Source organism: Eubalaena glacialis, chromosome 17 (genome assembly GCF_028564815.1).
Source record: "Eubalaena glacialis isolate mEubGla1 chromosome 17, mEubGla1.1.hap2.+ XY, whole genome shotgun sequence".
NCBI lineage: Eukaryota > Metazoa > Chordata > Mammalia > Artiodactyla > Balaenidae > Eubalaena > Eubalaena glacialis.
This window is the reverse complement of record NC_083732.1, coordinates 70,940,785-71,012,873: the sequence shown is the minus strand read 5'-3', so window position 1 is coordinate 71,012,873 and position 72,089 is coordinate 70,940,785. Positions and strand designations below refer to the sequence as shown.

Genomic DNA, 72,089 nt, shown 5'->3' with positions numbered 1-72,089 from the left:
TGATACGTCTTCCTAAAAAGTTACCTATCCATGGATATATGGTTACCATTGAGTTCAGCATATGAAAGTTAAAAGTTTAAAAGTTTAAAGTTTAAAAGTTATTCTTGCTGTATTTTATAAAGTGAAGCTCTATTTCACATTCATGCTTGTATTCTGGAGCCTATGAGATACAAAAATAATTTATTAATGGTACTAGAATATTCAAATAATTGAAAATATAAGTTGTTACTCATAAATAAAAATAAAAATAAAATAGAGGCCTATTTTAGTGAATAATTATTTTTTTAACATCTTTATTGGAGGATAATTGCTTTACAATGTTGTGTTAGTTTCTGGTGTATAACAAAGTGAATCAGCTATATGTATACATATATCCCCATATCCTCTCCCTCTTGTGTCCCTCTCCCACCCTCCCTTAAAGTGAATAATTCTTAATCCTAAAATTCAAAACTGTGACAGGGACTTTCATTACAAAAATATAGCTTAAATCTGAATTCTTAAATATCTTACTAGCCAAGCGTTCTTGGGCAATTAATTTCGTCTCTCCTAGCCTCTACTTCCCCATTTGTAAAATAGTGACAATAACACACGCTTTATTGTGGAGATTAAATGAGATAACCTATGTGAAAGCACCTAGGTGACACATGTAAAATTAGTAATACTAATTAGTAATACTAATTAAATAAATGTGAGATTCTTTTTTAAAATAAAAGGGAAACTATGGTCCATGCTTTAAATAAAACAAATAAAAAGAACACACACACACACACAAAACCAAAAAACAAAAACCTTATTTTGGCTTTCGCCCAATCACAATACTAAATCACCCCCATGCTATTACTTAAGTTAATATAATTATGTACAAGGAAAGGAAGAGGCACTTACTAAGCATATAATGCATAAAAACATGACCTCCGCTAATTCATTGGATCCTGAAAGCAATTTAGGTTTGGTTTTACACCATCTGCAACCTCTCAGACTTCAGAAGCTTTGAATCAGCACTGTATCACCTTGCCATAGATTGGGCACAAGTATAAAAATAAAGAGAAAAATCAAACCATAACTCTGGACTCTATCCAGGGTCTTGTCTTGAAGTTAAAGTCTTACAAAATGTCTCTCTTCGGCAAAATAAAGGAGTAATCATATCCTTGCCCATGTGGGACCTCTACAGTCTCTTCAAGGTTGTCCTGCTCTACTGTATCTCCCTGACCCCAAATCGTGACCCCTCTGGTCTTTGTGATGTTCCTCCCCTCTGGCTTCAAAAGTATATCCTCACTCCCTTCAGTTTAATCAAACATTTTCATCTCTTCTCTTTTATTCCAATCACCCATCAGCAGCCATAGCTGTTTCACAAGTGTCTAATATCCAGCATACAAAACAGGACAACTGAACACTATCACAAAGGGAAATATTGAAAATTGAACTTTAGTAAAATTAAGAACTTCTGTTCATCAAAAGATATCACTAAGACAGTGAAAAAGCTACAAAAATATATTTGCATTACATAAATCTGACAAAGAACTTAAATTCAGATTTTTTTTTTGAAATCTACTCTATGTTAATAGGAAAGGACAACCCAAGTTTTTTAAATAGGTAAAAAACTTTGATAGTTCACAAACGAGGAAATCTAAATTCCAATAAGCACATGAAAAGATGCTCAATATCACAAGGCATTAGAGAACTGCTGATTCAAATCACAGTCAAAAAGTTCTACATACCCATTAAAATGGCTAAAATTTAACAGTAACAATGGAATGGATCAGTGTTAGAGAGTATAGGGAACGGGAACTCTCCTATCTCGCTGGTGGGAGTGAAAATTGTCACTACTTTAGAAACTATTCGATGCTATCTACTAAACCTGAATAGACACACATATTCTATGACCCAGCAATTCCTCTCCGGGGTATATTCCTAATAGAAAGGAATGTGTCCACATAAGAGAAAAGGGTATATTTAAGAATATTCAAAGCAGTCATTGTAGTAACCAAAAATAAGAAAACAATGCAAAAGCTCATAAACATTGGAAAATAAAATCATGGTGGTAGATTCATATGATAGAATATCAAACAACAATAAAAAGGAATAAACTACTGCTATACACAATGGCATGGATGAACTTCACAAGCATAACAGTGATCAAAAATACACGTTCCATGATTTCTTTTTTATAAAGTTCAAAGAGGGGAAAAACTAATCTAGGGCAATAGAAGCCAACAGAGTGGTTACCTTTGGTGGAGGAAGGGGATGACCAGGAGATGCATGGGGATATTCTGTGGTACGGGCAACATTCTCTGTTTTTATCTGGAGTATCACTTGAGTATTACACAAATACATTCACTTTAGGTAGAAGCTAATCAAGTTGTAACTTAAGATTTGTTCAGTTTATGAAACGTAGTTTATACCTCCATAAAAAATACACACAAAAAAATCCACATCCTTCTTCATACCTCTAATTAAGACTCATGAATTCCATATAACCAACTCTGTGACTTTAGAATAAACTTATAAGTATGATTGGAATTCACCCATCCACACAGAACATTTTCATACTCCATACCCACAAGACCACCTTTTTCCAAAAAAACACTTATAAATATAAGCTGAACTGTCTGCAATTCAGCTTTCTCTGGTCAATGGTTTGTGGAAATCATCATGTACAGAAATGGAAAGCAAGAGGTCAAGAGTTTCTAAAACAGTCATCATAATAGTGGCAAATATGAACAGATTATTTACTATACATTAAGCAATGTGCTAAGGCCTCTAGGTGTATTATTTCATTTAATCCTCACAATAAACATTTGAAATAAATACCATTAGTACTCCCATTACAGAGGCCAAGGAAAGTGAGATACAGAGATGTTAAGTATCTTATCTAGGTCCACACAGCTGACAAGCAGCTAGAATCAGGATTTAAACCCAAATATGTCAACTTACTCTGTCAACTCTGTGGACACTGGCCTACCCTGCCCTCCTCCTTGGGAAGCAATGAGACAGAGGAGGTGGGAGATAAATTTTCTCCTCCCTCTCTGCCCAGGGAAGAACTTCACAGTTAGGAAACACAAAGAAAATAGTGTAGATATTTCAGCTTCAGAGCTCCATTCTGGCCAGGAGCACATAGTCTGGGACTGGGGGTGTCCTCCTTGTGAGAGGCATTTCTGCACAATGGAATGGAAAGAGAATACCCAGCCTTTGGAGTATGAGAGATCTCAGTGCTCTCCCTCTTGTATGCTCTTGAACAAGTCTGTTTCTTTACCCACAAAATGAAGATAATCTATCTCTTTCATAAAATTATTACGTGAAAGAAAACATTGGTTATCTTAAACCACTGCAAGTTGGGGGGTTTTGTTTGTCTGTTTACCACAATGGAGCAGAGCCTACGTTGTCTAGGACACTTTCCTTTCTGATGTCTCTACTAATCCTCACCACAGTCCTGGAATGTATTGCAGAGAGGTGATGAACTTAAAGACCATGCAGTTTTTAAGCTAAGGTCCTTTCCTATGCTTATCCACTGTACAAACTGCCCTAAATTCCTTTTCCCCTTCCTTGTTATGTGACCTAACCTGGGAAATTTGGAAGAACACTCAAGTATCTTTATTTCTCTCCTTTTAAATTTAGAACCAAAACTAAAATGTTAATTTCTGCTTCCTTCAATCCAGATATTATTTTGATCCTTTTCAGCAAATGAGAATCAAATAATTTTAACTACCACCTCAGCATCACCTTCTTTAGGACAGATCCAAACCTCTGATCATTTTTGCCCCAAACTCTGTTGCTCTTTCCACTCCTTTTTTTTCACAGTGTGCTGCCATCATCCACACAGGTTCCCAAAAGTCATATCCTCGGTTATCTTTCATCCTCTTCTCCCCTTCAACCCATAATACATTGTTTCAAGATTGACTGAGTTTAGCCCCCTGCCTCAAACCTTACCTACCACTGGTAGTTTGGGAGAGCTGGAACTTTTTACCTTTTAATTGTATGTACCATCTTCCCAACTGGTCCCGCTGTTTCTACCTCTCCTTTCTCCTTGTTTAGGGATCTCTCATCTACATTTCCTGTAGAATAAACTCCAAACTCCTTAAATGACAGGTCAGGCCTGACACTCTCTTGACCTTCTTTTCCAAGTGCATCTAGCTCACTTCTCTTATCACAGTCTATACTTCTGCCAACCTGACATTATCACCATTCCTTTCATGATCCTTTGTACAAGCTGCTCTTCCGTCCTCTTCCCAATTCTACCCCATCTGTCAATCTCTTACACATTCTTCAAAATACTGCTAAATGTAACTTCCTCTACAAAAGCTCTTTTTTCCCACCCCCAGCAGCCCAGGTGGTTGATTTCTACTCTGAGTTGCCACAGCACTTGATACATTGAATTGTGATATCTATTTTTCAATTCCTGCCATTCCTCAGGAGTAAAAGTTGTGTTATCTTTATCTTTGCAACCCCAGTGCTTGGCATTCTACCTGGCATATATAGCTGTTATGATTAGAAATGGTATCTGAAGGAAAGTATATATAGCATGAATGAATGAATTATACAAATGTAAAAGTTGCAAAGGAGAATAAGAATCTGATTTGGAGAAAGAGCACTGCATTAATAATCCAGACATCTGAGCGTTAATCCATCTATGCCGTTCACTAGCCATGTGGCCATAAAGGTGCAATTTTACTCCTCAGGACTCTTAAACCCAAGGATCTCTGACATCACTTCCTATTCTAACATACTATAGGGCTTGAAAGAGATCAACAAGCTAACCAATGACCTAAGTCTCTGTGTGTTGCAAGAGTTAATTCACATGCTAATGAAGTTCTAGGGTACAAGAATCCCTTTCCTAACTGAGGCCAGGAGGAAAGAGCCACAGCATTTCTAAGCAACAGCTTTAAAGACATAAGAAAAAGAAATATTGGCTCAGAAGCAATATAAAAGGATACTCTCTGGATGTGGGACAAACCACATGAAGTAAGAGGAAATACTTTTTTTATGAGGAGATTCGAGCCAACCCCTCAAAACAAAACAAAACAAAATTCGGACAAAGTAAAAGTCCATTCCAATGCAAAGCAGTTTCATTTAGGGGAAGGCAAATGGTGCCAGTTTCTTGCCGAGTTGGACCCAGAAGCTCCACTCTCAAAATAGACAGGAATTTTAACTTTGCATTTGTGGTTTTGCTATTGTCAATGACGATATTTGTAATTAGCCTTTGTTGTCCTTTCTGGCCTGTGTTAGAACATTTTGTGGTTTCAAGAACAGGGACATACTGGTTCATATTTTGGAAAGGGGAAGGGATGGCACTGAAAGGACGCATAGAAGGAAGACTGACGAGGACCTTAACTGTGCTGTCAGCATTAGGGGGAGCAAGGAAGAGGGGAAGTCAAGTTTCATGGGAACCCAGGAAGAACCACCATGATGGCCTCACCAAGATCAGGATATACATAGATTTCACTTAGCAACATCTCTAGTAGTCAAGTAAATTGTTTGTATTTTCAGCAGCCCAAGTTTGCTAAACCATGCTCTATTAACCACTGTTAGCATGGCTCAATTATATCTTTTGCCCCTTTTTCTGTGTGACTTTCAACTTCTGCAAACTCATTACATTATGTCCTCATGCATCTAGGTCAGATATTTTCCAGGGAGGATCTGAACACTCCAGTGGTAACATCTTCTCTGATTAGCAAAGCATTTACACAATGCCACTAAGTAGGCTGCTGGCCAGCCTGCAGATTGCTCACACTTGAGTCTCTACCCTGATTCTATCAGCTTTGGCCAGAGTAAAATGGTCAAATGAATCAACATCAGTGTTTACAAAAGAAATCCCTGGGAATGATATTTTGGGTGATGCAGGTACTCTCAAATTTGGTCTGTCCAGGACATAATAACAAGGCCCACTTAGACAGTAGGGATAGCTTTCCTTGTTTTAAATTGGAAGAAGCTGCCAGCAACTCCAGATACCTCTGAACATATCTTCAGTGTTCAGCAGTCACTTGAATGACCCAGTTACTCAGGCCAACAGAAGGCCACTTTTCAATGAGTTTTCTGCATCAATCAGCTGTATTGATTAAACTTCTGTTACCGGTTGGCTGAGCTGTGCTGTAATAACAATGGACCCCAAAATCTTAGTGACTTATAAAGGGCGATTTCTCTCTCATGTGCGTCCATTATGGGCTGGCTCTGGTCCTGCTCCCCGTCATTTTCTCTCCAGAAACCAAGTTGACAAAGCAGCCTCTATCTGGACTCCACATTCCAGTCTATCCAACACAGTCCTAGCTTATGTCTACGTCCCACAGTAATTATTAACAGCGTATCTTTTCACTCTCAAGCGTTCATCTTCTCACTTTCTAAAATGCCTGGTTTGGACAATAAATTATATGTCACTTTTCCTATCTGGGTTATTGATGATTTCCTGGCAAAGAAAAAAAGAGATGTTACAAAAACACAAGCTGGCTCTTAAAAGTTTCTGTTCAGAAATGATGCAAGTCACTTCTGCCCACCTTTCATTGGCTAAAGCAAGGTCTCATATCCACTCCCGAATTCAGTAGGGTGAGAAAGTATAATTGCCCCCAAGGAGGGGCGGCAAGTATTTTGAATAAAATACAATCTTCCACAGTGAACAATGGCAAACATAAAAGAAAAAATAAAATGATATAAATGGTTTGCCTAAGGCATGTGTGTGGAAGAGATAAAAGGGTACAGTTAGAGTTACTACGATTGGGGGCTTCCATAATTTTATCAATTCCCTAGTCTTGCTCAATGCCCTCATTTTATGAGAGGAAAAGAACTGAAGCCCGGGGAGGAGAAGTAACTTGCTCAAGGTCCTGGAAGTCTGTGGACCACTACATAACCTGCTAATGTGTCAGTTAAGGAGTATGGTGAAAAGAAAGGAAGTTCTGGTGATAATATAAATCGTATATGTCTAAATATAAAGCAATCCCAAGCCACTGAATTTGCATAGCGTTAAGACAGATGTAAAATCAACATCGCACAAAACACAGCAAATGAGAGAGTGCCCAATAACATGAGAAACTTTGTAAGGACTGGAACATAATCCTTCCTCTTTTATGAGGGATGATTTTGGAGACAGTTCTCCCCTTCTATTCAGACATTTATGGCATACGAGTCTCACTTCCTTCTTGTCACTAGGTGACAAGTCACTGACTACCTCCTTCTACTCCAGGGCCCAGCTGCCCAGAGATCAGTGGTTCCCAACCTCGGCTGTAACCCTCAACCCTGGTCCCCAACCCTCTTCCAAGATTCTGATTCAGTTATTGGGAGAAGAGGTGTTGAGGATTAGTACTATATAAAAGCTCCCAGGTTATTCTAATTTACATCCAAGATTGAGAATCACTAACATAGGATTTTTTATAATATTCCGTGGACCAGGATAATAGATATAATTTTTGGTCTAGCAAACCACTCTGAAAATAAGGAGATTTACATACTATTTGTTATGGACTGAATGTTTGTGCCCCCCCAAAACTCATATATTGAAGCCCTAACTCCCAACAGAATGGTATTTGCAGATGGGGCCTTTGGGTGGTAATTAGGGTTGCATGAGGTCATGAGGTGGAGCCTGCGAGATGGAATTAGTACCTAATTAGATGAGGTCATAAGGGTGAGGCATCCACGATGGGATTACTACCCTTATAAGAGACACCAGAAAGCTTGCTTTCTCTCCCTCTCCACACTCCCACAAAAAAAGAGGTCATATGAGCACAGAGAAGGACGATGACCATCTACAAGCCAAGAGAAGAGGCCTCAGAATGAAACTACCTTGTTTGTACCTTGATCTTGGACTTCCCGGCCTCCAGAACTGTGAGAAATAAATATTTGTTATTTAAGCTACACAATCTATGGTACTTTGTTATGGCAGCCCAAGCTGACTAATATACACCAGTTCTCTTCAAAACTTCTCAAGTCCTATTTCTCACTGCTAGTACTTCCCAAATACACACACACACATATGCACTAACACAAGCACTTAGTATGTTTTATTTGTTTGCCTATAATGCATTTTTTAACATATAAGTAACATATAATTTATCACCCAAACCAGACATTTTTGAAAGTGAGAAGGTATACTATTTCATTGGTGTTTTTAGCTTGAAGATTCATTGTCTCTCTAATGAGCATAAGGCTACAGGTTAGGAAACCTTTGGTCTAGAGTTGGTTCTGCTACTTAACTGGCTTGGACACTGGCTGAGTCACTTCACCTCTCTGGATGTCACTTTCCCATCATAAAGGAGAGAAAAACACAGACGCTTTTGTAAGGTCCTCTCTTCCAGGGCAGGAGTCACACAGCCACCCATAAGGCAGAAGTTCTGATCCACTTTATAAAATTTATTGAGCTTTCCAAAAATGCCAACACCCAGGACTCTCCTCTTCTCCCCAAACTGATCATTGGTCCAGGGCAGATGAAACCATTCATTGTATTGGTGGTTTTTAAAAAAAACTTCTAACGAGCAGCCAGGATTAAAACTATGAGCTATTTTACAAATTTTTGCCACTGAGAATACAGACTCAGGTGAAGTCATTTGCTCAAGAGCACGTATCTTTCAAGTGGCAAAACCAGAACACAAACTCTGGTTGTCTAGCTGCAAAATTCCGCTCACTGCATGTGGTACAAGAACTCCTGACACATTATCAAGTGCCTGATGCTATTTCCAGAGCTTTGGCTGCTCATATTTGAAAAGTTGCTTAGCTGACTGATCAGCCACACTCACCTATCAGCTGCTGCAGGTGTCAAGCACCAAAACCTTGGTTTCATTGTGAAGCTGGGATAGGGCTATTTTTCCATCTGTGCCCAGTTGGATATACTGGTCTTCCATATCTGCGGTTCAAAGGAGAATAAGATGCACAGAGATTAATTGTGAATTATAAATAGGAATGTTTATAGATATAGAAACGCTCTGGCTTGCATTTCCACATAGAAACTTTCTGGTACACTATATGGACATTTTGATTAATGTTACATTCTTGGCTTGTTCTTCAGTTACTGCAACACACAGATTTCCGTCTACATGTACTATTAACTGTCATCTGAGCTTCCCACTCAATAGACCTGATAATTACACATTCTGGAAGCTGAGTGTCACAACCAATTAACTTGACAGGCTTCACTGATTCGGGTAGAAATGGAGGCTGTACAAATCTGTTTTGTAGTATCTCGGTAGATATAAAGAAGTGATTAAGTGCCAGGACTACAATAAAATAATACTGGCTTAAACCCAGGCACATGAGGAGTGAGTAGAACGATTTTGAGCTTTGGAGCCAAAGAGACCAAAGTTCAAATCCCAGTTCTGCCACTTCCTAGTTAAAAAGCCTCCAAAAAGTTACAGTCAGCCCTCCGTATCCGCGGTTGCAGAACCAGCAGATAAAGAGCGCCTTCCGTACTGTGTCACTGCATATAAGGGACTTGAGCATCCTCGGATTTTGGTACCTGTGGAGGGTCCTGAAACCAATCCCCCGCCGGCCAAGGGATGAGTGTACTTAGCCCTACTTTATCTTAAACTATATACCTACCCAAAAATGCATTTTTAAAGGTGTGTGCTTCTTCCCCGCCCCCGGCGACAGGGTGGGGCAGGTGGGCGGCCAGGCCTGCTGTCAGCTCTCCAGTGTCCCCGTCGCCGCCACCGCTATGGCGGCCGCCGCCGCCGCAACCTCCGCGGGAGAAAGGGTCGCCTCATGGGACAAAATACAGCAGCGCTCAGCCCTTCGCGCGCCGTAGCCGGGGAGGTAGAAGGGGAGGAGGAAGAGCCCTGCTTCTTAAAGGAAATAAATATATTTCTGTTCAACCTACCAGCTTAAGAAATGGAACTGACCAGTACTCTTTTTTTTTTTTTGGTGGGGGGGGGGTCAGTAGTCGTGGCTCGCAGGCTCTAGAGCACAGGCTCAGTAGTTGTGGCGCACGGGCTTAGTTGCTCCGCGGCACGTGGGATCTTCCCGGACCAGGGCATGTCTTGCCTTGGCCCATGGATTCAAACCCGTGTCCCCTGCATTGGCAGGCGGATTCTTAACCACTGCGCCACCACGGAAGCCTGTATGATCTAAAGGTTTAAATCATTGATTTAGGAGATAGATTGAGTGATGAAGGAATGATAACACTTCAGTCTCTGATTCTGAATTCAGACTTTATGTATTAACTATTCTGTATCATGCGACTGCACTTGAACTACTTGTGTGTAAAAGGACAGTTTATCATCCTCTATCAGAAGAGTCTGAAATGTGAGATTTGAAAAGGTTTGACTCTACCTAAGACTAGAAGAAAGTCCTCTTCTTTTTTTTTAAATTTTTTAATTTAATTTTATTTATTTTTTTATACAGCAGGTTCTTATTAGTCATCAATTTTATACACATCAGTGTATACATCTGACCAGTACTCTTGAAGCTCCTAGAACTTGACCCATTCTCATATTCTCTTCCTCCCCGGTGGTAACTCAAAGCCTCTCAATCATTCCCTTCCTTTACTCTAGTTTCCCCACCCCTATATGTATCCCTAAATACACTTATAGTCGGCTTACCTGCTCTGAACTGTAGTATCATGTTATGTGTGCCTTATTGAACTTGTTCCACACTGTGTCTAGAATTAGTTCACATTGATGTATGTGGCTAGAGATCACTTCTTTTCACTGCTATCTAGCATTCCACCGATTGAATATAAAACAACATATGTAACCATTCTACTGGTGATGGCCATTTGAGATCCTTGTTCTTACGAACAATATTAAAAGAAGCACTTCTGTACAGCTTCTCCCAGTGTATCACTGTCAGTTGTTCTAGAGCAGGAGTTAGCAAACTACAGCCCAAGGGCCAAATCCAGGCTGCCATCAGTTTTTGTAAATAAAGCCTTATTAGAAAATAGTCACGTTCATTCATTTACATATTGTCTATGGTTGCTTCCCACCACTGTATCACAGGATCCCATTTGCTCTCCTGAACGGTGCCTCCTTCCCCCAGACCGCAACACAAAATCTCTGTATCCCTCCAAACAATCTAGTTTTTTTCCCTTTTTTGAACAAAATCACCATCTTTATAGTCTCTTAAAGAACCAGCCTGAATTATTAGCAATTGCTTTTAAAAAATAATTCCCTTTTCTTGAAAGCAAGAACATCAAATTTCAAACACTCTGAAAGGTAAAGGGAAATCCTTGTGTTCATCTTGGGGATAGTAATTTAGACATGACTGAGAGGAATGTTTATGCTGTTTAGAAATAAAACGGTTGTTCTTTTTACAGATTTCTACCTCCTGCTTCCTATACTTCATACTCATTCTCACTCAGAGGCAATCCTTTCTAGGAATAATTCCATTCTATCTCCCTGAAGCAACTTGGTCTAGAAACAATCAAAAGATGATTCCTTAGGAAACCAAATGTGTGGGCTAGTTTGGCCAAATGTGTGGCTAGCTACTACAAGAAGAATGCCAAGAATCTCTCACATCATGTGAGCTTTTGGAAGGAAATTCATTGCCTCCCATCTTTACAAGTGATTCCAATCCCATGCCTCAGAGCTTCACTGGGCAGTCCCAGAGGTAGCTTCATCTTGAAGCCTGTTATTTGCTTTTGGTAGAAATATGTTGCTCCCTAATAAGTAGTAAATGTGGTTTTTGGAAAATCCTTGGAACTTAATGCCATAGAGACTAGACCTTGGGAAATCTTATTTCCCTTGATAGCCAGCCTTCTTGGATAGGTTCAAAGCCTATTTTCTGCTTTGACATGTTTTAATTAAGCAAGTTACTCGACTACTCATTTCCATGGTTTTTCCAACAAGCATTTTAAAATAGGCAGCAACTAGGAGAAAAGCATAGTGCTGGTACAGATAAAGATGATTCTGAAATAGCCCTTCTCCGTAAGGACAGCACCACTTACAATATTTGCAAAACTCGGTGCAAAATGAAAATGCAGGACCACTTGTTGGAAAATTCTTAAGATTTTCAAGATGGTGATAACATAGCATTCAACTAAGTGTGAGGTCCTTCTAAACACGGGGCACTGTGCAACTCACGTCCATGAAAGCCAGCCCTCATCATCTAGTGGATGACATAGACACAAGTTAGCTACCTGATAAAGCAACAAAGAACTTATGTTAAACATCTGCACAAGTAACAACTTATCATATAGACATGTAATTCTAAAGGATAATCAGGGTAAGCAACTGACAATAGGAAGTAGTTAAACTGGACTTTAACTGAGTGAAAACATTTTTATAGGGAGAGAGGGTGACCAAATGCATTCTTGGCTGGGAAACAACACAAGAAAAAATTTGTGATGTGAGAATGTTGGCTTTGGTAGAGGAGAGGCAGGAAAGCTACAGTGGTTAGAATGCAGAGTGCTGTAGGTGATGTGGTGGTGATGAACCCAGAAAGGTCATTTAAGGTCAATTACTGGGGTGTCCTGGGAGCCTGAATTCCTTAAATTTGGACTTTATCTTGATTTGGATATACTAAACCTTCCAAGGTTTTTAAGTAGGAGAATTACATAATCATTTCTAGGATTCCAGAGAGAAAAATAACTCCAGTTGTAATGTGGCAAATGGATCAGAGAAGAAAGGGACCAGAGACAGGGAAAACTATCAGGAAATAGTTAATAACGTCCAAGGGTGAGAAGTTGAGGCTCCAGGCTACAGATAGAAAGGAGACAGGTGGAAGACACTGCAGCAGCCTTCCTTCTTTGAAAATGAAAAAGAATTGCCAAGAGTGCACGTATTTCTTTTTTTTTAATTTTTTAAAACCACTTTATTGAGAGGTACGATTGACATGTAAAGATCTGTACATATTTAACTTACACAACATGATGAGTTTGGGGATAAATATATACCCGTGAAAGCATTAAGGCCATAAACATGTCCATCACTTCCTAAAGTTCCCTCCAGCCCCTCTTTAGTAGTGCATGTGTGTTGTGTGTGTGTGTGTGTGTGCACACCCGTGCGCTAAGAAAACTTAATATTTACCTTCTTAGGAAATTGGGTGGATGGGTTATAAATATTCATGCAGCTCTCCTGGAGAACTCAATGCCAAGATTAGAAAGATTGTTCTTGTGCCTTGCCAAGCAATGAACAAGCACAGACCCCCACTAACAAGATCCACAGGGGAGCTGTCAGCAAGGTACAATCATGGCTGTCATGGTGGAGAACAGAAGGACCTACCCTGAGCTGCCCATGTTTGTTTCAGTCAAACTGCTGGGCTGCTGAGGTGTAGACGTGTCTGAAACACCTTATCCTTGCCAAGAGCTGGGCAAACTGGGTGAACTCACCCAGAAAATCTTTTTACATAATTTCCATAAAAGACTAAGGAAAGCATCAATTTTTAAATTGATAGATGGGTAGGAAGCAGAAAAAAAAATTTTTAATGCCCTTGCAGGATCTGTTTAAATACCCAAAGCATCATTTGTCTAGGAGGAATTTTTTTTTAAATCGTAAAATTTTTGATACAAAAATAGATGACAATTATTAAAACACTGGTTTCTGGCCATAATTCAAATCAATATAACTGCAGCATTGGAACAAAGTTGTATAGAAAGATTTTGGTTCAAATCATGATTCTGCAACTTACTATTAGTCTGATCTGAGACAAGTAATTTAGCTTCTCTGAGACTTTGTTTCCTTGAAAATGAACATAATTTTATTTGCTTTGCAAACTTCCCCAAATCATTATATGGGGCAGGAGATGAACAAGTACACAGCAAGCCTTGAGGGGCTCCAAAGTGCTCTAGAAATCGAAGATCTTATTAGCAGTGCTACAGACCTTAGTGGTCTGCAATTTTTAATCCTACAGAATTAATTTGCTTCCTTATAGCAAATATACTCCCAGAAAAATGTGGATTAGAAACCACTTGAATTGTCATCCTTGTGTGTATGTGTTTTGTTGTTGTCAGTTTTTGCATAAACGTATAACAAATATTAGCAGACATCATAACAAGGAATAAATAGGGAAACCTGCCAGAGCCTTCAGTAGGTAACCAAGAAAATATATTCCATGTATGCTGTCTTCTGAGCATATGGGAAATGTTAAAATAAGTGAACCCAACAAATACTTGTAAATCACATTTGTTTTTCTTGCTTCTCTGCCCCTAACAACAAAAAAAACACTCATAAATCATCCATCTTATGTATAAGCACAGTGGTTACCTCCTACTAGGCTGCTTCTGATGGTGCAAACTGGCCATGTTAAGTCCACCTGTTCTGGCATAAGGAATTCAGCTGGCTCTGGCTCAGATATACCTTAGGTTCACTAGGTGTATATGTGTCCCTCTCCCACTAGAAAGAAAAGACCTTCAGGGCAGGGACTGACTTCTTCTTTGTTTTATCTTCAGCATCTAGTTCAGCGCCTGACACACAGTAGGTGCTCATTCAATGATGAAGGAATGAATGAGAATTTAAGAGTTCTCGTAACAGGATGCACAGCCAGTTTTCTTCTCCATATGATTATCCAATTTTCATGGGTAGATTTTTTCCTCTGATGTGGGTATTTTTCCAAAGACCACACACACTAAGGCATCCTTTTGCATTTTTTAATAACCCAATTTCACCTAATGTACAGTTTTTGCAATGAGTATGAAATGAGTTTACACATGTAGGGAGTTTAGCGTTTACATGATACGTACTCAATGAGCTAAATATTACATTATTTATCTACAAGAGGCAGAAGAGTGACTCTGAAGCCAGATTACCTAGAATCATATCCCAATTCTTCCATCATTGCTATGTGACCCACATGTAACTTAACTGCTCAATGCCTTATTACTTTAGCTCTGTAATAGGAAAACAATACAGCTCACTTTACAGCATTGTTGTGAGGCTCACATGAGATGCTATGTTTGAAGATAATGCAAGAAAATGGAACACATGCATGGTGGTGGGAACACAGTAAATACTCAATAAATACTAGGAGATAAAGAAAGCCGAAGAAACATTTGTTAATCACCTGCTTTATACCAGAAACTCAGCTAGCTGCTGTGGAAGAGAGACAAGACCCAATCCCAGCCCTCATAGAATTTAGATTCTAGGCAGAAAGGATCTCAATCTGGGTAACAATGATAACAGGGATAGTTACACTTTCCCTCCATTGTTCTTTCAGAGCTCTGGACCAGCACACAATTGAGAGAAAAATAATTTTTACAGCAGCCATGTAAATGGACTGTTAAATGGCTTCTAACACTTCAGCTCTTGGATGTAATTTGGATATAAATAATAATAGTAATAATAATAACCTGACCATGCTGAAAATTCTATATTTGATCTCATTTAATCCTTACAACAAAATTGCAAAATAAGTATAGTTACCTTCTATTTACAGATTGAAGTTCAGAAAAGATAAATAATTGCCCGAGGTCACATATCAAGTGTATCCCATAACTGCACTAAACCATGCCTGGATACTTTCCCTGGCCTTTTGCTGGAACTTGGCAGCTAAGCCAATAAGCTCAGCAGGAGTATATGCTCTCATCATGAACACTTCCTGAATTAGGGACTGCCCTGCTGGCTGGCATGGTTGTTGGAGTGCTTTTGCTTTCCTTTGTGTTAGAAATCAGATGGCATGGGGCCAGCACAGCATCTTCCTCTTTGTTCTCCTCACTTTCCCAGGAATTCCACCTCCTGGCATCCCAATCAGGCTGTGTCACAAGGGCTCAGACCTTAATCCAAGCAGCTTTCGCCCTCCTAGCTTTGCAAAATGGCACACTGAGGTCTCTGACTTATCAGCCTGTTCTCCCACCTTGTCTGCCAGCCCAAAGCTAGCAGAGCACTGGACACTGCAGGTCCTTCTCCAACCTCAGCTTTTCTTCCAACCTTCTCACAAGATCTTCAGCCTCTAGTTGGGCATCAGTGGCCACAGAACTGCCCACAGTGGAGGTCAGCCCACCGCCCAGCCAGGCATTTCCCTTCTTGGCCTTCCTGCAAAGAACTTCTTGAAGTTCCTCAAACAAGCACATCAAACCAGCCAACATTTTGGGGACATCCCAATATCTGCTCAGTGGTCCACAAACATCCAACATACTGGCCACCCCTCCCCACATAGAGGTTGTTGGCCAACTCGGGATTTCCCCTGTGGGTGCATCTATCCCAAGACCCATTTCTTGCCTCCTGGCTGAAGGAATTCAATTGCTGGTTCACAACCTCGGGAGCTTCCTGGGTAAAATCTGAAAGTGACCCCATATACGGAGGGCAAAGGGAGATCAAAGAAAGAGACAGAGCCCTCCAGATTGGTAGGTGGCAGGTGTAATAATCAAGGGAACCTACATACAAGGCTCGTCTTGGGTGGCTACAAGATGTGTAGATCTCAGCACCTGCCTTCCAAAATCTTAAAAGTTTATATAGAGGCCTTAACCAGTTTCAGTCACATATACCAGGCAGATAGTCCCGATACCTAAACTCTCTCAAGGCTCAGTCCTTGAAATGGCTCCAGTTATGGGAACTATGGGTGGAATGTGTATTCCAAGGACAGAGAAGGTGGTGAGGAGCCTCTGATTGCCCAGGTCCAGCTCTCTGGTCAACCAGCAGTCACATCCTCTTGATAACCTCCTCCAACTTTAAGTGTAACCAAGTTACATATCAAGTGTAACTGCTCTAACAAATAAACTCGAAATTGTGTAATGTCACAAACACAAGAGAAGTTTCATTCTTGCTTACATAATAATACTGAGTAGGCGAACAGGAAGGCAGAGACACAGGTTGCCAGAAGCTCTGTCAACATGTATATTCTAATAAAATAGGGAGGAGAAAGAGGATTTAGAAGGGTACATGGGAGATTTAGTGGTCCAGACCTGAAAGTGGTGCACATCCCTTCTGCTAATTTTCCATAGTCTAGAATTTAGACACGTGGTCACTCTTAACTCCAGGGAGAAATGGGGAATGTAGACCCTGGCTGGGCAGCCACCTCCTGCGCATAATTCTGTCTTATGGAATGGAAGCACAAATGTTTGTGTCTTCAGTCTTCTCTAGACAAAAAGTAAGTACCAAAGGCATGATTCCAATCCAGGTCTGTCTGTCTCCAGAGTCCATGCTTCTAAACACTGGTAATCACAAAGCCAGCCAAGAGCTCATTATTGCCCCTATGCTGTCCATGTTTCAAATCACTTCATCCTCAAAACAACTCTATGAAGTGAGTCCTATTATTTGATAGACAAAACGTGACCCAGAAGGATCAAACAGCTTGTTCTGTGTGACCTTGGGCAAGTCACTGAACTTCTCCACTGCTCAACATTCTTATCTTTAAATGGGCTTTATAATAATCCCACTTTAGAGTGTGTGTTTGATCAGAACCTGCTCACCCCTTTCCCTGATCCTGACAACTTCCCAGGACCCTTCCAACTCTGCGTGCAACCCTAAAGCCAAGTTCTGAGATCAGCCTCAAAGGATGTCTTCTACCAGTTATCCCAGGAGCAGAATTGAGCTGTCCCCCAGGATGCCAGCCTTTGCTGGCAAGACAACCTATGGGCTGTTATTTTGGCCTGTATGATGCTGTCTCTAGATTATCTCACTTTCTAGATAATCCTTGCTATGGGTTATCCAGGAATTCCACAATAAAACACCCTACTGAGAGAAAAAGGTTTTGGCTTTTGACCCAAAGATTTAATGTCCTTGCAGCTTTTGGAACACAACATTTCTCCCTAAAAGTTTACCATCAAATGGTGACATCTGTCAAGAATAAAAAGCTATAATTCTATTCATATACTACTTTGAAGTTGAAAACTAAAATTATATTTACTGGACATAGATTTAAAAACCTCTATTTTCAAAGTAACCACAGACCAATTTTTTACAGTGGAGCCTCATATCAGAGTAAATTTCACAGTGGTTGCTACTTCTGAAAGGATTTCATGGCATTGTGCTTACAAGCCCAGGCATTGGAGCCAAGTTGCATATGCTTAAATTCCAGTTCTGTCACTCCTGCTAGCTGTGCAACAAGGGCAAAGGGATTTACTTTCTCTAAGCCAGTATTTCCCAATCTGTAGAATGGGGACAAATCCAGTGACTGTTTTAGAGTGTTGCTGTGGAGATTAAAGGACTGAGGGTAACTGATGTGATCACTCAGCATAATGCTTGGTAAGCACTCACTGGATTGTGTAAGGTAAGAAGGCATTTTATTTTCCTATTTATTTTCTTAGATTTAGGGCCTGCATAATGGATCAGACAGAAATTTCCTCTTTCTAATATCTTGAGCCCATCAATCACTACAGTATGATGATCAATCTGTGGGTAGAATCTGCCTCTCATCCTATAGCACGAGGGTGGCCCATGGTTCCAGAAAGTATATCCCCCCAAATAGGTTTATCCTGTTCACCCAGCATGTGATTAGTGCGATGCTAATTTGTACCTCCAGAACTAAAAGAGGGAAAAAGGCTTTATAGTACAGTTGTTAAAAGCTTAGTTTTGGAGCCAGATAGACAAATATTAAGAATCCCACATTCTGTGTGGCCTTGGGCAAGTCGCTGAACTTCTCCACTGCTCAGCATTCTTATCTTTAAATGAGCTTTATAACAATACCACTTTTATAGGCTTACTATGAGGATTAAATCTGATGTGACAGACACTGTGCTAAACATTTTATAAACGTAATAAGTCTTCGGTGAGTACAGAAATCCTTTAAGCCTTATAACGGATTCTCATTTTTTCTTCAAATAAAGACATGGTCAATGTAAACGTAAAATGATGCAATCACTGTGGAAAACAGTTTGGCAGTTCCTCAAAAAGTTAACTATAGGATTGCTATGTGATCCAGCAACTCTACTGCTAGGTAAATACTCCCCCCAAAATGAAAACATATGTCCACACAAAAACATGTACACAAATGTTTGTAGGAGCTTGAGTCATAATATCCAAAATGTGAAAACAACCCAAATGTCCATCAACTGATGAATGAATAAACACTATCAAATACTATTCAGCAATAAAAAGAAATGAAGTACTAATACATTCTATAACATGGATGGACCTCAAAAACTATATGCTAAGTGAAAGAAACCAGATACAAAAGACCACATATTGTATGATTCCATTTTCTTTTAACTGAAGAATAGTTGATTTACAATGTCATGTTACTTTCAGGTGTACGGCACAGTGATTCAGTTATATATATAAAGGTTTTATATATATTCTTTTTCATATTATTTTCCCTTATAGCTTATTACAAAATATAGAGTATAGTTCCCTGTGCTATACAGTAGGTCCTTGTTGGTTATCTATTTTATATGTGGCAGTATGTATATGTGTGATTCCATTTGTATGGAATATCCAGAATAGGCAAGTCTACAGAGATTGGAAGTATCTATAGATTAGTGGTTGCCAAGACTAGTGGCGGGGAGATGAGGAGTAAACTGGTGCGAGGTTTCTTTTGGAGGTAATGAAAATATTCTAAAATTCTATTGTGATGATGGCTGCGTAACTCTGTAAGCACGCTAAAAATCATTGAATTATACACTTAAAACAGGTGAATTGTATGGTATGTAAATTACATCTCAATAAAGCTGTCTGCAAAGAATATATAGGCACACTACGGAGATATTTCAAGTTTGGTTCCAGACCACCACAATAAAGCGAATATTACAATAAAGCAAGTCACATGAATTTTTTGGTTTCCCAGTGCACATAAAAGTTACGTTTCCACTATAGTAGTCTGTTAAGTGTGCAATAGCATTGTGTCTAAAAAAAAAATGTACGTACCTTAATTAAAAACAACTTATTGCTAAAGAATGTTAACCATCATCTGACAACTCAGGGCTGCCACAAACACTTAATTTGTAAAAAACGCAATATCTGTGAAACACAATAAAACGAGGTATGTGTGTATTGAATGGTAACTACATCTACTGTAGGTTCCTGGCTGGGATGTCCAATATATTGGTTTCTGTGTTATAAACATTCAAAATGTAGCTATTGAATGAAGAGCAAAATAGAGAAGCCTAACTTTTCCTCTGAAATGTCCTGCCATTGCCAAAGAGTCTTCCTTCCCCTCCTAGCCAGAAATCAAGTTGAATCAAGTGCCAAAGCCAACCTAAAGAAGTTGAAAGTGGGGACATTTTTCTTGCAGTAGGTATTGGTGTAGGAACTAGACCCCTTGCTGGCTGGCTCTTTGGTCTAAATAAGCAATAATCTCTCACCTACAAATACACACACTCTCTTCCATACACAACCAGTCTGAAGATCAGAACGTTGTTTTAACAAAGTGACCAGACTAAAAGATTTTAATGACTTATTCAGTCACACCATTGTTTGAATGAACTTTTCCTCTGTGTTTATGGGTTGTTTGAGAAAAGAAACATAACATAACGTATTCATTCATTTAGTTAATACTTTTAGATCACCTACTCAGTGCCAAGAACCAGTCCAAGTGTTGCATATACTCAAATTATTGATCTACTTGGTCAACATCAAACAGAAGCATTTTATCTCCTCAAGATGACTCTCATGTGCTCCTGGAGATCAAATAGGAATGCAAATTTAATTAAATTAAGGTCTGGTCAGCTATCCAGAAAAAGTAAAAAGCATACTCTAGTTGCTTAAGATTTTTTTTTTTAATTAATTAATTAATTAATTAATTAGTTTATTTATTTATTTATGGCTGTGTTGGGTCTTCGTTTCTGTGCGAGGGCTTTCTCCAGTTGCGGCAAGCGGGGGCCACTCTTCATCGCGGTGCGCGGGCCTCTCACCATCGCGGCCTCTCTTGCTGCGGAGCACAGGCTCCAGACGCGCAGGCTCAGCAATTGTGGCTCACGGGCCCAGTTGCTCCGCGGCATGTGGGATCCTCCCAGACCAGGGCTCGAACCCGCGTCCCCTGCACCGGCAGGCAGATTCCCAACCACTGCGCCACCAGGGAAGCCCGCTTACGATTTTTAAGCAAAGAATGATGACACTTGACCGTCCACTGAGAAACCATTTCTTATTACTCTGGTCCTAAGTCTTCTGTACACACTAAAGTATGTATCCAAAGAGAATGTTGAAAGGAATTTATTCTCCAATGAATAACCTGATTCTCCAAACACGAATTTCACTACAGTTTCCAACACAAGAAAGAGGGAGAAATGGCACAGAAGGCGAGAGCATGACACACTGAGGCCCCAAACTTGAGTCCTCCAGTCTCCCCTGTGCTCGAAGCTTTACCTTGGCTGTTCCCCTCAGCTTTCAACTGGCTTCAATTACCTCTAGATTTAGCTTCAACAAACAACCAAGTATTGAAAACTCAATTTTCCATTCTTCAAAGTGCATTACCAGAAAAAGTGAAATGCAAGGCAACAAAGAGCATTTAATCATTAGGATCTTGCCCCTTGCTGTGGTGAAACCACACAGCTTGGCCCACTTCCAAGGCTAGAATTAATGAATGAGCAGGATTCTCAGGGAAAGCCTTTAACTACAGTCTGCTTAGCCCACAGAGCCTGCCCCTTTATTGCTCTTGGCATGTCTGCCTCTGTTTCTAATGGATCACCTTCCCGGGGGAATACGCACAAGGGGAAAGGTGCAGCCTTATGAATTCCTGTTTCCATTTCTTTTCTTCTCTTTAGAAACAGACTTAAGGAGATTTAACTATGCTGAAGCAGAAAAGTCTTGAGTCTTAAGACTAAGACAGCAATCAACTGTGTTCCCTCTCTGCCATTTCTCAGACGTAGGGAATTTGACACTTGCTTGCAGCCATGGTCCTAGGCTACAGTATCCCAATACCCAACCTTCCTTCAGCTTGGACCTCATGGGCCTCACAGCATCAGCATCACAGATGCCTCTACCTATACTCTACCTTCTTGAAGAGGCAGTGTGTTGTTGCGTCAGGGTCAAGGGCAATGCTGGCTACATCCTAGGGCTGGAACTTCGTTAGATAAGCTAGGTTAAGAGCTTTTTGGCTTCCATTCTAGGTCTCCTCTCCTGATTGCTTCTCTCTGTTGGGCCAGCCTAAAGCTAGAGCAGGAAAACAGGCCTGAGGGTGCTTTGTGACATTTATTGTATGTAGGCTACCCAATAATCATATCCTTCTTCTTATACGAATGTCACCCCAATAGCCTTTTAAGGAGTTCCCTCTACCCTCTCTAGACACAGACTGGCAACTGGCAACGAATCACCCTGCCCATCTCTAACCAATGGGTGAGCACATGACATAAGCTGGGGCCACATACCTTCCCTCCCCCAAATTTTACTCTTCAGCAGGATGATTAAAAAAACTGAACACAGATTTTTTTCTTGAGGAAGAGGACTGTTTAGGGGAAGACACATTATCAGTTCCTGTTCTAAAGAGTCCACTTATCCACCTTCTACTGGCCCCAGCACACACAGACGCATGCTGTTGTCCTGTTCATCAGCCTCCCTTCTGTTCCATGAGTAACTCCGCATCCTTCCAATAAATTCCGTCTTTGCATCAGTTAACCAGAGTCAGTTTCTGATACTTGAAACCAAGCAGCTGCATAATAGGTTCATTTTTTTCTCAGTTTAATAAAGCCAGCTCAAGGATATAACTGGTCTCTAAAGATGGTCTATGCTTCCAATCTTCAGGGAAATCTTTGTAAATGTACATTATACTTGTGTGGCACTTCCCAGCCTTTAAAGTACTCTCTCTCTCTCCACACACACACACACACACACAGCATGTGCATATATATAAGTACACACTCATATATACACGTGCGTGTGCGTGTGTGTGTGTGTGTGGAGAGGGATAGAGAAAGAGAGAATCATTCTCAACTGAGACTAAAATAAAACAAACAGCTCTCCAACTCTGTGACATAAATAGCTATTGAACACAGAAAAAAGTGAAATGAGGTGCTTAGAAAAAGAATGGCATTGTAAAAGTCCTCAGATTTTCTGGCTCCAGCCCAGAATGCTTTTAAGTAAACAACACACAAAAGCATAAAACCAAATGCTTTAACACTTACTAATGAAGTATTATAGACCCCTTATCTCACTGAATCCTCTTCATAGCCATCTGGGATACTATTAGGCTTATTTAACACTGTGAAGTAAATGAGAATTTCAAGTAAATTGTCTTGTGTCTCAGCTAACAAATTAGAAAAGCAAGATGATGCAAGACCAGATCGTTTGGAATGCCAAGTCTATGTTCTTTACCTCACATCATATCCATCCTCTACAATGGGGGAAGAAACATACCCTTAATGGACTTAAATCAGAAAACACTTTTAATAAATGTTGCTTGATAATAAACGGTTTAACTATGGGAGGGAGGGGTAAATTTCTGCCACTGAACATATATCAACATAAATTCAAGGTAGATTAAAGAGTTCAATGTTTAAAAATGAAGCAATAAACCAAGTAGAATAAAATATAGGCAAGATTTTTCTGATCTCAGGGTGGGGAAAGCCTTTCTAAGCTAAACAAAGGAAGCATCTTAAAGGACATTATTGATATATTTGACTGCATACCAATTAAAAACATCTGTAGCACAAAAAGTACTATGAATTGAATCCAAAGACAAACAGGAAAAATATTTCCAAAATACATTATGCAAGATAAATAGTCTTAGTATATACATATTTCTTCTAAAATAAAAATTAATTAATCAACACTTCAATATAAAAATATACTCAACAGTCGTACAGTCAAATCACGGAAGTAATAGATAGGGGAAGAATACATCTAATTTAAAAATACAGGTTCTCTAATAATAAAAGAAATACAAATTAAATAAACTATGAGTTTCTATTTTCACACACCATATTGACAAAAGTTTTTTAGTTGTATCAATACTATTACAACACTGAATGCACTGAGTAATTCTGTAGCAAACACTTTAATAATATGTAACAAACACCTTAAACAATGTCATTATAACTTGTCTCCGTGGGGAAGTGTTTTAAAAATACATTACATTTATATGATAAAACACAAGGCAGTTATTAGGTGATAGGATGATTTTCATCGTCTTTGTTTATACATGTCTATATTTTCCAAAATTTTACAGTGAGTATCTACAGGACAATGTGTGTGTATGTACATACATATAAACACATATATTGCTATACATACACACATGTATATATATATATATACATACACATAAATGATTTTTTTAATTTTGCACATTTAAGTTTGTATGTATTCGTGTGTGTGTTTATTGAGAATTTTAAACTCAATGGGGCATAAATAAGAAATCATTTCATTCTTATCTTATTTTGTCAAATCTCCCTTTTCCCTCGCATGTTGATACCCTAGGCAGAGTCCATAATTTCTGGATTGTTTCAGTGATTTGGAAACTCAGTCTTTTCATTTTAAAACAGAATTTGTTCTCTGCTTTGCGGCTCTCTCCTGCTCCAACTCCAGGCACTGCCCCAGCTTAGAGGCCCTCAGATGGAGAGGGGGCCATGGTCTGCACTTGCTCTTTCTAGGTTGAGGTGGGGAAGGACGTGGTGCTCCTGAGATACCCCCTGCTCTCCTTCTTATGGACCCAGCTTTTCCTCTCTGAGGGGCAAGGAGCCCAGGAGGCTCCCCTGGTGGACCCCGCAGAGCCCTCTTCACATGGCTCCCTGGTTTGCAAGATCAGCCTGTACACCCACTTCTTCTGCACCCTTTCTCCTCTCTGCCACTCTGATGTTCCCAGAGCCTTTTGTTTCTGAGGCTTCTATCCGAGCAACTAAGCCATTCAGGATAGAGGTCTCTGGGGCTTACCCATCATGGGGAGCGGAGAAAGACTTAGAATACAGAGAAGGCAACTAAATGCCTCTGGACACATCAATTTCTCTTCATTCCTGTCCCCATGAGCTCTCACCCTCCAGCTCCCTGCCTCCCACTCTCCTCCAACTCATTCTCCACCCTGCAGCCCAAGGACTCCTAAAACCCACACCCAATTGCTTAAAAACCTTTCAGTGATTTCCCGCACCCTGAGGGTAAGCTCCAAAGCTACTCACGGGGCTGTGAAATGGCATCTGGTCTCTCCTTAGTGTCTACCTTCATTTGCTCCTCCACTTCCTCTCCCATCTTAGCTGCACTGAATGTTCACCCATCTCCAACGAGCCGCACTCTCCCCATTAGGTCTCCACACACGTGTTCCCTTTTTCCAACGTACTCTCGCCATGCCCAGTCCTATCACATCTGCCTCCCCCTTCACCTAATCAGTGTCTGCCCATTCTTCAGATTGCAGTCTAATCTATTACAATCCCTCAGGGAGATCCCCCTCCTGAGACAAGGCAAGGTCCCCATGGACCCTTTCATCACTTTCATACACTCATTATACTATTTTGCGATCACTGATTTAATTCCTGTGCCCTCTCATAGGCCATGGTTCTGCTGAGAGTTAGAATTGCATCTGCCACATTTACAGGGATTTATATCCTCAAGACCTAGCACCTAGTCACTTAACCCAGAATAATAAATACATAATGAGGATTTAACTATAAACGAATTCCTAAACTTGGATTGAAGGCTGCTTAAGGGTATCTGGCATGGTTCTCTGCAGGACACAAGCTGAATAACCAAGAAGAATTGAATAAAAGGTGTATTTTTTCCAAACTGTGGGCACAGCCTAAGGAAAGCAGCAAGGGTGGAACAGCATCCTAAGACATGTACCTAAGGAAGCATTTACCACCCCAAGGCACAAAGGGGAACAGGAGGGAGCCTCGGTCAGGATCTACTCAGAGATAGGGCTGCACAGAGGATACCTGAGCAGAAGCAAAGCTGATATGAACCTGCAATTCAGCAGGGAGTCAGGGAATGAATACCCGAACTTCTCCCTCCTCTCCACCCCCATCTCCTGTTGGTGTCTTCCATTGCCTGAACAAATCCAAAGCCACAGGACAAGGAAGTACAGTGATGTGGTCCATCTAAACCAGGTTTCCAGGGTGCAGAGCAGGGTGGAGAAGAAGGGAGGGTAGATTTGGAGTGGTACCAGCACCAGCAGAGGTTTTCCTACCTCTACATTTCTTTGCATCCCCCTCAGTGCCCGGCACAGAAACAGTGGGCCATAAACACCCATGAAAATGGATCCACTAAATTGAATTGAATGAAACAGAATGGAATTGAATTGCTTTGAACTGAAAGGAGCGAACCAGACTGCTAAGTAGTTTCCAAGTCAAGAGTTGTCTTATCTTTAAGGTGTAATCATGGATCTTGCACCCCTGAATTCCAGTACGGTCTCTCTAAGCCTCCTGGTTTAGCAGAGTTTGGAATGCACAACATCCCGTGTTCCGAGCAATTCCAGTGAATCCTGCAGTTCACTGTTACATGACATTGTATGTAACTTCATATGTTATCTTTAATTCCTGGGTCTCCCTCCCCACTAAGTTTATAAGGCATGGTAAATTGGGCAAAGAAATATTGTTTGTCTTTGGGGTTTCAAACCCTAAGAGGTAGTAAACTGTTAGAGGTTTATATACATGCATTAAAAAAAAAAAAAAAGGAAAGTGCTACTTTTACGTGGGATTTCCAACATTTTGCAGCAGCGTCTGTACAAGCCTCCAGGTGCTGGTATTGGCTTGCACAGAGCAGCACCTTGTGGACAGGAAGCTGGTAATTTACCTGGTGCAGCGTCTGGGAGCACAGAGCCATTTGAACAGCAGCTGATGCTGGGGCAGGTGGTGTGCCCAAGGCATTACTGGCATCCCATTAGGAGAGCAGTTAGAGTCCTGGAGTTAGAAGGGTCACACGGGCCGAGTCAGGCTGACTCTAAAATAACCTGTCCAAAAATCAGTCATTTTAGTGGAAAAAATTGCCAAACTCTTAAAGTAACAATCAGATGATTAGCTAGTCCCCTGTTTACCCAATCATGTTATTGATATTTTACCATAGGCCCAATCTTTAAAAAAGACAATTTAAACCCAGTAATTAAACTTGAACACAATGCGGGACTTCCCTGGTGGCACAGTGATTAAGAATCTGCCTGCCGATGCAGGGGACACGGGTTCGATCCCTCGTCCGGGAAGGTCCCACGTGCCGTGGAGCAACTCAGCCCGCGAGCCACAACTACTGAGCCTGCACTCCTAGAGCCTGTGCTCCACAACAAAAGAAGCCACCGCAATGAGAAGCCCACGCACCCCAACGAAGAGTAGCCCCCACTCACCACAACTAGAGAAAGCCTGTGCACAGCAACGAAGACCCAACACAGCCATAAATTAATTAATTAATTAATTTAAAAATAAAAAAAAAGAAAACTTGAACACAATGCAAGTCCAAAGTGTCTAGTTGGCCTAGAGGGTCTTTTATGACTCCAGTAGGGGAACAGAACCCAACCTAGCTGCTATAGGAAAATTACTCTTTGTCAGATTTTTGGTATAATAATGAAAATCATAATAATTTCACCCACAGTTAAAACAGTCGGTGTAATTAAATCATGTTATAATGGGATTATACGGCTATACAGAGGCTGAAAAATCACTGATCTTGATGTCAAGATCTGACAGAACACAAAAAAGAAACCCACAAAAACCTCACAAAAGTAGTGTTTATACAGTCAACTATAAAATAGCACAGTGATGTGATCAGTTGTGTAATATGGAAACTCAAAAAAAAAAGTTACATCATTCATTAAAACCTACCTAGTCTGTTCATTCCAACAGAGAAGTCATTTTGAATTAGGTTCAAATAGCATAAAGGGAGGTGGAGATTTGAAAATGATAAGGACACACTTTAAGCCAAAAGATTTTATGTCACTTTGCTGTGCAGCAGTGATTGGCACAATGTTGTAAATCAACTCTACTTCAATAAAAAAAATTTTTTAAATAGCTATCCACTAATGATGAAAAATCTGAAAGACAAATTAAGGAAATACTCCCATTTACCGTTGCAACAAAAAGAATAAAATACCTAGGAATAAACCTACCTAGGGAGACAAAAGACCTGTATGCAGAAAACTATAAGACACTGATGAAAGAAATTAAAGATGATACAAACAGATGGAGAGATATACCATGTTCTTGGATTGGAAGAATCAATATTGTGAAAATGACTATACTACCCAAAGCAATCTACAGATTCAATGCAATCCCTATCAAATTACCAGTGGCATTTTTTACAGAACTAGAACAAAAAATCTTAACATTTGTATGGAGAAACAAAAGACCCTGAATAGCCAAAGCAGTCTTGAGGGAAAATAATGGAGCGGGAGGAATCAGACTCCCTGACTTCAAACTATACTACAAAGCTACAGTAATCAAGACAATATGGTACTGGCACAAAAACAGAAACATAGATCAATGGAACAAGATAGAAAGCCCAGAGATAAACCCACGCACCTATGGTCAACTAATCTATGACAAAGGAGGCAAGGATATACAATGGAGAAAAGACAGTCTCTTCAATAAGTGGTGATGGGAAAACTGGACAGCTACATGTAAAAGAATGAAATTAGAACACTCCCTAACACCATACACAAAAATAAACTCAAAATGGATTCGAGACCTAAATGTAAGGCCAGACACTATAAAACTCTTAGAGGAAAACATAGGAAGAACACTCTTTGACATAAATCACAGCAAGATCTTTTTTGATCCACCTCCCTGAGTAATGGAAATAAAAACAAAAATAAACAAATGGGACCTAATGAAACTTCAAAGCTTTTGCACAGCAAAGGAAACCATAAACAAGACGAAAAGACAACTCTCAGAATGGGAGAAAATATTTGCAAATGAATCATCAGACAAAAGATTAATCTCCAAAATATATAAACAGCTCATGCAGCTCAATATTAAAGAAACAAACAACCCAATCCAAAAATGAGCAGAAGACCTAAATAGACATTTCTCCAAAGAAGACATACAGATGGCCAAGAAGCACATGAAAAGATGCTCAACATCACTAATTATTAGAGAAATGCAAATCAAAACTACAATGAGGTATCACCTCACACCAGTTAGAATGGGCATCATCAGAAAATCTAAAAACAGCAAATGCTGGAGAGGGTGTGGAGAAAAGGGAACCCTCTTGCACTGCTGGTGGGAATGTAGATTGATACAGCCACTACGGAGAACAGTATGGAGATTACTTAAAAAACTAAAAATAGAATTACCATATGACCCAGCAATCCCACTACTGGGCATATACCCAGAGAAAACCATAATTCAAAAAGACACATGCACCCCAATGTTCATTGCAGCACTATTTACAATAGCCAGGTCATGGAAGCAACCTAAATGCCCATCGACAGACGAATGGATAAAGAAGTTGTGGTACATATATACGATGGAATATTACTCAGCCATAAAAAGGAACAAAATTGGGTCATCTGTTGAGACATGGATGGATCTAGAGACTGTCATACAGAGTGAAGTTAAGTCAGAAAGAGAAAAACAGATATCGTATATTAACGCATGTATGTGGAACCTAGAAAAATGGTACAGATGAACCGGTTTGCAGGGCAGAAGTTGAGACACAGATGTAGAGAACAAACGTATGGACACCAAGGGGGGAAAGCCTCGGGGGTTTGGGGATGGTGGTGTGATGAATTGGGCGATTGGGATTGACATGTATACACTGATGTGTATAAAATTGATGACTAGTAAGAACCTACTGTATAAAAAAACAAATAAAATTTAAAAAGAAAAAAAAAATAGCTATCAAAAATCACTGACCACCCTGGGAAGTCCTGAAACATCTTGAAACCGAGAGAACAAAGGCAAGATGGAAGAAGCAATTATTAATCTGCTGAAAAGTCCAGAGACAGGGACTGGACCCCGGAGAACAAAGAACAAGATGGATGAACCCACTTCAGAGACAATCGGATCATGCGTTGCTCATGTCAAGGATCTGAAAACCCATGGGGTGTCTCTGATAAAGCCATCTTAGGAAGGTCAGGTTAAAATAGCACCAAGCATGTGACACCCTCCTGCTCTTCCCCATCTGCTCCTCCTGGACCCAACAACTGGAGAAGAAAGAAGAGAACCTGATAGGCAGCAGAGTCGAGGGCGGGGTGCATCTACCAGTCATATGACTGTGGACCACAGAGCAAGTCTGAGCTTGATGGAGGGAAAAGGGAAACAACTCTGATTAGGATATAAGATTGAAGTCTTGACTTGGACCAGACTATATTTTTCAATACCTGAAATAAGACTGTTTCTTTCTGTTAAAGTGACTTGGCAGCTACGGGATTTTTTCCAAGCTGTTATCAAGGGACAGGGAAGAGAGAGCTGACACATCAAAGAAGGCAGCAGTAAGCAGAAAAGAATGTTATTTCCTCTTTGTATTCAATTAATTCAATCAAGAAAACAGTTACTTGTGGAGCTAAGTGTTTACAAACCCCAATCACACTAATATTAATGGCCCCCACCTACACACAAAGTATTTTAAGAGGCATAGAGCCCACACAGAAAAGTTTGTCTGATTAGTCAGTCTGAGTCACTTACACATTCTCAAATTGAAGGAGACCAAGCCCCAGGATTGAGGGTCCTAATGGTCCTACCATAATTATGTAAAAGTGGTAAAGAACATTTCCCCAAAGGAAGGGATGCTGGTAAAGAGAAACAAACAAAAAACAAACAGTGGATGGACATTACAGTACCAAAGTGGAGCATATCACAGCAGCTGACCTACATGTTTTGGTTTTGTCTCAGTTGTCAGTAATCATCTCCTTCTGTCTTTTTCATTAATCTACTTTTTAAACTTCTCCCTTGAATATTAGGATTGACTAAAGGAATCAGAGAGCAGGACATCTGTGAGGCAGAGGGAGTGTGGGGTAGACTTCAGGTCAGCGGGTTCTTCCTGTAGGAACTTGGGACAAATGACCTCATAACTTTAAGCCTTAACACTCCTTCAAAAACTTACAAAATTGACCTAACAAAGGAAAAAAAAAAAAACAGTCAACAGTCACATGAGTGACATCAGAAGCAACTTAATTAGGTATTGGTTTTCCTTAGAGGAATAAGTATATAATCTATATTATGGTGCATCCAGTGAGTGGGTTTTAAACATAAGATCAAGAAACATAAAAGTCACCTTTTATGTTAAACAAGAGATTTATACAATAAACTGCCCAGGTAATAAATAAAGGTCTAAATAGAAGGGAAAGAAAGAGGATAGAAGAGAAATAGAAACGGAGAACAAAAATTTCAAGGAAAAGGCAGAGGCAGAGACAAACACAAACAAATTACAAAGAAAGAATACCCAGGCAGGGTCCGCGAAACAAGCTGGGGGGTTGGGGAGCGGGAAATACAAGCTAATGTCTGTAGGATAGGAGCGCCATCTTGTGGCGTAAAAGGATAGTGCAGCTGATGGCTTCTGACGCCTTCTTCCTCTCTCAACTGTACAGTAACTGCAAACAGTAACTTCACTTTCTTGGTACATTTGCAACGAACCAAGTGAAATTAAATAGCGAGAAAAGCCCAATGTATGGACTGAGGTTTCCCAGTTCTTCCGAGGGGAAACAATGGCTCATAGAACATTCCAAACATTACAAAGATGAGATACACCTGAAAACATTCAGAGCAAATCTAAAAATAATGACATTTGTAAGTAAAGTTTTCTTAATATTAAGTTTCCTGTGACTTACTTCTGTTTCATTTACCTCAATTAATTCATTTATTCATTCAACAATGAATATTTATTGAACATACATGATGTGCCCCAAATAGCACTCTGGGGGTGGGAGATACAGCAGCTCCTGACTAATGAAGCTTCTGTTTCAGTGAAGATGAACAATCCAGAAATAAACAAGTAAATATAAAGTGCCAATTGGGATTGGGTGCTACAGTGCTAACCAAAGCAGGATGTGGCAGATAGGAAGCATGGGGGTGAGAGAGGGCATTACTGTTTTATCCAGGACGGATAGAGTGAAAATGAGCAGAGACATGAAGTGAGGGAGTGAGTCATGTGGCTTTAGGGGGAAAACAGACCCAAAGGGGACTAAGAGACAGAGGTGCTGAGGCTCTGGAGTCAGACACACTTGAGCTAGAACCCCAGCTTATCATATACCAACTCTGTTACTTGATCTCTCCAAGCTTGCATTTCTTCAACTACAAAATGAGAATTAAAATGCTTTCTTTGTCAAAAAGAGTCATGTACCAAAATGTTCACTGCAGCTCTATTTACAATAGCCAGGACATGGAAGCAACCTAAGTGTCCATCATCGGATGAATGGATAAAGAAGATGTGGCACATATATACAATGGAATATTACTCAGCCATAAAAAGAAATGAAATGGAGGTATTTCTAGTGAGGTGGATGGAGTTAGAGTCTGTCATACAGAGTGAAGTAAGTCAGAAAGAGAAAAACAAATACAGTATGCTAACACATATATATGGAATCTAAGGGGAAAAAAAAAAAGGTCATGAAGAACCTAGTGGCAAGATGGGAATAAAGACACAGACCTACTAGAGAACGGACTTGAGGATATGGGGAGGGGGAGGGGTAAGATGTGACAGGGTGAGAGAGTGGCATGGACATATATACACTACCAAATTTAAAATAGATAGCTAGTGGGAAGCAGCCGCATAGCACAGGGAGATCAGCTCGGTGCTTTGTGACCACCTAGAGGGGTGGGGTAGGGAGTGTGGGAGGGAGGGAGATGCAAGAGGGAAGAGATATGGGAACATATGTATATGTATAACTGATTCACTTTGTTATAAAGCAGAAACTAACACACCATTGTAAAGCAATGATACTACAATAAAGATGTTTAAAAAAAAATGCTTTCTTTGTTACACTCTTGGAAGATCAAATGGGGATTAAATGTTGCAAAGGTTATGTACATATAAAGTGCTTTGCACAGTGCCAGGCACGTGGCTCGTATACAAAAGGGGGGGGGGTGGAGGGATAAATTAGGAGTTTGGGATTAGCACTACTATACTATATATAAAATAGATAACCAACTACTACTACTATATATAAAATACTACTATATATAAAATAGATAACCACTACTATATATAAAATAGATAACTACTATATATAAAATAGATAACCTACTATATATAAAATAGATAACCAACGAGGACCTACTGTGCAACACAGGGAACTCTACTCAATATTTTGTAATAACCTATAAGGGAAAAGAATCTGAAAAAGTATATATATATATTTTTTATATATATGTATATATATACGAATCACTTTTCTGTATACCTGAAGTTGACACATTGTAAATCAACTATCTTTCAATAAAAAAAAAAACAATAAACATTAGCTATTACCTATGTCAGTTGTGATCGATGTGACATTATAGACAGAGATTTGAAAACACCTTGATTCTTATGCTTTTATGGGATTGTTCAATAATAATAGCTACTATCAATTGAGTTTTTACTCTATTCACCTTATGTTAAATCGTCACAATATGTCAAAAAGGGGTAATATTATTTCCATTTTACAGATGAGGAAACTGAGGCCCAAAGAAGTTAGGTAGCTCGCCCATGTTCATTCATGCAGTCTGTGTGAGCCAGAATTCAGACCCAGGCAGTCTGACTGCAGAATCTGTGTTCTTAGTCACAACAGGAAACTAGCCCTCAATTAGCTGTGCACAGAAGGCAAGTGTTGGAAGCCAGAATCCGAACCCAGACTTCTCATTTCTTCCCCTCCATGTACCTCTCATTCAGAATTACTTGATTTAATCTCTGTGATTCAAATTTGATCATTACACCCAAACTGCACCAATATGATGCCAAAACAATTGATCAGTGAAAAATAAGATTTCAAATCACCTACCCAGTTGTTTTTCACATTAGGGGAAATAGCAACCCATTAGGGAGTTGTGAAACCAATTTGGTCAATGGTAACCAGCTTCTTTTAAAAAAATGAAATAGATAAAATGTAAAACACCATATAGGTACACATAGTAAGGGTAAGTATTTTCAAGTAAATCTCTGTTTCAGGCGTGTGTGTGCGCACGCGCGTGTCTATATAAGTCCTCAGCACTCTCTGTATTGTGAGGTAAAATGCATTTCTTACAGTGCGCCTCAATCTAAATATCTCAGAAAACACTGATTTAGGTGATACTCTTCAATCTTCTCAAAAAAATGCAATGAGGTTCCTAAATCTTGTCATCAGCCCACCAGCCTTCACGTAATAATCATTTGCTTCGGGCTTCCCTGGTGGCGCAGTGGTTGAGAATCTGCCTACCAATGCAGGAGACATGGGTTCGAGCCCTGGTCTGGGAAGATCCCACATGCCGCGGAGCAACTAGGCCCGTGAGCCACAACTACTGAGCCTGCGTGTCTGGAGCTTGTGCTCCGCAACAAGAGAGGTCGCGACAGTGAGAGGCCCGCGCACCGCAGTGAAGCGTGGCCCCCACTTCCCTTGCACAGAAACGAAGACCCAGCACAGCCAAAATAATTAATTAATTAATTATTTTTAAAAAAAATCATTTGCTTCCCTATCTCTCTGTATCTCCACAATTCTATTCACCAACCACAGAACAATTGATTTCCAAGAAAAGAACACTTCTATGGCCCTGATTTTCCTGATCATTTCTGGTTTCGAATACTTTGCCCTCCAATCCTCAGAAACAGGGCTGAAATTGTGCCACACCTCCACGGGTGCAGCCTCTGTGACAGGTATCACTTATCGCTCTTTCCTGCTGAGCCCAGACACAGCTTCAGAATCCTCCTCAACCCTGCAACTGGGGCAACCACTAGCAGCTAAACAGAGTTGACATGAGGTTGAATGTATTTGACCTTCGTGTTACACACCATCATAATGTCTAAAACCAACCCTTTGACGTTCAAACTCTATATCTCAGACCGTCCCTGGCACTTGAGAGGGGAACAAAAACCAATGTCAGACAACATGTTTGATTTTAAGGTTTGGAGGAAAGGGTTGCAGAATTTTGCAGAATAAGGAAATGAATAGCTTCCAGGGAACAAAATGGCCATGATTAATATGACCAAATAATGGGAAATCTAGTTCATCCCCATGTCTAGCATTTTGCCCCATTGATCAACCCAAAATCAAACCTTTTGTCAAATAAAGAGCTGTTAGTTTTTAGATTTAAACAAAATTGACACTACAGCTATGACAATGTATTCCCTTTCTTGAGGACATTTGCAGTAGAAGTCACATCTCAAAGGGGAACCAAGGATTTCACTTTAAAAGGATTTGACTTTAAAGAATTTCAGCCAGGAGAAAACAGGAAATCTTTGGTTATGGCAAGATAATATATGTAATATATTAATTTATGTCTTCTACTAGTCTAAACTAAGGTACTTATCCCACTCTGGACTCAAAAAGGAGCCAAGCTTTCACATTTTTTCCCCATGGAAAGTGGGCAAGATCCCCACAAAAGACACAGAGTATCATCTGAAGAAAATATCTGATCTACCCAGACATCAGCATTAAGCTGAGAGGAAATAGTATTTGAGTTTCTTTTAGAAGGGATAGGTTTAATTGAAAGAACATATGTTGGAGGCTCGTTTTGGCAGCACATATACTGAAATTGGAACAATACAGAGAAGATTAGCATGGCCCCTGAGCAAAGATGACACGCATGTTCATGAAGTGTTCCATATTTTTAGAATCTGAAAAATAATAGATATATATACATATGTATAACTGAATCACTTTGCTGTACACCTTAAGCTGACACAACATTGTAAATGAACTAGACTTCAATAAAAGAAAAAAATTGGGTAAGTTCGGTGGGGGGAGCAATTGGATCCCCTTCCCCCAATTAATGACATTAAATGCAGGAAACTGACAGGCTCCTTTAGTAAAATAAACATAACTAAGTTAAATAACAGCTATGCAACGTAACACGCTGTGTTTGTAGTCAATGCATTTAATCGGAGTTTTTGGAGTCTTCATACTAAAGTGGAATAAAAATTGTTTTGAGGATTAGAGATGGTATACACAAAGTCCTTAGCACATAGTAGGTGCCCAGGCAGCTGCAGGGGCTGATGTCTTCATGGTCACGACATCCTTTGTTTACTGATATAGCAGGCCACATTATTTGTCCAAAGTAGAGAGAGAGGAAAAATATATTGGTGACATGCGGGACTGTTGAGGTTGTTTCCTCAGGAATTGGTGGGTACTGATCCTACTCTAGCACCTGCCATGAAGGAAACTTACTGTCTTCAGCTGATAGGAGCCCCTAGGGGATATGTTGGCATCCCATTGACACAGGGTTATTCTTCCCAAAGATAATGGGTTCGAAATGCAGAGCTAGAAGATCAAAGCCCAATGTTGATCTACCTGGCACCAATCAGTAGGTACAAATGGTGTTTAGGGAGTTCGCAGCTCTCCTATCACCCTTTAAATCACATCATATAATCAGTAAGGCTAAGTCTACCTGTATTCCAGGGAACAGAAAATCACCCCAGGTCTTTACTTCATCCTGCATTACTACATATCACCATTAGATGACAGCAGTTGGCAAATAACTGCGTAGTCCAGGCTGGGATTGATTTTTTTTTTTTTTTTTTTTAAGGCAGAGCAGACCCACACTTGGGAAAGTAAAGCGTGGAAAGTGAGTCACACGAAATAGTCTTTCAATAGGTTTCAATTTTCATTTTTCTCCATTGTTCCCCATCTGATAGCCCATTTGGAAAAAAATGCCCCTGGGTATTCAGTATGTGAGGATTCCAAAGAACAATAGAGCAATATCCCCTGAAGAACAGAATGCTGTCAAAGTGCTCTTCCATTGCTGCATCACAGGCCTTTGATTATTCAAGTGATACTGGAGGTATAAAGGAAGTACTGTAGCAAATATGGTCTTGCAGTAGATCATGCATCTGATTTAAGATTAGATAAGTAATGATTTTAGGTAACTCAAGGATACATTTGGTGAAATGTTACCTAAGTAACATTTTGACATGTATAGACTTAACAAGACTTAAGTTTGCTCCCCTTGAGTGGAGCCAAGGACGATGTTACAAGAGGAGAAGGGAGACATTTTCAAAAGTAAAGCTGGAACGAAATAAAATAAGGCCCGCTTGAAGAAGAAAAACAGCCAGTGTAAAAAGAGAAAAAGTGATTTATCCAAAAGATCAAAATTGGTAACTGCTGTTTCACTGAGTTGGGCTGAGTTCTCTTAGCCAACGTTCTGCTTTAATTGACCAATCACAATCGTCCCTCTGAGAGAGAAAGGAGTATGCAAATAAAGCCTATGTAGAAGCAAGGACACAACCCCTGGCTCCTATTCTCTCTGAATGAAGAGATCCACAAGTTGTCTCTGGCCTTGGGAAAGCTCTCCAGGCATTGGATGTGCTAAACACTTGAATTCCATCAACTCACCTGATACTCCCGAGGACAGCATGTTATAAGCAGGGGTTATGGGTTGGATCCCTGGTCGCGGAGCTAAGATCCCACATGCCTCCTGGCCAAAAAACCGAAACATAAAACAGAAAAAATATTGTAACAAATTCAATAAAGAATTTAAAAAACAAGAAAAAAGAAATGCAGGGTCCAAGACCAAGACTCTTTCCTCCTCCAGGGCAAGATGTGGCAAAGTGAGAGGAGATAACACCACGGGCTGAGGGCTCTGAATTCAGCGCAGGCACCTGCCCCTCTCCTACGATAGGTGGCTCTCCATCCAGTTCCGCTGACGGAAAGAATCAGAAGAGTGGGAGGTGGAGAAACGTGGGTCCTACCCGCTGCCAAACTCAGACCACAAGTCTGCAACTGCTCCCTACCACCACCCACGATGATTGAGCAGCTCGCGTCTGTGTTTACAGTAGAGACAGCCATTTCTGTGCTACAACTTTGTCTGTTGTAGTATTAAAACTGCCTGCTATTTGTTTTGTTTTGAGCATCACATGGCCACTTCCATCGTAAAGTTTCTCATAGGTCTTCACTTAATGGTTTTGGCAGACATTGATGACTGGAATGGAGTCATCAGAATGGAGGGGTTTTTTTTATTTCCAGGTTTATAGAGATTTAATTGACATACAACATTCTGTAAGTTTAAGGTTGATGCCTGTTGAGTTGATACATTTATACGTTGCAGAATGATTTCCACCAAGAATGGAGATTTTTTAATCCTATCATTCCTCCTGCATTTATTAGCTAGAAGTATCCAGTAAAGAATGTTCTCTCAACAATTGTTGGATTACCTGAAACAAAAGAGGTGGGGTAGATGCTTCTTTCTTACCATCTATTTGTCTATTTTCAGAATAGTGAGCTGGTGCCCAGGCAACCTCCAAACTAACTTGTTGATTTTACATACTTGATGTGTTTCAAAGTGTTGTAATCATTATTTGTTTTTACATTCTTCCCAAATTTGGCCAGTGGGAAATCCTTCAAGTTGGCTCACATAATCTTGCTTTGGGGCGTAATAATATGCCCCTAACTCATCTCAAACACTTTCTTCCCCAGAAGTAAAATTAGGCATTTTTCTAAGGAGCCCTGTTCCCTTTAAGATGGAAGTGGTACTTAGATTTTACATTCTGGGTACCCAGAGTGATCATTTAAACTGAGTTGGTCATGCTTCTAGGCCTTTTCAGTGGACAGGACTAGGAAATTTGTAGTTTTTAGAAAGAGAAAAATCATAAATACTGATATTTCTAATTCAAATCAAAGATTACAGAATTTTTACTTCAATTCTTTTATTTTATCTTTTTTTACTCTGAACACCTTATCTCCTAAGTGTATTAACTTAATTTCTTAGTTGCTTTATCTTGCTCTCTATATAATGGTATTTAAAATAATAATGTGAATATTACCTCTAACAACTAGCTGAAAGAATTCAATCTAAAAGATCTTTTTTTAAATTTATTTTATTGAAGTATAGTTGCTTTACAATGTTGTGTTAATTTCTACTGTACAGCAAAGTGATCAGTTATATATACATATACATTCTTCCATATTCTTTTCCATTATGGTTTATCACAAGATATTGAATATAGTTCCCTGTGCTATACAGTAGGACCTTGTTTATCCATTATATATATAATAGTTTTCATCTACTAACCCCAAACTCCCAATCCATCCCTCCCTCACCTCCCCTCCCCCTTGGCAACCACAAGTCTGTTCTCTGTGTCTCTGAGTCTGTATCTGTTTCGTAGAAAAGTTCATTTATGTAAGAGATCTTTATACTTTTTTTTGTCCTTAGGATATATCTCCCTAGGAATGTAAAATCGAAATATGTCTTTTAAAATCAGTTGAAATAATTCTTGAGATGGTTATGCCACAGAATTGATATAAAGTTAAGTTCACTTTTTTCCAGTTTATTTTAAAGTTTTAGGGCTTGTTGTGTTTTGGTTGCTTTTCTCTTTGATTTAACTTTGTTTTTAATTTATGTAAAATATTTATATGCTTCCAAAGTCAAAAAAACAAAATAAATTTCATAGAGAAGTCTATGTCCCCTCCATATCCTCTAATTCCTTGTTCCCTCCATCCCATTTTTTAATTAATTTTTGGTTTATCCAGCTACTGAAATTATAAATAAGTATGTATTTACTATGTCTCCTCCTTTCTCATCTAAACTACAGCATTGTGCAAACACTGTGATGCATTTTGTTTTTGTTACTTAACAATATGTCTCGGCCGTCACTCTATATTAGGATGTAGAGGTCTTCCTGATTCCTTTTCACAGCTACATAATATGGCATTGTGTGGATACTCCAAAGTTTATTTAACTAGCCTCCCTTCGATAGACATTTGGGTTGTTTCTAGCCTTTTGCTAATTGGTTCCCTACATTTGTCTTATTTTGCCCTCCCAAGAGTCCAGTTGGTTTGGCTTAGTCTTATTTTATAGAAAAAGAAGCTACTGCATAAGTAGTTAAGGACTTGACCAAAAGTCACAGAGTTAAGTGGGGAGGAGGGAACCAAGGATTCTCCCGCTTCCATAATTTCTGTTCTTTGCACAAATCTATATAATTCATACTTCAGTGTAAATAGCTGTTAACACCTTTGTTTTAGAGTGAGAAGGAAGGGGAGGAAGTGAGAAGCACATGCTTTAGGGTAGATTGTGGAGGAAAATTTAGCCTTAAGTTCAAGGCTGGAATTTCAGGTCTCAGCCAGCCTGTGGGAGGAGTATCTGAGGGAACAGCTGGCCTTTCTGGCATTGTCCCCAGTCAAAGGAATGCCAGACATCCACAAGCAGGTGGGTCTATTTTTGGCAGAAGGACCTTCTCAGTGCCGGCTAAAATCACATCATGTCCCCTTCTATCGCAGGGCACTTTGCTCTCCTGGTAAATCCACACAAGACTCCCTTTAAAGGATATAAAACAGTCCCTTCTCGACTCTTCCCTCATCAGTGACTACGCCCTTTGTCTTCTTTTGTACTCTGCAGACCAGGGGGAAAATGTTACATATACTAAACCACACAGAGCAAGCCCAGTTCTGATAAGTAAACATCATTTTACAGTCTTCTTCTGGGAGAAATTAAGCTGATATTTACAGGAAGACTTAAAGACTTGGAACAGAATCTTTCATTAATTTTCCCTTTTTCCATCACTATTTTTTTAAGGGACAGTGTCAATTCTGAAGGAACATAAGCCCATATCATTATGTTATTTTAAAATGAGCATCTCAAGGTAGTGCCTCATCTAAGAGTATGTTTAGCCCAATCTCCTCCCACCTTCTCCTTTCCAAAATGATCATATTTAGAATAAAGCACGGAGACCACTGTAAGAGAGGAGGCTCAGCAGCTTTTCAACTTCAAGACACAAATCATATTCACTGCACAGTCCTTACCAAGGCGAAACAGCGGCCACTACATCTTATAGAGATTTTCCGAAAGGGTTTAAACAAAGGAGCTTTCATCTCTGCCTGAGTAGTCGGGATACGCCATTCCCTCAGTAGTCTTGTTAATAAAGGTTGTATTGTGCCATTGCTACACTTCTGAAACCAAACAGCACAAGTAAATTAGCCACATTATCATTGTACTGCAGACGAGGCAGCAGGGGTTGACCACGTGGGGATCTGATCTCATCATGGATCTGACCAGCTTTCCAAGCTAGTCTGGCTCAGGACTCTCCCCAGCTCAGCTGGGTGGACCCACTCAAGTAAAGCCAGTACCCCATAACTCTGACCTCTGTCTTGTCAACTTTGACATGTGAGTCAATGCCTGAAAGTTCACTCACTCAGCATACATGAAGTTACTTTCTGCCATGTGTCAGGGATGAGGAAGAGAGTTGTGAGCAAGACACACACACTCCCTGTTATCTGAGAGAAATGGGGAGAAATAGGGATATAGAAAGACAAATCTATACAAGTTAAGTGTTAACAGTAGGACCTTGCGTACATTTTTAAGCTCTTTGTGCCTGTTTGTAAAGGAGGATGACAAAAGTAGCTAAATCACAAGGTTGTTATGAAGAGTAAAACACCTAGTATCAGGCACAGGGTAGGTGCTCCATAAATGTTAGATAGAGTTAATTATTAAGTGAATTTAAAGTTAATGTAAAGCTAGGTCTTCTCCCTATCCCTTCTGAAGTATATCTTTCCCCTCCAGGGTTTCATTTAATGAACCCAACAAGCCTGTAACATAGATGCTACCCACATTTGGAGAAGTTGAGGCCACAGAGATGAATGGGCTTCTCCAAGTCTTACACCTCACATAAAGTAGTGGTGGAACCCGGATCAACTCACATCAATTCAGCCCCAAAAATTCCTTATGCTTTTAACCCATATCTTATGCTACATTCCCTGTGAGAATCAAAACTATGAATAAATACCCAGAAGAGAGAGAGATTAATTCTATCAGGAGGCATCTAGAGAGGCTTCTTGAAGAAAGAAAGTGGGGCATACACTGCCCTGCTAATCCTCCCATGGCTCCTCACTGCTTTACAATAAAGTACAAACCCTTTACCAAAGCCGGAAATCCTCTTTTCCTTTCAGCTCTTGTACCTGAGTCCCCAACAAGTCCTATAAGTTATAGCCACGAATTTTATCCCAATACACCATTTTTCTCTATCTATCTACTGCTACCACCCTAACCCAAAGTACCACCATCTCATGTTCAGTTTGGTTTCCCTACTGATCTCCCTGCACCCCTTCCTGCCAACCTAAAATCCATTCTCTGCACAACAGCAAGGGTAAGCTTAAAATGCAAATCCGACTGTGGCACTCCCCCCCTTTAAAGTCCTCCAGTAAATATCATTTGTATTTAGAATTAAATCTAAATTCCTTTCCGTGACTCTACGTATACATGATCTGGTGTCTGCTTATTTTTCCCACTTCATCTAGTCAATGTCTTCTCTCCACTCATTATCCTGCAGCCGTAAATGCCTCCTTTATTTTATCCAGCAGAAAACATTTTTGATCCCATCTCATGGCTTTGCACTTGCTGTTTTCTCTGCCCAGGATGCCATGGTCTTTTCTTCCAGACTTGTTCCTCCTTATTGTTCAGATCTCAAATATCACCTCCTTAAAGAGATCTTCCCGAGACACTTCATCTGAAATAGGACCCCATTCCTCCTGCCCCTCCCACCCACCCCATTTTTTTCTATTACTGCACACTGTTTAATTCCTTTAAGGTGCTAATCACACTCTACAATTTTTAATGACATATTTATTTGTTGACTGGATCCCCATTGAAATGTAAAACTCCAAGAGGATGGGGATTTTGCCTATATTGCTCCATATGATATCCTGGGCTTATAGTAGACATTCATGACATAGTCATTAAAAGGATGCAAGGAAGGGAGGAAAGGAAGTTTCAACAGCATTTTTTCAGAAGCATAAGACTTGAGCAGGTAAATGTATAAGGAAAGTAGGGAGGCAATTCATAGCAGAAGGAACAGCTTGAACATAAATCTTGAGTCAGATGAGTTCAAGATTTGTTTAAAGAAGGACACGTGTACTAATGTGCCCAGAAAGTAGCTGTATAAGGAAACTAGGATCTAAGGTCAGTTTACAAATGCTTGTCAAACACCTGTGATGTCACAGATGCTGTGCTGGATGTTCCCGTTACATATTGCTGCATAGCAGATTATCCTAAAACTTAGTGGCTTAAAACAATCACAATCATTTATCTTCCTCACAAAGCTGCGATTTGAGCAGAGCTCAGCAAGGGCAGTTCTTCTCTGATCCACGTGGCATTGGCTTGGTAGACTCAACTAGGGGCTGGAAGATCGATTTCCAGGATGGTTCACTCACATGGCTAGTTAGCACTGGCTGTCGCCTGGGAGCTCGGCTCCCACTGTGAGCTGGGGCCATGCTTCCTCCCCCTGTGGGCATTTCTACAGATTGCTTGAGTTTCCCCACAGCACAGTGGATGGATTCCAACAGCAAGGGTCTAAAGGAGAGAAGCAAATGTGCGTGGCATTTTTATGACCTACCTTTGGAAGTAACATATCATCCCTTCAGCTCTACTGTTTGAGACAGTCACAAAGTTCCATCCAGGTTCAAAGGGAGGAGACAGGGAATCCACCTCTGGATGGGGAAGTGACAAGGTTCTAGAAGAATACTTGAAATAGGAGATATTGTTGCAGCCATCTTTGTGAAATAGCAATACAATCTACTACTCAGGGATACAGCAGTGATCTCGGAATTACAGTACCTGCCCTCAGGAAGCTCAGACTATAATGAGGAAGACAAACCCATATGGTTTTGTAAAGTGTAAGTTCAATGGTGGAGGAAAAACAAAGTGTTAAGCTGAGACCGAATGATCTGTTGCTGTGCTCAAAATTTAACAGCTTAAAATACTAATCAGTTGCTTTCTCACAGTTCCAGTGGGTTAGGAATTCAGGAATGACCTAGGCGGTTCTGGTTCAGAATCTCTCATGAGGCTGCAATCACCACATCAGACTGGACTGCAGTCATTTAAACTCTTCCGCTTCCAAGATAGTTGTTGGCAGGAGGCCTCAGTATTTTGCTACATGGACCCCTCCATAGTGCTGCTTGAGTGTTCTCACAAAATGATAGCTGGCTTCCCCTGGAGTGGGTCATCCAAGAGAGAGGGCAAGGAAGAAACTGCAACTCCTTTTATGACCTAGTCATGGAAGCCACACACCATCACTTCTGTTATATTCTATTCATTGAGCCCATACTCAAAGCCAGAGAATTAAGCTCTACCTCTTAAAGGGAGAAGAATTTGTGAACATGTTGAAAACCATCACAGACCTTATCTATTATGCAATGGAAAGAAATTTAGGAAGAAGTAATAATTGGGTCAGACATACTTTAGATAGGTCACCCTGCTGGTGATACGCTGGATAGATTTGAGAAAGGTAAGACTGAAGGTCTACAGACAAATTAGAAGAATCCTGAAATATCCCAAAGAGAGATCAAACAAGTCTAAGTGACCTGTAGCAATAGAGGATGAGATGGGTTTAAAAAATGCTAAGGAGGCAAAATTGTGTTATGAAAGAAATAAAAGCATTCAAAAATTAAATGTCATATTTTAGAGTTGAGTGTCTGCTTGGAGTGACGGTTACCAATCAAGATGGAAAATCCATGAGACAAAGCAGATTGAGGAGTAAGAGAAAATTCAGCATTTGTATATTTTGAGTTTGAGTTTCCAGTTTTCGTGAATGAATAGTGGTAGGTTTTTTTTTTTTTTTTCTTGCCACTGCAGCATTTATTTTTGCCTTATTTTGATAACAGCCTCATTTTTACAAGGTGATCCTATCCTCACCCACTCTGCTTGGACAGGGCTGTACCCAGTGATGTGCTGGTAAATGATCTCTCCAAAATAAGTAAACAAATAAAGCCCTAGTTTGTAGTGTGAATACTCCCACCTTTTCCAATTTAATGCTCCCAACAGTTTAACAACCAACTCAGAAAATTAATGGAATGTTATAATCAACGGGCCCTAGCATAATGGGACTATATCTCTGGTTTAGCAATGAATCACATGACCCAGATCTAAGCCAGTCAGCACACTGAATTTCTTCTTAACATGGTGACTGGTTCAGAGATGGACATTTTAGCCAATCAGAGCCAATGAGATGCAAAGAGATTCTTGTTATGCATCTGGGAAAATACTTTTATTTTTCCTTGATACTTGTAATTAAGAGATAATGCAACAGCACTATTACACCATGTGAAGTTGCAGAATGGAGCCAGCCCTGTGCAAAACAGAACTGAGAGATGGAAAGAAAGTAAATCTAGATGACATTATTTAAGCCATAAATCTAGCTGTAGCTAAAACTAACTCTGTTCATAGACTTTCCAATTAAGTGAGCCAATAAGTTCTATTTTCCTTTTTCTTCTTTCTTTCTTTTTTTTCTTGTGTAAGTAAATTTTGTTTTTCCTTTCCTTTACATTCAGAGTTTCTCAGCTGATATTATGTGTGACATCCAGATCCTTGGTTGTATAAATCTGAAGCTCAGTAGACAAGTTCAGGATTGACAGGATTTAGTGAAAATTTAATCCATGAGAAGAAACAAATTCACCAAGGGAGAGAACCATCCTGCTAATCATAATTTTCTTAAAATGCTATAGAATGAGAGATATGGGAGCAACGTTAGAGATCATCCAATCTCCTTCACTTAACAATTATGAAAACTGTGTCTCTAAAAGGTTCAATACTTTGTCCAAGATTACTTGGCTCTTTAGTCTTTAGAGCCAAGACAAAAACCCTGATTTCCTGACTCTTATGTATCCCTTTTCCAAATCATGGCAAATTCTGAGTTAGTAGGATCTAATTTAGCTGAGCAAGTACATATTGTATTTATATTATGAATAAGTAAATGTGTCATATACTACTTTCCAGTTTAATCGATAGCACTTTACTGTTTCAGAGCACCTTGTATAATCTAACCTTCTTGCCAACACTGTAAAGTAGGTGGGACAAGTATTTTAGAGATAAGAAAATCTAGGCTTGGACTATTTGAATGACTTTTCAAAGGTCAAATAGCCAGTGAATAGTAAAGCCAGTAATAGAATCCAGGACACTTGATTCCTTCCTCCAATGCTCTTCCTTCTGCCTCTCATTCAACTTAATGATGTTTCATTGCAAGTGCTTAAGGTGTAATTTAGATAGCACAACTTCCCCGGATTTGAGATGGCTTCTCATAATCGTCAGAAAAATATATTCTAAGATGTTCGTTCTCTGCACTATTTCTGTAATTCTCCAGGCTGCCAAGACTCAATCTGCTTAGTAATCAAGGTGTCAGCACAGATGGTTTCACAAGAAATGTATTTGTTTCCAGGGCCACTGTAACAAATACCACAAACTTGTTGGCTTGCAAGAATGGAAATTTATTCTGTCACAATGCTGGAGGCCAGAAGTCCACACCCAGGGGTCATACTCCCTCCAAAGGTTCTAAGGGAGAATCCATTCCATGTCTCTTCCAGCTTCCAGTGATTGCTGGCATTCTCAACTTGTGGCCATATCACACAAACCTCTTCCTCCATCTTTACATAGACTTCTCATCGTGCCTGCCCTCTGCATATCTCTTATAAGGATACTCGGCATTGGATGTAGGGCCCACCCAGATAATCCAGAATGATCTTCTCATCTCAGTATCTTTTACCTTAATTACATCTACAAAGACCCTTTTTCCAAATAAGGTAACGTGCCCAGGTTCTGGGGATTAAGACATGGATATATCTTTTGGGGGGCCACCATTGAGCACACTATGAGAGGCAAAGGAGAAGGATTATTTATTTATTTAAGTGTTTACAGGAGAAGAGTTATTTACCCAAAGGTCAGAAGGCTTACAAGTGGAGTGAATCAAAGATCTGCTGCACCACCAGTGATGACAAAGCACTCTTTTCCAAAGGTGACCTTCAACTCATTTACAAATTTTGAAAAGATCTAAGTGGTCCATAACACATTCTCTGAAAAGATGCCTTGCCATCAGCTTTGTCAGCTAACTGTGGGTCATGGGCTAGAAGGTGAAAATGTATCCAACAAGTAGTGACTGGCTTACATGCTTGGGCATGTGCCCTGTTTATACGATACCCTCTGTCAGAGTTAGCTTCATGCCAAGAGGCAAACTTGAAAAGGCACTATTGAAAAAAGAGCTCCTGTTTTTGTCTGACCAGAATATCAAATTCTTTGCATCATTCACTCTCTTGGAGAATCAACCACTAGACCATCTGTGCTTCTCCCATTGTCCTTGAAATAAAGATAAATATGTGTTTGTTTCCAACTCCAGAGCTATGTCTGTGATGTGTCATAATCTATAGAACTCACATATAAGGCACAGTCTTTCAGAGACTAGTGGCAGCTCTACTGTACGCTTATTCTTCCAAGGGAAAGATACCCTCTTGTTTACAGTCTCGGAAAGAGAAAAAGAAAGGAAATACGCTTACTGAGCATTCTGGGCATGTCCCGTTTGCCCCCATTTCCACTCTCCATCCTTCTCTACTCTGCTCCCCAGATCACTTCCTGTGACCTTAATGGACTCTCTTACCAAATGGCTTCAAGTTGGGTTTGGCCAATAGAGAATTCTGAAGGAATTGGAGGGAGAGAAAGCAAGAGGGAGGGAGGGAAGCTACTCTGTTCATTTCCCAGTCCCCCAGTTGTTGCCAAGGGCTGGCAATATCTCTCACGGAGGTCTCAGCACCTCTCTGGCAGCTCCCTCGGCACAGCCCTCTCTGTTTCCAAGTCCCAGAAAATGCTGCTTTTACCCAGACTTTCAGGCCTGGAGCTGGAATCCCTAGAGTATTGCACTATCTTTTTTTTTTAATTGAAGTATAGTTGATTTATAATGTTGTGTTTGTTTCAGGTGTACAGCAAAGTGACTCAGTTACACATATACATATATATATTCTTTTTCAAATTATTTTCCATTATAGGTTATTACAAGATATTGAACATAGTTCCCCGTGCTATACAGTAGGTCCTTGTTGTTTGTCTATTTTATATACAGTAGTGTGTATCTGTTCATCCCAAACTCCTAATTTATCCCGCCCATCCCACCCCATCCCACCTCCCGCTTTTCCCCTTTGGTAACATTAAGTTTGTTTTCTGTCTGTGTGTCTGTTTCGGTTTTATAAATAAGCTGATTTGTATCATTTTTTAGATTCCACATATAAGTGATATCATATGATATTTGTTTTTCTTAGTACGATAATCTCTAGGTCCATCCATGTTGCTGCAAATGGCATTATTACATTCTTTTTAAGGCTGAGTAATAGTCCATTGCGTGTATGTGTGTGTATATATATATATATATACACACACACACTACATCTTTACCCATTCATCTGTAGTATATATATATATATACTACATCTTTATCCATTCATCTGTTGATGGAAACCTGGGTTGCTTCCATGTCTTGGCTATTGTAAATGGAGTATTGCACTATCTTTTGTGGTTTTCCTACACTTTGCCTATACATTTTTAAAATAGTCCTGCTTCTACACTTTCCTCAAATTTTCCTACTTTGAATGGACCACCTGTTTCCTAAAGGGACTCAAGCTGATGAAGCCCAATCCTTTCAAGGTTTTCTTCTAGATGTCCCTTTATTTCAGTGATTACAACAGTCCTACAGGGTAGGTACTCTTAACCCCATGTTACGATGAGGAAATTGAAGCTTACTGAGGCGACATAACTTGTTCTAGGAGACAAGCTAGCAAGTGAGGAGTTAGGATTCAAACCCAGATTTGTCTAACTTCAAAGCCCTTGGATTTTAAGCTATTTCTCCTCAACACTGAAGAAATGTCTTTTTTATTATTGAGTTATAATTGACATATATTATGTTAGTTCCAGGTGTACAACATAGTGATTTCATATTTTTACTCATTGCAAAATGATCGCCATGGTAAATCTAGTTACCATCTGTCACCATATAGGGATATTACGATATTATTGAGTATATGCTCTATGCTGTACAATACGTCTTGTTACTTATTTATTTTATAGCTGGAAGAAATGTCTTAAAGGATGCCTGGAGAAACAAAGCGTTTTAAGGCACAAAAATGCCAGAATGGCTTAAATGCTTTATCAAAGTTAAACTTTATAAAGCCATTCTGAGGGCCCATCTCTCCTTAGTATTGCATAAGGAAAAAAAAAAAAAAAGACAACCCTACCCAGCAGCCACAATAATTGGAATGTAACGGACATCTTTACTGTATTCTCCTAAAAAAAAGGCCAGGAGTAAATTACAATTTCAATGCAGAGCCAGACTTCTTTAAAGCCTCTTTCTTTCCTTCATCAGTCTTTCTATGTATTTCATATATGGCAGCTACTCACAAAATCTTTTCCAACCCATCCCAAGCTTTCAAGATCTCTCCCAACAGGTTCTCTGCCTCCATCTTTTCTGGATTCCTTTATCCTTTCTGGATATTTTCCCTCCTACCAGTAACTCTGCCTTTTCCAATGAAAATCCCTGTTGTCTCTTCCAGGCTTTTCCAGATTTCCCTTCGGCACCGTGTCCAATTAACACAGCTAAAGAGCTAGATTGATTTATCAATCAGAGCAGCACAAGCATCTTCTGGGGAGGGTGGGAGTTATGTTAATATTTCAAATAATTTTTTCTCTACATAATATAGATGTACTCAGTTTTCAAGGAGAAAAGATTTTGGTATCACATATGAAATCTATACTATAGATGAAGGATAAACTATAAGTACCTGGAGCATGGGAAGGGTAATGAGAGGGGTAAAGGGAATATTCAATTCACATCTTATTCATTCCCTCATCTTCCCAATGGGCTGCCAATGTAGTACAAATATTTCTTTCGGTTCAATTGTGTGAAACTCCAGACATATTTTATTTGAGAAACAGCATTATGACTACATATTCTATCCATCATAAATTGTGTTTGCACTTAAAATTATAATTATTAATTAATAATGATATTTATTTCCCTATCAATCGATTTACCATTTGTTCTTCTGTGTCCCAACTTCTAACCAGGTAACTACACAGTCATCCCAACAATACCCCCAAAGCAACCTCCTGGAGAGTGATTATAAAATCCACTACCTTTCACATCTTTCCTTAAACACCTTAACTGATGGAAATTCAGGAAAAGATAGAATGAGTCTACAGTCAAGACAAGCTATTTGCAGTAGGCGCTTTTAAAAAAACAACATTTACGGGTTGAAAGTAGTTCATCTGAAAGTATTCTCTTTGGCAAGGCAAAAAAAAAAAAAAAAAAAAAAGTTGATTAGCTCTGGGACTTAAAAGACAGACAGACCCTCACAGGAACACTAGACAATAACCCAATTCATCCTGAATCCACAGTTCATAAGATGACAAGGATCTTCATTTTTCTGGCCTCAAGAAAGGCATCAACCAAACTGAAAAGGAGACAGTTTGTTCTTTTTCTAGAGCCCGGTAAGGTAGGGAGTAGAGGAGGTGAGAAAGCTATCATTTGCTGAGCCCTGCTGTGTGTGAGACACTATTGCATAAGTTAATAACTTACCCTAGGGCACAAAATAAGAAAAGAAAGCAAATACAGAGGCCAAGAGTTGAGCAGTATTTGTATGTTCATTATTTGGTCTCTCCACCTCCACCGTTCTAGAAGTTGTAACGTCTAGGGGAGCAAGCAGCTTGTCAGTCTGTTGCTGAATCCCCAGAGCCTCACATAGCACTTGGCACATTAAAAGGAGCTCAATGAACATATGCTAAGTAAATGAGCAAATGAATGAGTTCTTTCTTACTTCATAGCCCAGGGTTATCCTACTCCACCTTACTTGTGGCTAGAAAAACAAAACTCAAACAGGCACTTGCTCTGAGATTTTAAGATGTCTCCTCTGTGGTGTATTGATATCAGGATAGAGTTTCTTCCTTTACAAACCAAACCTCCCCGTCCAGATAAATTATCATGGAAAATGGCACAGTACCATCAAACTGGAAATGAAAACCACAATTCCTGTTTGCAAACAAACACAATACACTTAATGGTCATGGGAACACCTAACTTCGACTCCCACAGTTAACTTGAGAGCAAATTGGAAAGTTCAGCAGAAAAATTACTTTATAATGAAAATTCCCATGAACTAATGTTGCTTTAGGTTTGCTTTGGCTGTATTTGCAGCCAAAACCCAGTCAATCAACCAATTGTTCACCCTACACTACACCAAAAGAGTGGTTTGTCTGATTTTTTTGTTGTTGTTGTTGTCATTGAATTGATGAATTGCTTTGGCATCAGGTAGCCAGCTTTTATCTTGGGAAATAATCATTTTCTACTGGGAGAGCTATTCAACTGTGTGGTAGTACTTTATCACCAGCTGCACATAAGTGGTGTTGTTTGCAATTTGATAAACGTACACGGAGGCTCAGAGGTCCCCAAACACAAGTCTGATATGTAAACATAATCAAATCGTACTATTAACCAGGGGATCGAGTTGTGATTGCTCATCCTTCTCTGTCTTTTTCAACCTCTCGGTAAAAAATCCTCATACCTCATTCGGCACAGGCGAAGGGAGGGATATTTTTCAGTCTTAGTTGGCACTAGAATGAGAGTTAAGTATTTTCCACCTGTTCTAAACTGAATTTGTGATTGGAGAAAACCACATCAAAACAATTTCATAAGAAACTGGAGCACTTCCAAAGGCTTTTAAGCTCATTTCAAAATACTGAGCAGTACCTAAGGAATGCAGAAGAATAGCTTATTCTTTCAACTTTTCTCTACCAAAGACTTTGGAATCATAGAATTTCAGGTTAAGAGGAACTAGAAATGCCAAACACACACACACATGCACACACACACGCACACACACCTCCTTTCTAGACAACTAAGAACTAAAGTTAATTATTTAATTTAAGCTTTGCCAACAATTATGCCTTTTCTTCATTTTAAAGATTATGAAACTGAAGCAGAAAAATGAAGCAACTTACTATGTGTGCTATACTTGGTAAGTGCCAAAACTGGAACTCAATTCCATCCCTAAGTCCCAACTAATACACTACACCACTTTGTTTCTATGATATTGCTGCCAACCTATGCTTGACTTCCTTTTTTGGCCATGAACTCAGCCCATCCAATCCTCAGACATCTCTGTTTGAGTTGCCTGCTCTGTGTTAAAAGTTGCCTTTCTATAAGTCCTACCTACTGAACCTAGATGTGGCCTGGGGCCATACTGAATAAGTGTAATCTCTCTTCCAAGTGACAGGCTTTTGAATATTTGAAGCTGACAATCGTGTCACATGGAGCTCTCTTTCTTGTGGGTTCATATTCCCAGATCCTTCAGCCATCCTTCATATAACATGGTTCACTCTCTTAATTGCTTTCTACTTTATACACGTTCCTCTTCAACTGTCATCTGGCCTCACCAAGAAGACCGGAAATCTCACCATCCTCAATCTATTAATGCAGCAAAAATCAAATTAAGATTTCTCCATTCTGCACCAATCCTATGTTTTGAAACCTCCACTTTATGGGCACCCAACCTTGCCTCAAAGTCTCGCAACCCTCACACAGAGTGAGAAATCTCTAACAATACTCGCCTGAAAACACTAAGCAAAACCTCTATGAAATTAATCAGAGATCCCAATGGGACTCTGTATTATGAATCCTAATCCACTTGAATGTCCTGTCTCTCTCCTCAAAGCCTCATGGCCCAAGGATACCCTACCTCTAAGGAGTTCATAAATTCTTAAGTGCCTGCCACAAACCCAGTCACTCTTCTAGGAAAGTGGTCCCAGGTGGCCTTCCTTGCCAGAGTTGTCATTAATGTTAATAAGGTATAGTCACCTGTCACCCTTGCCATTGCTGACAAGACTGTCCCAAGGGGCTGTACAAGGTCTGGTTACCTTTGGAGCAACTATCATGAACTACAGGAAAAATGATGAGATCCTTATCAAATGGTGCCAAAACAACCTCATTATATACTCTCCTTAGAAAATATGCCAGAAAGGTAGTCTCCAAGCTCAAATGTGTGAGAAATATGTTTGTTTTAATTTCTGGACTTTATTTCTACTGCAAGTTCCCAGATTACTAGAGGTTTAATCTTAAGAAATTGAGGAGTCCCTCTCCTTTGGAAGGGGTTACCTCTAATTTGAGGGGATTTTATGGAGTCCTACTGTATCCTGCATTGTTGGGATGAGGGCATCTGATTTGGTTTGTTATTTAACCTCACAGGCATCAACTGAGCTGTCTCCCTTTTTAGGCCCCCTTCCCTGTCTTCAATCATTGATTCAATCATGTTTGGAATATATGGTCTCCATTCTTTATTTTTTTATTTATTTTGGCTGCACCGGGTCTTAGTTGCGGCACGTGGGATCTCCGTTGTGGCATGCAGGATCTTTTAGTTGTGGATTGTAGACTCTTAGTTGCAGCATGCAGACTTCTTCGTTGCAGCATGCATGTGGGATCTAGTTTCCCAGCCAGGGATCGAACCCGGGCCCCCTGCATTGGGATCACAGAGTCTTACCCACTGGACCAAACAGGGAAGTCCCTATGGTCTCCATTCTTGACTCTAGGCTTTCTCCTGGCTAACTTCCTAAACACTCAGGGTCATTCTTCGTACTTATGCCAGACAGAACTACAGGAAACTCAGTAGGGCTGTTTATGACTGTTTCCTCCTTTGCATTTTTCCAAATCTCTGGGATAGTCTGTTCACACGCATCCTTTCAGATTCCCTCTGAATGCTTAGACTTTTGAAATACAAATATCAAGGAAAAACTCTTTCTTTTGCCTTCTGATGTGCCATCATATTCCTGAGACAATGAGCTCAGAACCTCTTTTCTGTTACATAATAGCAGAAAGAAATTCTAGGAATAAAAACGTTTAAAATGACATTCCAAAAAGCATTAGTCTTTGCAAGTATAAGATGAGGGCACACAAAAAGATGGAAAAATCACTCAAACTCAGCAGCTACCCCAAATGAGAATACAGGAAGTTTTCTGGTTACCATTACTATCCTTATTTCATAGGTTACCAAACTAAGATTATGAGAGGTTAAGAAACACGTGCAAAGTCACCTACCTAGTAAATAGTAGAACCAAGATTTGAGCCCAAAAATCTGACCCCAGAGTAATGCTCTTAACTACTTCTGTGACAAGGAAAAGAGGCAGGAAGGAAAACCATAATGAAGGGCAATAGTGAACTAATGTTATGAAGAAACAGAAAATGTATAGTGCCGCAGAAGTGTGTAATAAGGGTCAAAGGAAGAATGGGGGGGATCTGATTTAATCTGAAGCTTAAGAATAGATCTCTCTGCAGAAGTGACCTTTGGGCTGAGATCTGAAAGGTTGCCTAAGAGCTAACTGGTCACCAGGAAGAAAGAATAGCACGTGCAAAGGCCCTGAGGCAGGATGACCACAGCTTTGTGTAGACCTGAAAGGAGGCCAGGACACCTGGAGCAGAGAGAGTGTCAGGGAGACTGGTGAGTGATGAGGTTAGAAAAGGAAACAGAAGTCACTTCTGGCTGGGCCTTTTAAACTATGTTAATGAATTTTACTAGAAATGGCCATCCCATCAGAAGAACCTCAAGTCCTGCGTTTATATTATCTCTTCAAGCATTCATCATGGATGAATTAACAAGACTTCGAACTCACAAGGTGTAATTCTGATTGGTTCAACTTGGCTGACGTAGTCCCCACTTATCCAATCAGCAGGAGAGGCAGGATCACATGGTCTTCAGAGCCAATCATCATGAGGAAGAACGGGTGTTCTAATACAAACAAATATATATATCTGGGCACAGGTTGCTGCATTGACCAGCATCTCTGAAATTACAAGATCCCCAGACATACTCAGGTTTACCCTGGGCAGTGGGTTTTATTGTAAAGATAAAACGGGACATTCAGTAAAACCTGATGTTCATTCAGAAAACATTAGCTCTAGCAGTCCACTGCACACAGCAAAAGCACTAGCCATTCCATCACGTGATCAGCCTCTCAGCAGCAGGCCTCCAGTCTGAACGCCCTGCCATTAAGGTTTCTTGGCATTAAGTCTCAGGGTCTGCTTCTTCTCCTCCTGTTATTGTGACGTAACTCTCTCTGTCTTCTGGTTCAGTTCCACAAAAGCGAGGGTCTGACTGAGCTGAGCAGTCACCTTCTAGTATTAGGCTTCCCTGTTAAGGAGCATGCTTCCCACGGGTCATTTCTGGGCAAAAGCTAAAGAGACCCGCCATCACCCCAGTGCCATTTCCTCCCCGGAGAGCAGCAGGCGGCACAGTGGTGCTGTGGGTGGAGCAGGAAAGCTTTCCGCAGGGTGAGGATTGCAACAGGGAGGCTGGAACCAGCCACAGGTAGGTTTGGTTTGATTTGCACAATTTTGGCTCACACAGTGTTGTTTTTAATTTAATGTGCAACCAACATTTTTAAATAGAAAGCTTTCATATACAACTCCAGATTTCCAGCTGCCCTTGAAAACTTGGAATATCAGACAACACTAGCCACAGTCAACAGATACTGAGTAGTGAGTGATCCGTGACCCCTTTAAAGGCCCATAAGCTCTCTGTTCAACATAGTCTCCAATATCCCTACTGTCAACCAGCTTCACTGATTTACTTACATGCCTGACCCTTTAGGCATCTGAGTTGGCAAACACTAAAGTAAGTAATTACGTGCACTTTTCTCAAAAGGGAGTTCATGGTGAGGCAGGCACTTAAAGAGTCACTGACTACAGGACTGTCACAATATCAAGTTCAGAAACTCTACCCTAGTACAATTTCACTGCTGCTGGCAACCCCTGAAACAATTTTGAGATAGTCTCTGAACACAGTTAACTGGGGTCCCTGCCAATTGCTGCCTATAAGGCAAGTGAACCTTCACTCTACTATGATAGCCTAACCAGACTCGACCTGATGATTTTGAGAAAGGATAAGGATAGAGGAATGGCTCCTAGACATTGGACCAATTCCATTCCACATCTTAGGTCATCCCGCTCTGCCCTAATAATACCTGTTACAAAACACAGCAATAGGATCTCCTTGCCAATCTATGTGCTCCTGCTGGTTGTCAGATGGCCCAGAGGAATGGAGATTCATGCTGGTAAAACTGGGCACGTACACCCTAAACTAGCACGTTCAGGCTAGCATGTAGCATGTCTCAGTCTTGAGATGCTACGGCTTGTGGTAAAAACGCATCTTACAGGCCAAACTGGTGTCCACCTACCTGCCAACCACGTGACCTTGGCCGAGCCCCTTCATCTTTTTCAGCTTCAATTTCTTCATCCACAAAATGTAGATAATAATACGGACCTCAGTGAATATTTTGAGGATTAAAGGCAGTGATGGGTGTCTTCCTTCTTTACCCAGGTAGGGTATAAAATAACTTCAAACCCAGCTATTTGAATTAAATTAAACCTCTCTAGCCTCCCCCACCCCCCCTCACCTTATCATCTTAAGAAGTTTCTTCTGGCCTCTTTCAGGTTACCACTCCTCCCAGGGCTTTCCCCAGTTCAAATATTTAGCCCTCATTTTACAGAGAGAAAAGCCGCTCAGTCCCACAGGTGGCTGCCTACTTTCAATGAGGCTGCAGCTGCCACTGTTTCAGAGTAAAAGCCGCCTGGCCCCCTTGGCTAATTCACTACCAAAGCATCCCACCGTGCTGCCACATGCCCCTGACCACCAAACCCACAAGGCCAAGAAGGGGCCCGGCTCAGTGCAGCTGCTGTGGTCAGCAGGCACGCAGCATGGGTGCAGAAAGAACCTCTGTGGATGATACAGGAGGGACCTGTCTCCCCTGGAGGCATATATTGCTATGGAAGCTTCACTTGCCTATCCCATCTCTTGGGTCAGTTTTCATATTACTAACGTTTAGGCTACCTGGCTGATGTTTAGGTTATAACTGATGTCTTCTCTCCCCTATCCTTGCCTTAACCAAGAATTGGTTCAGTCAGCACTGATTCTCCTTTGCTTTACTCTAGCATAGAGACAAGAAAACTAAGTATTCAATTTTTCTAGCTGCAATCTAGCTAGCAGTGGTGATGTGACACAGTTCTGTCCAATGATATGTAAGTTTAGTGACACGTACTCTCAGCCACTTTCCCAAAACAGACCTCCCATCCAGCATGGCTGAGTTGGAAAGCATTTCTGACACAGCAGCACCCTGTGACAGAACCATTCTTTCTCACGACTTCCTTAGTCTCCCAGGTCCCTGGAGGTAGAGAAAGACCCTCCATCTCACACTCTCAAGCCCGTCTCCTACACCGGGATGATTGTTTCATCCATGAGAAAACAACACAAACGGGTAAAAGTCCTGGTCCAGCACCAGGCACAGAGCGGATGCTCCTCTTCACCTTTTGATACTATTTGAAAATTCAACCATGAGCATATACTATTTTCCTGACTAAAAATTGACTATCGTTAGTGTCTAACTGAGGCTTTTTCATTATGTTATTAAAAAGAAGCAACAGAGCATTTAGAGGGAAATACATAACTGTCCCAAGCATTTTGTGTCTGAAACAAATACTTCAGGATTTGGGTAAGTAGGAGGAAATCTAGATTCTATTTCCAATGAACACAATGCTTGACTAAGCCATAGAATCAAGGATGTAAGCTGTCTGGACTTAGACTGCTTTAATCCCATTTTGGACACAATGCCCAGTATGTTTTTGGCCTTCAACCTGGGCAAAAGGCAGTGTCTGTGACCCATTTTGAGTCACGACGGCTTATTGGCTCATACCGAACAACATCTCTTCTATTCTTAAAAAGTGGATTAATGTGGAATTTGCTGTCTCTGCTATGATCCCTTAAAAGGGCTACGATTACGAAGCCAAGCAAGGCCATCCGAGGTGGAGACTCATTCTCGCTGTTTGTGCACTTGACAGTTTTCTCTGAGTCGTTCCCCAGTCCCATGCCTCCAAGGCCACACGTGTGCTATCCTGCGGGGCCCAGCCAAAGAACTTCGGGGCGTGCCTTTCATCAGTACATTCAAGGCCAACGCCATGCGAAATTTATTTCAGCTGTCTCCCAGCTCCGTTCTCACTTCTACAGAGAGAAGAAGCCGCTAATGGAGACCTTTGGTTTCAGTGTCAGTATGAGATTGTGCTGAAAGAAGAGACTTTTTAATGTAAAAATAGAGAGGAATTATTTCATTCATCATCAATCAGCAACTTTTCTTTAAGAGTTTGCTGAGTACCTGGAGTGGGGGCAACATGTGAGTGCAGTGATAAACAACATGGGCCCCAGAATCAGAAAGACTTGGGTCTGAGTCCTGCTTCTGTCAGATATTTAAGGTCGATGATGATGATATTTCCAGCATTCAATCATTGTGAAATGTAACTCAAGGCAATGAGCAGGCACATTCTCTCTTAGCATAGCAAAACCAGATGATTTGTTTATATGAAATGGGTTCTGTGTTATGGTAACAGGAAGAAAACTAATCTCTCATGAAGGATAATAAAAGTTTTTTTCTGAATGAACCTTTCTGCCTGCTCGGTATCATTGAATATCCATTCTACGGTATTGTTGGGGACCAGGCTTTTTCTATCCTTTGGTCCCACCATCCTTATGATGTGACTCTCATCCTCATGATGGCAGGAGATGTGTTGCACCTTCAGCCATCATGCCTGCTTCCCAATCAAGAAGAAGGTAGGAGGACCACAGGTCTTCTACCTAAAGGAAGCCCTTCCCATCAGACTAAATTTACATACCATTGGTCAGAACTGTGTCACATCTCCACCGCTAGCTAGATTGCAGCTCGGAAAATTGAATACTTAGCTTTCTTGTCTCTGTGTTAGAGCAGAGCAAAGGAGAATCAGTGTTGAGTGAAGCAATTCTTGATTAAAGCAAGGATGGGAGAGAGAAGACATCAGTTATTTAATGAGCTATTCATTTATGTTATGTTTATTTCCACAATCTGATGAGGGACTAGGGTTCAGGGAAACGGCAACAATTACCCAAAACGTAAAGGTAGGAGTCCAGCCCAAGTCATTCCAACTCCAACATTTTTGCTCTTAAAAAGAACTTTCCTTGCTTTGGACAAGAATCTAGAGTTTCCCTTTAAGCACCTCAAGCCAGAGTAATGGTCTCCATTACAATGTAGAAGTAACAATCATGTTTGCAATTGGCAAGATACCTCCTTTACTGGCTTTAGGATGCAGTGAGATTGACAATTTAGTTGATTATTCAAGGTAGAGGCTTGCAAACCCTACTGGGCACTGCAGCTACTGATCTCTTAATACAATAGGCAAAAATACATCTATTTTTGGCCAATGATAAGGTCTCCAACTTGATTTAAGTACCAGTAACTTTCTCCACTTCTTGTAATGGTTTAAGTGGATGATCTAATATGACTTTTACAGTCATTTTCTTTTAAGCTGTAAGCAGAAGGACGTTTAAACCATTTCCTCAGAAAGTAAAAAGCAAAAAGATACGGTTCTTGGGGCTTCTACAAAAAGGTGATCGACAAGGCATATAAATTGTGGTTGCTAAGAGATTAGTGATAGCCAGAGTTAGAAGGATTTGAGTTGGCTTCCAAATAAACCACAAGTGCAAGAGTCTGCATATCATTTAGGGGACAAGGTCTTCTGCTTACTTCAATGCCTGATTCTTTAGATGGAAGGTTTATCTTCACAGTGTGTTGCCTAATGGTGAGGACCAGACTTCATAGAATATAGAGTTGCATCATTTCAAGATAATACCTACCTTCAGAAGGCTCTGTGTCACCACACAAAGGTGAGCCATGGACAAAAGCATAGCACTCACTAAACTGCATGGTCCATAGAATAAGGTGTGCAGCTATAGTGCTGGGTATCAGAGAAGTGACAGAATCGGAGAATCGGCTTTGGAAATTGGCCCATGGTAAATGACTCACTCACTCATTCCACAAACCTTCATTGATCACCTACTGAGCTAATCGCTGTGACCCTATTTGGAATAATCTGATCACAGATGAAAGGGGACAGTGGCCTGCTTTAGTGTGAGTGTCCAGTTAAACCAGGCACCATCTCGCTTATCGAGAGCTACTTTGAGAAGAAACCTTCACCCTTCCCAGGAACAAGGGGGAAATGAGCCCACAATGACTAAGAGCATGACAAACTAATTCTTACTAGGACTCTGGAAGGTTTTGAAGCCTTAACAGGAAAGAACTTTTTGTTAAATAATCAAGCAGTTATTTCTGAGAACCACACAGGGCTTATCCCAAAGTAAGTAAAAAGCTATTAGTCACCTGCTGGGTTAGCCAATTGTTTATTCCACATGGTCTTTAACGTAACCAAATGTGTACAAATTGAACTTTTGGAGCTATTAATGGTCATGGGGCAGGAACTGATGACCAACTCCACTTAGCAGTTTTCTGAATTGAGCTGTTGAAACAGGCACCAAATTCATGATTTCACGTACCCCAGCACTCATCACACCTAGTAGCAAATTTTGAATTATATTGAAATCGTCTTCTGCACTATATGTTCCCTAAGGGCTGAAGATGTTCCTTATTCATCTGTGTATACTCAGCAGTTAAGACAAAGCCTATATATGAATACCAAGTTCATTTTTCTCTCAAAGGTAAAATTCACAACTGGTTAGGAAAATCACTTATGTCAGAGGTATAAAAATAAATCACTTTAATAAAAAGACAAAACAGGTGGATGAATACTTTTATTTGAAACCTTCTGTTACATTCTTCTTGGAGCAAAACAGCAACAAAATCTCTCCATGTATTTACATGAAGAGGTGAAACCACGTCTTATTGTCAGTTCATGCTGCTATAACAGAATATCCTACTGGGTGGCTTAAACAGTAAACATTTGTTTCTCACAGTTCTGGAGGCTGGAAAGACCAAGATCAAAGTGCCAGCAGATCCAGTGTCTTGTGAAGGCACTTTTCCTGGTTTGCAGACAGGTATCTTCTCGTTGTATACTCATGTGGCAGAAAGCAGAGAGTGGATGAAAGTTCTCTCCTGTCTCTTCTTATAAGGGCACTAATCCCATTCATGAGGGCTCCATACTCATTACCTAATTACATCCCAAAGTTCCCCCCTCCTAATACCATCACATTGCAGGTTAGGATTTCAACATATGAATTTTGTGGACACAAACATTCAGTCCATAGCAAACAGTTTTCTAAGGTGAAGTTTTGAGTGGTACCTTTTTTCCTAAGAATGCTAGGCATGATTTACAACTCACACAATATATGGGAACAAGTCCACAATGCCTTGTTCTATCATTTCACTGCTTACTTGATAGATTTCTGTACAGGTTCACAGCAAGACATGCAGGCACACAGCAAGACATGCAGGCACTCTCTGTAGACAATAATTTGGTGTTATTTCAAACAAATGTTCAATAGTTACTTATTTGGGCAGGGAGAAACAGATTTTTCTCTAAATAAAATTTATACTGAAACAGATTCACTTACTAATTCAAATTCACTTACCAAAGCACTGAAATAATTTGGCAAAACCCTTTTATTTCTCTGCAATTCTTGTTTCTCTTTCATTTTCCTGTGATACTTAAGAAACAAGTCACTTTATTGGGAGGCATATTAATGTGTGCAAAACTTAAATAATGAAACAAATTCTGGGACACAGTACTATATCATGCATTATTCATTTTTAGAATTTCAACAGACTTTCAGCTATGCCTGGACATGTGAGTCACAACACTTAACAGAGATAGGTGGGTGATAACAAGGAGGGCCTTTCTCTTTTTGATTTAAGAAAGCTCTCTATTTTGTCAGGAGAAGAACTAATTAAGCCTCCCAAGTTCTGTGTGGTAGAAACTTGAGACACTATAATTCTGATTTATTCTAAAGATGCTTTACCCTCCCTGACCCCCAGCCTCAGACTGGGCTCTAAGATGCTGCATTTTGGGCATGCTTCTTTAAATTCATTAAGACCCCAGAAAGATCTAAGACAATCTCATTTAGTAAAACAATAGGGCTTTGAGGGAATTTAAAGCCCACAGCAGTCTCAGCAGAAGGCTAAAGGAAAGAAGACGTTATCATAAAGATATTTGTAGAGATGGCCTCTGTCTAATGAAGTGAACCCCAGTAAGATTCCCAGGAGATTCACAAAGCTTTTAAGAAAAATGAATTGGCAGAAATAGCAGCAGCTTGGATTGAAAGGAACAGATAGAGACAAAATGAAAAGCGGTCTTTAGAACCCCTGAGAAAGCTACAAACCTGAAAACATGGCTACCTTTCATGAAAGAGAGAAAAATAACTCAGAGGGTTGAAACAATAGCCCAGAAAATGGAGTCAAGAGTCATGAGGGATTGTTTCCAAGTTTTTAGTCCTACTCAAGCAACTACCAACCTGCCCTGCTGAATTTCAGGATTGCTATGAACTTACGACTCCTATATACCTCCCATTCCTCCCTTTTGTGAACAGAAGTATTTATAGTAGCTTTAGAGTAGAGATAAACAAAATACAGAATACATAAAACCAAAATTTGGTTCTTTCAAAAAATCAACAAAATTGACAAACCTTGACCTAGACTGACAAGACAAAAAGAGATAATACTCAAATTCCTAAAATCAAAAATGAAGGTTGGGATATTACAACTGACCTAACAGAAATTAAAAGACAGCAACAAATTAGATAATCCAAATGATATGGACAAATCCTAGAAGTATACAAACTGCCAAAAGAGACTCAAAAAGATATAAATAGAAAATCTGAATAGATCTAAAACAAATAAAGAGATTGAATCAGTAATTGAAATCCTTCCAACAAAGAAAATCCCAGGACCAGATTGTTCTCCTGGTGAATTTTACCAAATATTTAAGGAAGAATTAATATCACCCTTTCACAAACACTTCCAAAAATAGAAGTCGAAGAAACAGTTTCTTACTCATTGTATGAGGCCAGCTACTATTAATCTATTACCAAAGCCAAAGACACCACGAGAAAAGAAAATAACAAACTAATACCCCCTATGAATATAGATGCAAAATTCCTCAACAAAATGCTAGCAAAGCAAATCCAGCAGCATATTAAGAGAACTGTACACCATAACCTAGTGGGAATGCAAGGTTGGTTAACATCCAAAACTCAATTAATATGTTATACCAAAGAATAAAGCTACATGATCATCTCAAAAGATGAAGAAAAAGCATTTGACAAAATCCAACATCATTTCATAATAAAAACTTTCACGTAGATAGAAATAGAAGGAAACTTTATCAACTTAATAAAGGGCATTTATGAAAAATCCACATCAATCATACTTAATGTTAAAACTTTACATCTAAAATCAGTAACAAGATAAGTAATCAACATTTTACTAGAAGTTTGAGACAAGACAATTGTTGGGGGGTGGGGGAGAAGATGGAAGAAAAGAAGGAAGGGAGGGAGGGAGGAAGGAAATGAAAGGGTATCCAAATTGAAAAGGAAGTTGTAAAACTATCTCTAGATGACATGATCTTACATATAGAAAAACCTAAAGAATTCACAAAGAAGCTATTAGTGCTAGTAAACTGGTTCATCAAAGTTTCAGGATACAATATCAATATACAAAAATTAGTTTTATTTCTACACACTAGAAAAAGAACAACGCAAAAATGAAATTAAGAAAACAATTATACTGATACTTACAATAGCATCAAAATCAGTAAAATACTAAGGAGGTGCAATACTTATACATTGAAAGCTACAAAACATTGTTGAAAGATATTAAAGAATGGCTAAATAAATAGAAAGACATTCTGTGTTCATGAATTGAAAGACAATATTGTTAAGATGTCATTACTACCAAAAATGATCTACAGAGTCAATGAAATTCCTACTAAAATTCCAGCTGCCTTTTTGAAGAAATTGACAAACTGAACTTAAAATTTATGTGGAATTGCAAGGGACCTTGAATGCCAAAAGAATATTGAAGAAAAGAGAAAAGTTGAAGGACTCACACTTCCCAATTTCAAAACTTACTACAAAGATAGTCAAAACAGCATGTTACTGGCATAAGAATAGACTTATAGATCCGTGGAAAAGAACTGAGAGTCCAGGAATAAATCCATACATCTATGGTTAATTGCTTCTTGACAAGCACACCAAAGATATTCAATGGGGAAAGAATGCTAAAGATTAAAGTTGGACATCTACTGCACACCTTATACAGAAATTAATTCAAATAATGAATCAAAGACCTAAATTTAAGAGTCAAGGGGCTTTCCTGGTGGCGCAGTGGTTGAGAATCTGCCTGCCAATGCAGGGGACACAGGTTCGAGCCCTGGTCTGGGAAGATCCCACATGCCACGGAGCGACTGGGCCCGTGAGCCACAACTACTGAGCCTGTGCGTCTGGAGCCTGTGCTCCGCAACAAGAGAGGCCGCGATAGTGAGAGGCCCGTGCGCCGCGATGAAGAGTGGCCCCCGCTTGCTGCAACCAGAGAAAGCCCTCGCATAGAAACGAAGACCCAACACAGCCAAAAATAAATAAAATTTAAAAAAAAAAAGAGTCAAAATGCTGGAGATTGGTTCAAGATGGTGGAGAAGAAGGAGGTGCACTCATTCCCTCTTGCAAGAGAACCGGAATCACAACTAACTACTGAACAATCATCGACAGGGAGACACTGGAACTCACCAGAAAAGATACCCCACATCCAAAGACAAAGGAGAAGCTTCAATGAGACAGTAGGAGGGGTGCAATCACAATAAAATCAAATCCCATAACCGCTGGATGGGTGACTCACAAAATGGAGAACACTTATACCACAGAAGTCCGCCCACTGGAGTGAAGGTTCTGAGCCCCACATCAAGCTTCCCAACCTGGGGGGTCTGGCAATGGGAGGAGGAATTCCTAGAGAATCAGACTTTGAAGGCTAGCGGGATTTGATTGCAGGACTTCAACAGGACTGGGGGAAACAGAGACTCCACTCTTGGAGGGCACACACAAAGTAGTGTGTGCATCAGGACCCAGAGCAAGGAGCAGTGACCCCATAGGAGACTGAACCAGACCTACTTGCTAGTGTTGGAGTGTCTCCTACAGAATCGGGGAGTGGCTGTGGCTCACCGCGGGGACAAGGACGCTGGCAGCAGAAGTTCTGGGAATTACTCCTTGCCATGAGCCATCCCAGAGTCCGCCAGTAGCCCCACCAAAGAGCCCGGTAGGCTCCAGTGCTGGGTCGCCTCAGGCCAAACAACCTACAGGGAGGGAACCCAGCCCCACCCATCAGCAGACAAGCAGATTAAAGTTTTACTGAGCTTTGCCCACCAGAGCAACACCCAGCTCTACCCACCACCAGTCCCTCCCATCAGAAAGTTTGCACAAGCCTTTTAGATACCCTCATCCACCAGAGGGCAGAGAGCAGAAGCAAGAAGAACTACAAACCTGCAACCTGTGGAACAAAAACCACATTCACAGAAAGATACACAAAATGAAAAGCAGAGGACTATGTACCAGATGAAGAAACAAGATAAAACCCCAGAAAAACAACTAAATGAAGTGGAAATAGGCAACCTTCCAGAAAAAGAATTCAAAAATAATGATAGTGAAGATGACCCAGGACCTTGGAAAAAGAATGGAGGCAAAGATCGAGAAGATGCAAGAAATGTTTAACAAAGACCTAGAAGAATTAAAGAACAAACACCTAGAAGAATTAAAGAACAAACAAATAGCAATGAACAATACAATAACTGAAATGAAAAATACACTAGAAGGAATCAATAGCAGAATAACTGAGGCAGAAGAACGGATAAGTGACCTGGAAGATAAAATAGTGGAAATAACTACCTCAGAGCAGAATAAAGAAAAAAGAATGAAAAGAATTGAGGACAGTCTCAGAGACCTCTGGGACAACATTAAATGCACCAACATTCGATTTATAGGGGTCCCAGAAGAAGAAGGGGAAAAAAAGGGACTGAGAAAATATTTGAAGAGATTATAGTCGAAAACTTCCCTAACATGGGAAAGGAAATAGCCACCCAAGTCCAGGAAGCACAGAGAGTCCCAGGCAGGATAAACCCAAGGAGAAACATGCCAAGACACATAGTAATCAAATTGACAAAAATTAAAGACACAGAAATATTATTAAAAGCAACAAGGGAAAAATGACAAATAACATACAAGGGAAATCCCATAAGGTTAACAGCTAATTTCTCAGCAGAAACTCTACAAGCTAGAAGGGAGTGGCACAATATATTTAAAGTGATGAAAGGGAAGAACCTACAACCAAGGTTACTCTACCCGGCAAGGATCTCATTCAGATTTGACAGAGAAATCAAAAGCTTTACAGACAAGCAAAAGCTAAGAGAATTCAGCACCACCAAATCAGCTCTACAACAAATGCTAAAGGAACTTCTGTAAGTGGGAAACACAAGAGAAGAAAAGGACCTACAAAAGCAAATCCATAACAATTAAGAAAATGGTAATAGGAACATACATATCGATAATTACCTTAAATGTGAATGGATTAAATGCTCCAACCAAAAGACACAGGCTCGCTGAATGGATACAAAAACAAGACCCATATATATGCCATCTACAAGAGACCCATTTCAGACCTAGAAACACATACAGACTGAAAGTGAAAGTGAAGATATTCCATGCAAATATCTTTTAGAATTTCATGCAAAAGAAAGCTGGCGTAGCAATTCTCATATCAGACAAAATAGACTTTCAAATAAATACTATTATAAGAGACAAAGAAGGACACTACATAATGATCAAGAGATCAATCCAAGAAGAAGATATAACAATTATAAATATATATGCACCCAACATAGGAGCACCTCAATACATAAGGCAAATGCTAACAGCTAAAAAGAGGAAATCGACAGTAACACAGTAATAGCGGGGGAATTTAACACCTCATTTATACCAATGGACAGATAATCCAGACAGAAAATTAACAAGGAAACACAAGCTTTAAATGACACAGTAGACCAGATAGATTTAATAGATATTTATATGACATTCCGTCTGACAAAAACAGATTACACTTTCTTCTCATGTGCACATGGAACATTCTCCAGGATAGATCACATCTTGGGTCACAAATAAAGGCCATATACGACAAACCCACAGCAAACATCATTCTCAATGGTGAAAAACTGAAAGCATTTCCTCTAAGATCAGGAACAAGACAAGGATGTCCACTCTCACCACTATTATTCAACATAGTTTTGGAAGTCCTAGCCATGGCAATCAGAGAAGAAAAAGAAATAAAAGGAATACAAATTGGAAAAGAAGAAGTAAAACTGTCACTGTTTGCAGATGACATGATACTATACACAGAGAATCCTAAAGATGCCACCAGAAAACTACTAGAGCTAATCAATGAATTTGGTAAAGTTGCAGGATACAATATTAATGCACAGAAATCTCCTGCGTTCCTATACACTAATGATGAAAAATCTGAAAGAGAAATTAAGCAAACACTCCCATTTACCATTGCAACAAAAAGAATAAAATACCTAGCAATAAACCTACCTAGGGAAATAAAAGAGATGTAGGGGGAAAACTATAAGACACTGATGAAAGAAATTAAATATGATACAAACAGATGGAGAGATATAACATGTTCTTGGATTGGAAGAATCAATATTGTGAAAATGAGTACACTACCCAAAGCAATCTACAGATTAATTGCAATCCCTATCAAATTACCAATGGCACTTTTATGGAACTAGAACAAAAAATCTTAAAATTTGTATGGAGACACAAAAGACCCCGAAGAGCCAAAGCAGTCTTGAGGGAGAAAAACGGAGCGGGAGGAATCAGACTCCCTGACTTCAGACTATACTACAAAGCTACAGTAATCAAGACAATACGGTACTAGGACAAAAACAGAAACATAGATCAATGGAACGAGATAGAAAGCCCAGAGATAAACCCACGCACCTATGGTCAACTACTCTATGACAAAGGAGGCAAGGATATACAATGGAGAAAAGACAGTCTCTTCAATAAGTGGTGCTGGGAAAACTGGACAGCTACACGTAAAAGAATGAAATTAGAACACTCCCTAACACCATATACAAAATAAACTTAAAATGGATTAGAGACCTAAATATAAGACCAGACACTATAAAACTCTTAGAGGAAAACATAGGAGGAACACTCTTTGACATAAATCACAGCAAGATCTTTTTTGATCCACCTCCTAGAGTGATGGAAATAAAACCAAAAATAAACAAATGGGACCTAATGAAACTTAAAGGCTTTTGCACAGCAAAGGAAACCATAAACAAGACGAAAAGACAACCCTCAGAATGGGAGAAAATATTTGCAAACAAATCAACGGACAAAGGATTAGTCTCTAAAATATATAAACAGCTCATGCAGCTCAATATTAAAAAAACAAACAACACAATCCAAAAATGGCAGAAGACCTAAATAGACTTTTCTCCAAAGAAGACATACAGATGGCCAAGAGGCACATGAAAAGCTGCTCAACAGCACTAATTTTTAGAGAAATGCAAAGTCAAAACTACAATGAGGTTTCAACTCACACCAGTTAGAATGGGTATCATCAGAAAATCTACAAACAACAAATGCTGGAGATAGTGTGGAGAAAAGGGAACCCTCTTGCACTGTTGGTGGGAATGTAAATTGATACAGCCCCTATGGAGAACAGTATGGAGGTTCCATAAAAAACTAAAAGTAGAATTACCATATGACCCAGCAATCCCACTACTGGGCATATACCAAGAGAAAACCATAATTCCAAAAGACACATGCACCCCTATGTTCATTGCAGCACTATTTACAATAGTCAGGTCATGGAAACAATGCCCATCAACAGACGAATGGATAAAGAACATGTGGTACATATATACAACGGAATATTGCTCAGCCATAGAAAGGAATGAAATGGGGTCATTTGCAGAGATGTGGATGGACCTAGAGACTGTCATACAGAGTGAAGTAAGTTAGAAAGAGAAAAACAAATATTGTATATTAACACATATATGTGGAATCTAGAAAAATGGTACAGATGAACCAGTTTGCAAGGCAGAAATAGAGACACAGATGTAGAGAGCAAACGTATGGACACCAAGGGGGGGAAAGTGACAGAGGGTGGGGTGGTGGTGGGATGAATTGGGAGATTGGGATTGACATATATACACTAATATGTATAAAATGGATAACTGATAAGAACCTGCTGTATAAAAAATAAATTAAATTATATTAAAAAAAGAGTCAAAATGCTAAAACTCTTAGAAGAAAATGTAAGATTAGTTATTTGTGATCTTAGATTAAGCAATATTTCTTAAATATAATACCAAAAGCACAGCAACAAAAGAAAAAACAGATAAATTTGACTTCGTCCAAATTAAAAACTTATGTACACGAAAGAACACTATCAAGAAAGTGAGGGACTTCTCTGGTGGCCCAGTGGTTAAGAATCCGCCTGCCTTGAGATTAACCAAGATGGCGGAGTAGAAGGACGTGCTCTCACTCCCTCTTGCGAGAGCACCAGAATCACAACTGGCTGCTGGACAATCATCGACAGGAAGACACTGGACTTCACCAAGGAGGATACCCCACGTCCAAGGACAGAGGAGAAGCCACAGTGAGACGGTAGGAGGGGCGCAATCAGAGTAAAATCAAATCCCATAACTGCTGGGTGGGTGACTCACAGACTGGCGAGCACTTATACCACAGAAGTCCACCCACTGGAGTGAAAGTTCTGAGCCCCACGTCAGGCTTCCCAACCTGGGGGTCCGGCAACGGGAGGAGGAATTCATAGAGAATCAGACTTTGAAGCCTAGTGGGAATTGATTGCAGGACTTCGACAGGACTGGGGGAAACAGAGAACCCACTCTTGGAGGGCGTACACAAAATAGTGTGTGCATCGGGACCCAGGGGAAGGAGCAGTGACCCTGGGGGAGACTGAACCAGACATAACTGCTGGTGTTGGGGGGTCTCCTGCAGAGGCGGGGGCTGGCTCTGTTTCACCGTGGGGACAAGGACACTGGCAGCGGAGGTTCTGGGAAGTACTCCTTGGCGTGAGCCCTCCCAGAGTCTGCCATTAGCCCCACCAAAGAGCCCGGGTAGGCTCCAGTGTTGGGTTGCCTCAGGCAAAACAACCAACAGGGAGGGAACCCAGCCCCACCCAGCAACAGTCAAGTGGATTAAAGTTTTACAGAGCTCTGACCGCCACAGCAACAGTCAGCTCTACCCACCTCCAGAGCCTCCCATCAAGCCTCTTAGATAGCCTCAACCACCAGAGGGCAGACAGCAGAAGCAAGAAAAACTACAGTCCTGCAGCCTGTGGAACAGAAACCACATTTACAGAAAGATAGACAAGATGAAAAGGCAGAGGGCTATATACCAGATGAAGGAACAAGAAAAAACCCCAGAAAAACAACTAAATGAAGTGGAGATAGGCAACCTTCCAGAAAAAGAATTCAGAATAATGATAGTGAAGATGATCCAGGACCTTGGAATAAGAATGGAGGCAAAGATTGAGAAGATGCAAGAAATGATTAACAAAGACCTAGAAGAATTAAAGAACAAACAAACAGAGATAACCAATACAATAACTGAAATGAAAACTACACTAGAAGGAATCAATAGTAGAATAACTGAGGCAGAAGAACGGATAAGTGACCTGGAAGACAGAATGGTGGAATTCACTGCTGCGGAACAGACTAAAGAAAAAAGAATGAAAAGAAATGAAGACAGCCTAAGAGACCTCTGGGACAACATTAAACGCAACAACATTCGCATTATACGGGTCCCAGAAGGAGAAGAGAGAGAGAAAGGACCAGAGAAAATACTTGAAGAGATTATAGTCGAAAACTTCCCTAACATGGGAAAGGAAATAGCCACCCAAGTCCAGGAAGCGCAGAGAGTCCCATACAGGATAAACCCAAGGAGAAGCACGCCGAGACACATAGTAATCAAAGTGGCAAAAATTAAAGACAAAGAAAAATTATTGAAAGCAGCAAGGGAAAAATGACAAATAACATACAAGGGAACTCCCATAAGGTTAACAGCTGATTTGTCAGCAGAAACTCTACAAGCTAGAAGGGAGTGGCATGATATACTTCAAGTGATGAAAGGGAAGAACCTACAACCAAGATTACTCTACCCGGCAAGGATCTCATTTAGATTTGATGGAGAAATCAAAAGCTTTACAGACAAGCAAAAGCTAAGAGAATTCAGCACCACCAAACCAGCTCTACAACAAATGTTAAAGGAACTTCTCTAAGTGGAAAACACAAGAGAAGAAAAGGACCTACAAAAACAAACCCAAAACAATTAAGAAAATGGTCATAGGAACATACATATCGATAATTACCTTAAACGTGAATGGATTAAATGCTCCAGCCAAAAGACACAGGCTTGCTGAATGGATACAAAAACAAGACCCATATATATGCTGTCTACAAGAGACCCACTTTAGACCTAGGGACACATACAGACTGAAAGTGAGGGGATGGAAAAAGATATTCCATGCAAATGGAAATCAAAAGAAAGCTGGAGTAGCTATACTCATATCAGATAAAATAGACTTTAAAATAAAGAATGTTACAAGAGACAAGGAAGGACACTACATAATGATCAAGGGATCAATCCAAGAAGAAGATATAACAATTATAAATATATATGCACCCAACATAGGAGCACCTCATTACATAAGGCAATTGCTAACAGCTATAAAAGAGGAAATTGATAGTAACACAATAATAGTGGGGGACTTTAACACCTCACTTACACCAATGGACAGATCATCCAAAATGAAAATAAATAAGGAAACAGAAGCTTTAAATGACACAATAGACCAGATAGATTTAATTGATATTTATAGGACATTCCATCCAAAAACAGCAGATTACACGTTCTTCTCAAGTGCGCACGGAACATTCTCCAGGATAGATCACATCTTGGGTCACAAATCAAGCCTCAGTAAATTTAAGAAAATTGAAATCATATCAAGCATCTTTTCTGACCACAACGCTATGAGATTAGAAATGAATTACAGGGGAAAAAGCATAAAAAACACAAACACATGGAGGCTAAACAATACGTTACTAAATAACCAAGAGATTACTGAAGAAATCAAAGAGGAAATCAAAAAATACCTAGAGACAAATGACAATGAAAACACGACAACCCAAAACCTATGGGATGCTGCAAAAGCAGTTCTAAGAGGGAAGTTTATAGCTATACAAGCCTACCTAAAGAAACAAGAAAAATCTCAAGTAAACAATCTAACCTTACACCTAAAGAAACTAGAGAAAGAAGAACAAACAAAACCCAAAGTTAGCAGAAGGAAAGAAATCATAAAGATCAGAGCAGAAATAAATGAAATAGAAACAAAGAAAACAATAGCAAAGATCAATAAAACTAAAAGCTGGTTCTTTGAGAAGATAAACAAAATTGATAAGCCATTAGCCAGACTCATCAAGAAAAAGAGGGAGAGGACTCAAATCAATAAAATCAGAAATGAAAAAGGAGAAGTTACAACAGACACCGCAGAAATACAAAGCATCCTAAGAGACTACTACAAGCAACTTTATGCCAATAAAATGGACAACCTGGAAGAAATGGACAAATTCTTAGAAAGGTATAACCTTCCAAGACTGAACCAGGAAGAAGCAGAAAATATGAACAGACCAATCACAAGTAATGAAATTGAAACTGTGATTAAAAATCTTCCAACAAACAAAAGTCCAGGACCAGATGGCGTC

General features: G+C 40.0%; 1 non-coding gene across 1 annotated transcript; it reads left to right on the top strand.

Annotated features, from left to right (window-relative positions):
• The first annotated feature begins 35,235 nt into the window (after positions 1-35,235).
• On the top strand, positions 35,236-35,340 carry LOC133077482 (U6 spliceosomal RNA). Its single transcript, XR_009697756.1, has one exon. It is a non-coding gene; the product is annotated as a U6 spliceosomal RNA (small nuclear RNA).
• Positions 35,341-72,089: the final 36,749 nt, after the last annotated feature.